Below are 72,089 nucleotides of genomic sequence, written 5' to 3'. Positions count from 1 at the left end.
TGGCGGCCTAAAGACTATGAGGTCCGGGACTGCGGACGGGTAAATGGAGATGTCAGGTAAGGATTCCTCTCGGGGAATCATGCGCAAAGCAGTCCCTAACCTCTAGTGTTGAGACGCAAACAGAGGCTGCTGCGGGTGAAGAACGGTCTGTGATTCCTCACTAAGACGGCTGGAACCATATTGTCGCCGGGGACGGGTGGTAAGACTCACTAGAGCGCACTAGTCAACGTCTTATTACCTTGTAGTGCAGCATACCCGGCCGTCAAAATCGCAGCTTAGGGGAGATAAGGCGCTTCTCCCCCCCCACACGCCAACTTCTGGGTATGGATTCCCGCCTCTGGTATAAATGACCACCTTATGTGCTGCCACAGCTGTACCAGTTGGTTTTAGAGGTTTGGTTTGTCTCTATATACACCTCTTCCTTGGGTTTGGCATATAGCATGCTCTTTCTACTTCAGGGTCCATAGGGTATCTACAGGATACATTGGGGTATAGGTGCATAACGTCAGACATTGGGCATCACAGAGTTAGTTTTCAGCCTCCCAGGATACACTGGGGTCCCCCTCCTATACCCCGCCCTCGAGCCAAGGCAAACCAGTTTTGTAGGTGCCCGGCTTGGAGTCGTATCACCTCTACAGAGGGGGCTGTTGGACAGCCCCTGAAGTTTCTTCCAGCAGCTTTTGCTGCGATATGAGCGGGCAGCATGGACAGGAGGTCCATGCTTCTGCTCCTTCACCCTGCCGGGCCAAAACGCTGGTACTGATCCGGGGATGCTGGCGGGTACCAGGATCTCAGCTAGCGGGGACCCTGGTATTCCAGACTGTGGCCGGATTCACGGGGATTCAGGTAAGCGTTGGGAATCCGCGGTGGGTTACCGCTGATTCAGTCTTTTTTGTCCCCAGGCAGGGGGCTCCCTAGGGACAGGCTGCGTGTGGAGCAAGGTACTGATCCTCCGCTTCCACTAGACCACCAGGGACAGCAGGCTGCAGCAGTATGGAAAATGCTCCAGCGTCCCAGGGGTTAATAGCATGCCAGGGGTGTGTGTTCTTTCCTTGTCTCACAGGCAGATCCTCCCCCGCTGCACAGTGCCTTTCCACTGCGGAAGGGCGGGCTGTGGCAGCGTCCCTCCCCCAGGCCTGTCTCTTATCAGCTCCTCGGCGTCCATTTTATACAAGTGGTGAGCGCTGCTGGATTCTGATACAGGGGGCATCGCGGTCCGGGTACCCTGCATACCTCTCCTCCGCTGAGGTCAGTGTATACAGCACTGTTTCCTACCAGACTCTGTGTCTGCATGGTTGATCATAGTGATTTATTTCTGCATTGTATGTGACTATATGCTAGCGCTGTCTGACTGTACTTTCACTTCTGACTGTCAGCCATTTTACTATCCCTGTCTTTCTCTCCCTTGCAGTGCGGTGCTGCAGGGTGCTTCTTACCTCTCAGTTAAAATGAAGTGTTTTTCTGGATGGTGCATCACATACACATCGTTTACAATCATCATGAGAGTGAACATGATTATTCTCCTCAGCTATAACTTACCACATACTCAGTACTGTTAGCGGAGGGTGATGTGAACACTGAGGGTTTCTTACATTTATTTAGTATATGTATTTGTGAGACTTGGTATTGCACTCTGCCATATTTATGCAGTAAGTTCCTGCGGCTTGACGAGCATCAGACAGGACTAGTATTTTGCTTTACTATTATGTGTATATATGTATGCATATGCTATGTGGTTGCAGATTCCCAGTGCATACTGTGTACTATTACCATGCGGTTGTACCTGCAGGTATGACATACACCCTGCTGCTCCACTCTACTTGTTGGTTACAAGGCAGGTATGTGGGGAGAAACAGCTAATTCTCCCTCCCTGGTAGTTCATGCAGTGTTCACAGTAGTGTCTGTCTCTCTACCTTTGTACAGAGACTAGTACTACTACCTCCAGTCCATGTTGCAGGGATTTCCCTTAAGCCAACATGGGGCACACTTTAGGCGAAATCCATATATTACGCCCTTTCGCCTACTCTTCGCTTCAGTGATGAAGTTTTGCGTGTATGCTATGCTAAGTAGGCGGTTTGGGTTCGCCTAAGTGATACTTTTTAGCCAAAGCGAGACCTTTTTGCGAAATTCCCTTTGTCAGTGATATCACAGGAATGTTAGCTGCAGGTTATCCATTCCTATAGTTGATTACAATCCTAGTGAGTACTGCAACCTTGCCTATGTTCTCTCGAATGCTATGTATCGCAAAGTGGTACTTTGTTGGAAGTCCATATACTCCCTTACTGGGGGGGGCTTCCAGACCAGCTATGACTAAGCTGGGTAGCCAGAGAATGGATCCATATATGTTAATGAGGCAGCCTTGGTTATAGGTCTCCTCACCTCTACAATTTCCTCGGCAACAGTAGCGGCGTACCGCTCCCTGTGGTGGCGCTCATGGAGAGCTAATGCAGACTCCAAGAACGGTTGGAATGCTTAACCTTTAATGTTGAAGTCCTCTTTGGCCCTGATCTGGGACAAAAATTGTAAGCACTTTGGCAGCAGCTAAATCCGCGTGTCTGCCATCAGCCCAAGTTCCTTCAGGGTCTGGGACTATATCCTTTTGGCCCTGTTGGGCCCAGGGTAGGTCCAGACAACAGTCTTGACGGGACGGGCCTCCCCCTGGGGGACTCCAGGGTGGGAGGCAGACTTTTTCAGTTCACCCAGTGCTGGTATCAGATTACTTCAGACACTTGGATAGGAGCAGTGGTCTCTCACGGGTATGCCCTCTCCTTCCGCAGAAGGCCTCACAGCTGGTTTTTCACCACAGGCCTTCAGTTAGTTCAAGACAAGCCCCTGGAATTCCAGAAAGTAGGGCACTCTATGCTCCAAGCAGGGGTCATAGTGCCTGTTTTGTTGCCTCTGAGAGGAACAGTTTTACACCCGACCCCTTTCTGGTTCTGACACCCAGTGGGTCCTACCAGCCTATTCTTTAACCTCAAGTTCCTCAACAAGTCTTTAAGGCCCTTGGTTCAGGATGGAGACCCTGCGTTCCATCATTTTGGCTATGCAGCCTTGGGATTTTATGGTGTCCTTGGACATTCAGGATGCCTACTTGCATGTCCCAGTTGCTTTAGCTCATCAGCGGTCCCTCAGGTTCGCAGTGGTCAATCCACATTTTCAGTTTCAGCTACTGCCTTTTGGCCTTCCACAGCACCTATGGTGTTTTACCAAGGTCAGGGCATTTATGGCAGCCCACCTGCGGATGCAGGAGGTTCGTCTGTTACCCTATCTGGACGACCTTCTGCTATTAGCAGGGTTTATGGGGGTACTTCAGGGCCATCTGCAATGGACAATATCTGTGTTGCAGACTCATGGCTGGCTGATAAACTGGAAGTGGTTCCTCACAGACTACGAAGGATCTTTGTGACAGAGGAAAAGATCTCTGCTTTACAGGCAAAGAGTGTCCCTTCCCTCGGCAATCAGGTTACTGGGGTCCATGGTGTCGAAGTTCACCATAGTGTAGTATGCCCAGTTTTCACTCCAGACCTCTGCACAGACGTTGATCTTATCCAGATCGAATGGGTTGCCCCATCGGATAAAGACACTGACCTTGGTGCTTTCTCCAAAGGTATGGCTGTCTCTAGTCTGGTGGCTACAGACTTCCAACCTCAACAAAGGACGCCCCTTTTAGATCTCGGACTGGGTCCTCCTGACGACGGACGCCAGTCTCCGAGGTTGGGGATCTGTGACAGGTCCACACTTCTTTAGGAAAGGTGACCCTCAGCAGCATCTGCTCTTCCAATCAACATATTGGTACTTCGAGCGGTATTCAGAGCTCTTCAGCAAGCTAGACTGGTTCTTCACAGGTCCAGTCAGACTACGCCACCACAGTGGCTTACATAAACCACCAAGGAGGAACCAGAAGTCAGGCGGCCCTGACGTAGGTGTCCCGCATTCTGGCTTGGGCGGAAGGCAATCTCCCAGCTGTCTCAGCAGTGTTCATACCAGCAGTCCTCAACTGGGAAGCAGACTTTCTCAGCCGTCAGGACGTGCATCCAGGGGAATGGTTGCTTCACCAGGAGGTGTTTTAATTCCTAGTGAACAAGTGGGGCCTTCCAGAGATAAACCTCATGGCCTCCTGACAAGACAACAAGCTGTCTATGTACGGGTCAAGAACAAGAGACGAGGAGACTCTTCTGGAAGATTCTGTAGGTCCGGTGGACCTTCCAGTTCGCGTACCTCTTCCCTCCGTTCTTGCTTGAACTTCTGAAGTACTGGAAGAGAGAAGGAGGCACAATCCTGTTGATAGCTTCAGCGTGGCCCAGTGGTCACTGGTACTCAGATCTTCGGAGTATTTCCATAGACACTCCGATGCTGTGTCCTCAATGTCTGGATCTATTGTCTCAAGGTCCTTGCCATTACCCGGACCTGGGTCGTCTGTCTTTGACGGCGTCGTTGTTGAGACAGCTCTTTTAAGGTCCAGGGGTTTTTCCGGCTCTGTAGTTAACACCATTCTCAGAGCTCCGAAGCCTGCTTCTTCACGACTTTACCAAACTTTCTTTGAATGGTGTCGACCTAGAGGCTATTATCCTCAGGTGTTTACGATATCCAAGGTTTTGGCTTTCCTATAGGCAGGCTTGATCACGGTCTTCGCCTTGCTTCCCTGAAGGTGCTGGTTTCTGCCCTATCAGTGTGGTTTCTGCGTAGGATTACTACCCTTCCTGATGTCCACACCTTTTATGCAAGGTGTACTTTGTATTTAGCTTCCCTTTGTTCTACCAGTGGCTCCTTGGGATTTGGCTCTGGTCCTGAGGGCTCTCCAAGGACCGCCATTTGAACCACTGAGCTCACTGGATTTAAAATGGCTTACAGCTCAGACTGTGTTTGTTCTGACCATTGCTTCGGCCAGAAGGGTGTCAGATGGGGGGCTCTCTCATGTCGCCTCCCTTTCTGATTTTTCATAGGGATAGGGCAGTGCTTCGCACTCGCCCTGGTTTCCTACCTAAGGTGGTATCTAGTTTCCACATTGATGAGGAAATTATAGTACCGGCCTTTAATTCCCCAGACCTCTCAGCTGGTGAGGCCTCCATGGATGTGGTATGTGTTCTAAAGATTTATGTTGACCATACCAATTCATTTGGGAAGTCAGACTCTTTGTTTGTGCTCTATGGTTTCCGTAAGAAGGGTTGGCCTGCCACTAAGCAGACTTTGGCAAGGTGGATTCACATGGCAATTTCTGAGGCTTACATTCATGAGAGCCTTCTTGTACCATCCTCTGTTGAAGCTCATTCTACTCTGTCTAGGGGTCCCTCGTGGGCAGCTCTTCATGGTGCCTCTGCTGTTCAGCTCTGCAAGGCAGTCATGTGGTCCTCTGTCCATACCTTTTGTGAGGTATTATGCATTTGATACCTTTGCCTCTCACGATGCTTCCTTCGGGCGGCAGATTCTCCTTTCAGCACAGGAGCATCCCCGCCCATAAAGGATACTGCTTTGGGACATCCCCAATGTATCCTGTGGATACCCTATGGACCCTGAAGTAGAAAATATGAGATCTGGTAATTTCAGATGGGCTTTGTTCTGGTACCGGTTTTTCTGTATCCTTCTGGTGAGAATGTGATTCTTCTGTGTTTCAGACTTTCTTCTCCAGCCTATGGCTTGTTATGTAACTGGTTTGCCTTGCTTGGGGGCGGGGTATAGGAGGGGGACCCCAGTGCATCCTGGGAGAATGAAAACTTTAACTCTGTGGTGCCTGATGTCTGACGTCATCCGCCTATACCCCAATGTATCCTGTGGAACCCTATGGACTTTGTAGAAATGGAGATAACAAGGATAAGTTCTTACCATATCTCATAATATCCTAGCATCCTCCTCCGGGGGGGCGGTTTAGTTGAGTCTATATTGCTGTAGCAATTGCGTGTCTTTTTGCATTGAATGTGACTATGCCAGCTGCTTTATGTACACTGCCTATGTTTTCAAAAACTGTCAAGTACTGCTATCACTGTTTCTCCTTATCCCTCTGTGGGTGGGATCTGTCACTGATGGTGTAAGTTACAAAGCATTTAGACATTTTTATACATTTGATTATGTCGGAAGGTAAAGATGAGTCCTCCAGTGCTTATATCCTGTAAGTCCTGTGCCGCAGGACTGTCTGAGCAGGATGTTAATCTGAATGGGTTCTGTAAAGACTAGCAGGAGACAGTTCCTTAGTACATCTGGTACACTTGCAACAGCACCAGAGCCGTCATGGATGGCCATCTCACCGGAGGTCCTGTCCTATCGAATAGGCAAGGCCATGGAGGTACGGGCTTCAGCTGTGGGGGTACCTCAGGCTATGGGGTTCCCACAGCATGTACATCCTATGCGTTTGCCCCCATGAATCCCTGTTGGGCTGACGTGGCTGCTCACTAGCCAGAGTATACTACCGTCTTCAGCCTCACCGCAGGTGGAAAGAACGGTGGTAGTAAGGAAGCAGGGGCATAGAAGGGGCTCTCGCCATGTGTTGCCTCAAGAGTCGGACTCAACCTTCTCTTCAGACGAGGATTCTCAGATTCTGGGTCAGTCTCAGTAAAGGAGGATCATCAATCCTTGGTGGATGTTTCCGCTCTGGTAAGAGCGGTGAAGTCTGTCCTCAATATTCAGGAGGAGGAGGTCGCACTGACATCTGAGGAGGTGGTCTTTAGACGTCAGGCGTTGGCTAAAGACTATTTTCCGCACTCAGGACAGTTGACAAATTTAATGTCTGAGGCATGGGAAACTCCATGCAAGCATTTTACACCCACAAGTAAAGTAACCTCTCGGTACCTATCTGCTCCAGAAGCGTGTAATAAATGGGAGGTTTCCCCCACAGTAGACGCTCATATCACTAGATTGACTATTCCGGCAGCATCCTCCTTAAAGGGGAGTACAGATAAGAAATTTGATAGTTATCTTCAATCAATGTTTTCTTTATCTGGGGCCATCACCAGACCTGCTACGGCTGTAGCTTGGGTGGCAAAGGCTATGGAAGATTGGACGAAGTCTCTGAGGGAGACTATAGTCAACCCAACAAGTGAGCAGAAGTTCTTTTTGGACCAGATACAGGAGGTGGCTGTGTTACTTTGGGGAAGCAGGTATTGACGCAGGCATCATGGCGTCTAGGGTCTCGGCTAACTCGGTGGCAGCCCGAACCCTTTGGCTAAGGAACTGGAAGGCAGATCCAGGGTCTAAAAAGGCTCTAGAAACTTTACCTTTCGCAGGCAAGGTGCTGTTTGGACCAGTATTAGATGACATTATGACTTTGTTCGTTACACCATGGTTTGTGGAGTTACCATCTACTTCTTGAAGGCAGTTGTCATCCTGGTCCTTTCATCCACAAAATAAGACTAAGAAACAGTCTTCGGCCAGACAGGGTCAGTCTCATAGAGGACCACCCAGGAAGTCTTGGCCAGCCAAGCGCCCGGTATCCAAGTCAGACGGTAAGCCTACTGGCTGATGGGGTGGGCCTCCCCCTGGAGGATGTCCGGGTTGGACTCTGAATCTGTGGGGGACCTCCTGAACTCCAGGAGTCATAGTTCCTGTGATGCAACAGGGAAGGAGTTACTTCTCAAATTTATTTTTGATCCTAAAACCCAATGGGTCGCACCGTCCTATTCTGAATCTAAAATCTTTCCACAGATTTGTCAGAGTACCGAAGTTCCGTATGGAGACTCTACGGTCAATTATGCTGGCAATGGAGCCGGGAGACTTCATCTTTTAATTGGACATTCAGGATGCATATCTACATGTCCTGATTGCAGAATTCCACCAGACCTTTCTCAGGTTTGCAGTGGATCAGCATCATTTTAAATTTCAGGCTCTACCCTTCGGTCTGGCCACAGCCTCTCAGGTATTTACAAAGATAATGGCAGTCATGACTGCTCATCTCAGGTGACAAGGAGTCAGGATACTAGATATCCATATCTAGATGACCTCCTGATATTGGCCCAGTTTCAGGAGATGTTTTAATGTCATATACGAATGACAATTATTTGCTTACAGGAGCACGGCTGGGTGATCAACTGGAAGAAGTGATCCCTGTCACCGACTCAGCGAATGGTGCACTTGAGGGCACGGCTGGACTCTGCAACAGAGGATCTTTCTGCCGGAGGACAAGATTGTGGCACTACAGTCTCGGGTGCACAGTCTATCGTTCAATCAAGTAGTGTCAGTCCACTTTGCTATGCAAACTCTGGGCTCCATGGTAGCCACATTCGACGGCTTATGCCCAGTTCCACTCCAGGACCCTACAGCTGTGGATCCTGGCCTAGTGGGATGGTCAGCATCATCAGATAAAGTGTCAGGTGATTTGTGTCTCAGCAGAGGTTCGGCTCTCCCTGGCTTTGTGGCTGGAGACGACTCACTTAGACAAGGGTTGTCCGTTATGGGTCCTGGAATGGGTACTCCTCACCACAGACACAAGTCTTTGAGGATGGCAAGCAGTGATAAGTCAGCACACCTTTCAGGGAAGGTGTTCAGATCAAGAAAGCCATCTACCAATAAATATATTGGAGCTTCGGGCACTGCACAGGGCACTTCTTCTGGCACAGGACCTTCAGGGCCGGCCTGTCCAGGTTCAGTTCGACAATGTGATGGCAGTGGCCTACATAAACCATCAAGGAGGCACACGAAATCCGGCAGCCGTGAAGGAGGTGGCAAAGATTCTGCTGTGGGCAGTGACCCATCTTCCTGCAATCTCGGCAATTTTTATCCGAGGTGTGCTCAACTGGGAAGCGGACTTCCTAATCCGCCAGGACATACATGCCAGAGAATGGGCTTTTCATCCGAAGATGTTTGAAATCCTGGTGGGAAGGTGGGGGTTACCAGACGTAGACCTTATGGCGTCGCGTCACAACCACAAGGTCCCCCAGGTACGGGTCCAGGACAAGGTACCACTCAGCAGCCTTCGTGGACGCCCTGGTGGCAAGATGGAACTTCTGGTTAGCGTACCAGTTTCCTCCAATCTCCCTCCTCTCAAGGGTTGTCAGGAAATTCAAACAGGAAGTCGGCAGGATTATTCTAATAGCTCCTGCCTGGCCAGGCGGTATTGGTTTTCGGATCTGACACGTCTATGAATACACAGTCCGTTTTCACTGCGGCAGGAACTGTTAATGCAGGCCCGTGTCTTTACCAGGATTTACCTCGGCTGGCTTTGATGGCTTGGCTCTTGAGTTCCGTTTTTAAAGGCCAGGGTTTTATTATTCCGTCAGTGACACAGACTATGCTAAGAGCAAGGAAGCCTACTTCTGCTCGCATCTATCACAGGATTTGGCGGTCATTTTTTCTGTGGTGTTACAACAGGAAATATGACCCTAAGATATTCAAGGTAGCCAGGGTACTTGGTTTTCTCCAGGCTGGATTAGACTTAGGTTTTCGCCTGCTACTGTACCTTGAGAGTCCAAGTTTCGGCTTTGACGGTTTGGTTTCAGCGCAAGATTACTCCTCTGCCGGATGTTAGAACATTCATGCAGGGGATACTGCGACTGCAACCTCCATTCCTCCCACCGGTAGCACTGTGAGATTTGTCTCTGGTTCTCAGGGCACTGCATACGGATCCCTTTGAACCCTTGGATAAGGTGGACTTGAGATTGCTGACGGCAAAGACGCTTTTTCTCCTGGCTATCTCTTCAGCTCGCAGTGTCTGACCTGGCAGCTCTGTCATGTCGCTCTCCCTATTTGGTGTTCCATCAGAATAGAGCTGTCCTCCGTACCAAATTGGGCTACCTTCCAAAGGTGGTTTCCTGTTTCCATATTAATGAGCAAATTAGAGTCCCGGTCTTTCAGTTTTCAGACCTGTCTACAGGTGAAACTTCCCTTGATGTGGTTCGAGCCCTCAGGATCGATGTGGATCGGACCAAGTCCATCAAGAAAAAATATTCTCTATTAGTGTCTGGATTCCACAAGAGGTTGTCCAGCAAATAAACAGACTTTGTCCCGCTGGCTCCGTATGACCATTTGCCAGGTCTATACTCCCTGTTCCTAACAGGGTGACAGCCCATTCCACTCGGTCTGTCGGACCATCGTGGGTGGTAAAACAGGGCGCCTCTGCTGAACAGTTCTGCAAGGCAGCCACCTGGTCTTCTGTGAGCATGTTCATAAAGTTCTATGCTTTTGATGTGTATGCTTCCTTTGGGTGGTGGATTCTCCTGTCTTCTTAGGAGCGTCCCCATGCCTAAGGGAACTGCTTTAGGATGTCCCAAGGTAATTCCTGTGGACCCTATGGAACCCAAAGAAATACAGAATTGTGGTGTAACATACCTTTTTGATTTTTCCTGCAAGGTCCATAGGGTCCACAGGGAAACCACCCTGACGCACCTGGCCTCAGATGGGCCTGTTCTTAAAGCTTTATATTACAGATTCCCTCTTCGCTTGTTGAGTGGTTTCTCGTGAAATGTTTCTTCCTTCTCCATTCTCAGTCTCTTGCTGTGAGGCTTAGTCACAAACTGGCTGGGGGTGGGGTGTATAGGGAGGAGGAACAGTGCATGCTGGGAGCTCCAAAGCTTTGCTGTTTGGTGCAATGGATGCTGTCCAACTATATATCCCAAGGTTAATTCCTGTGGACCCTATGGACCTCTAAGAAAAGGAATTATCAAAAAGTATGTTATACCATAATTCTGTATTTCTTAGGTGCTTAACAAAGGTATACATAACTACCACAACAAAAATCAGCATGGTACTCTGTTTGAGAGTGGAGAAAAAAAAATAATGAAATTGACGTTTGATTATGGTTGTACCGCATACACAATTTACACAAAAAAACCATGCTGTTAAAAACCATACTAAAAAGTGAACAAATCTGAGGCAGAAACTGATGGGAAGGGGATTCCGTTTCCCAACAGATACTGAAATTTTACAGAGAAAGAGACAGACAGAAATATAGTCAATCATGGCAGCTGCTCCAAAATGCACATTTGGTAGTCTCTCTTAAATACTGCAGTGAGTCCACACTGACCAAAGTAAATTGGTTACATTCACTAGTACTGTAGAACAATTACATGAAGTTATTTGTAGTGCTTTTGATGATGCAACAGCCCATCTGAACACAGCAAAGTCCCAGGCTGAATACCTATGCCAGTTGAAGGAAACCATGCGACCAGAAACAGAAGCTATCGTGTTCCTAGATTTGCAGTTAATTATTTATTTGTGTGCCAGGATGCAGTTCAAGGATTCCACTGGGACACTTCACAAGCAACACTCCACCCATTTGCTGTATATTTTAGGAAAGATGATTGGCATTTTAAACTCTGTGAGTCTGTGCGTTATAAGTGATACCCAGACCATGTAGTCATAACTGTGCATGCCTTTATTACGATAGTTATGAAACACTTAGCAGAATTATGACCAAAACTGGAGTATGTTCACTACTTTAGTGATGATGCTAGTGCACACTAAAAGAACTGCAAAACCTTTTTGAACATATGCTTCCATGAGGATGACTTCCACATTCAAGCAGATTTTTTTTATTTTTTATCACATCTCATGGTAAGAGACAGTGTGATGGCATTGGAGAGACAGTTAAACATCTAGCCACTTGCACCAGTCTGCAAGCAGTGGAAACCCATCTCATCTTGACACCTTTTGGACCTGTCTAACTGGGCAAATAAAAAGTACATAGCATAAAGGTTTTCTATGTGTCACAAAGTGAAATACAAGACTGCAAAACCAAACTGCATAGTCTTCTAGAAATAGCAAAGAGTGGCAGGAAGACGTACTCGTCTCAGATTTTCGCCTATTAGTAATGATGAGCTACACATATACCGCTTGTCATCAGACAACATGAAGACAGCAGGAACCAGAGTTAGTGTCACTATGACCACTGTCACAAAAAATGTAGACAAGTGATCTGCAACCTGGAATATACAGTACATAGCAGCAATGTACAATGACATCTGGTACATTGGGTATATTATTCAATGTATTGAGGCGGAACAATATGTGCTGATACACTTCATGAAACGAAACCAATCAACAAATGTGTTCTGGCATTGAAGAGATGTGTTTTGTTCCTTTTATTCATGTCCTGGAAGGCAGTATACACTGTCTGCTAACACTATGGATCTCATTCAGACCCGCTCCCTAGATGTGTTCACTTGCAGCCTGCGTATGCAAATGCAGTGCACGCCCACTGTCTTGGCGTGCGATCACTTAGTGCATGCAGACGCCCACCAGTCATTCTTAAGATGCCCACTTGTGCACATCATCTCCTGGAAGTGCATGAAAACAATGGTACATCGAGCACCATCAGATGCAATCGCAGCTCTTAAGGTTGCCTATACCATGCTGCAAGCACTGTGATCACTTCAGTGTGAAATCCCAAGTGACGTGAAACACTCAGGCGTTGAAACACTTAGGCACGCCTGCGTTCGCACCTTCACTCCCCTGTTTCCAGTGGACTGCCCCTGTCACCACCCACAAACTGCTTCTGTCACTCATTCTGCTGGGCTGTCTATGCACAACGAGCGAACGCATTCTGATCTTTCACAGTGGTTTGCGCGCATGCATTGCAATGCATGCGCAGATTGGTCTGCTACGAGCGTTCGCATCCTAGTGAGCGGGTCTGAATTAACTCCTATGTTCCAAACAAGGGGAAAATAATGTGATTGATTCAACTTCATTTATGTTTAAGTTTTTAAATTTCATGGTTTCTTGTGTAAATTATATATGCGGTACAACATTAATTGTACATTAACTTCATTATTTTCTTTCTCCACTCTCAGTCCCATTCTGATTTTTTTTTTTTTTTTTTTTAGGTAGTTATGTATACATTTGTTAAGCACCTAAAAAAAAAATTGGGATATCTAATTTTTTAACCTAGCGTTTTTCATTTTGTTCCAAAAGCTTGCACTTTTTGCCGTAACTTAAAACGAAAAGGCAGATAAAGTAATTTGGTTTGGATTTGGGAGGTCCAAATTTCGTGGTGATTCCTTAATAAACATTGCCGTGAAACTTCAAATAAACTGGAATAAATATGCCGCGGTTAGTAAATGGTTTAATGAATTGACCACTCGTTTCTGAAATATTGACTTTTCAGTCAATATATTTGTTAGAAAGTTATTTTCACATCCTCACAACTAAAAAAAATTCGTAAAAATTTGAGTGAGGTGGTGGACACACCTGGTTGAACTGACGTGGCATGACCCTGGGATTATTACTTTTGGGTATTAACCTGGTGATATATGTTGGTTATAACATTGTTATGTGTATATATAAGCACCTTTACTGCACTCTCTCAGGAATCTAGGCAGTAACATACATGGTTGTACTAAAGATTCTTTGTTTGACTTGTTTTTTTTGTAAGCGAATGTGGACTTCAAGGAGTCTGTTTTTTTTGCAATTTAAACAGTTATCAAAGCTTGATGTGAGATTAAATTGTGATATATATATCACCAACCAATCCGCTCCAAACTCATTTCTGAAACACAGCCTGCAAAATGTAAGTTAGAAGCGGATTGGTTGGTGATATATATCTCACAATTTTATCACATATCAGGCTTTGATACATATGCCCCTTAGAATCTTATTAGCCTCTTCACTTTTGCTGTAATTTCAGAAGCACTGGATGTTCAAAAAAAAATAAAACATTCTTTGATTTTTTTTTTTCTATTTAAACAGAGCTGCAGTTTTTCCTGAGGAATTCAGGTAGCTATCGGTATTGTCTGGCTTCTCCATACTAAGAGAGAAAGACAAGGGTTTGAAAATAACAGGGATCAGTCACTTTTTATACTTTTACAAAATGTATTAAAAAAAATTGCCAAAAAGGTACGATCCAGGGTCGCTCCGTGCTGGTTGTTCACAGGGGGATTCATCAGCGAGATGTTCGGCTGAACAGTCGGTGATGCCTGATTGGGCCAGGTCTATGGCTGAGGCCATAGGTGAATTTAGTCCCTCTCAGGCAAATTATATGTTACTCTGTGCCTGATGGGCCCAGGATATGAGACGATGTCTTGCTCAGATGGCAACATCCCTAAATAAAATGGTAACATCAGTAGGGGCCACAGCCGCTAAGAAATGTTCAGGCCATTCATTGGATTTTCCTGAAGAGGCTTTAGACACCTCTTCCAAGGAAGAAGGGGAATTGGATTATGACTGCGAAGATACTTCAAACTGGGAGGGTGATTCCCATTTGGAATCAGGAGTTTCTGTGTTGATAGATGTGGTCATTCCGTTTGTCCACCGCTGCCAGAGTCTTTACAAAGGTTATGGCACACATTATTTCTCTACTCGGGAGTGGGGGGGGGTCAATGTGTTGGTTTATCTGGATGATTTGTTGCTAAGGGCACCCTCAATAGCCCTACTGCAACAACATCTTATTGACTTAGGCATGCTCCAGAGATTTGGCTGGATCATCAATTTTCCCAAATCAAATTTAATTCCATCTTAGAGGATGGTATTTTTGGGTCTTCGACACCCAGTGTTAGAGTGTTTCTTCCGCAGGCAAAAATTCAGGATCTTCAATCCAAAATAAGGACCATTTTACATATGCCTCATATGTAAAATGCGCAGGGCTATGCGGCTACTGGGAACAATGGTGGCTTCATTCAAAACCATTCCTTTCACAATATTTCATGCCTGACCACTGCAAAACCAATTGCTTCATCGATGGGTGAAGCCAGAAGCTCTATTAAACTGGCAGGTTATCTCTGCAAACCCGTCCATCACTTCTATGGTGGCTACAGGATGCAAATCTGAACAGGGGTTGCCAATTGTCATTAATAAATTGGACCATTGTCACCACAGATGCCAGCCTAACAGGCTGGGTTGCGGTGGTTCTAGACAGGCACCTACAGGGTCTTTGTGCCATCCAGGAAGCTTCTCTTTCCATCAATATACTGGAACTAAGGGTGATTTGGTATGAATTGGCTCATACTCAATTCCATCTAAGGAGCCAACTAGTGTGAATCCAATCACAGTGCCATGGCAGTTGCTTATATAAACAAGCAGGGTGGCACGCGCAGATGGCGAGCAATGAGGGAGGTTTCTCACATCCTTTATTGGGCAGAAAATTGGGTTCCAGCTATTTCAGCAATTTACATTCCAGGGGAGGTCAACTGGAATACAGACTTCTTAAGTTGGTACAGTGTGCATTCAGGGGAATGAGAATTAAACCAGAAGGTGTTTACGGAAATAGTTTCCAGATGGGGATCTCCAAACATAGATCTAATGGCTTCTCGTCTAAAAAAGAAACTTCCAAGGTACGGATCTCGGTCCCGGGATCCTCAGGCATCTCTGGTAGCTGCCACGACAGCACCTTGGGTGTTCCAGCTGGGATACATCTTTCCTCCTCCTGGTAATGTTACCAAAGGTAATTCAGCAGATTCGATCAGTGCCAACGCTGGTCATTCTGGTGGCTCCAGACTGGCCGTGCCATTATTGGTACACAATTCTTTGGAACATGCTTGCAGATGTTCCATATTATCTGCCCCTGCGTCCAGATCTGTTACTTCAGGGTCCATGTAATTACCCTGATTTGCCTTGCTTGGCTTTGACGACATGGTTCTTGAATCCAATATATTGAGGGCCATAGGGTTTTCAGAATCTGTTGTGAAAACTATGATACAGGCTCGCAAACCAGTCACTCCCCAGAGTTATCGTTGAATATATATTTTTTGGTGTGAACGACATGAAGGGTTCAGAGTGTCTTGTCTTTTCTGCAAGAGGGGTTGGTTAAGGGTTTTAGATTGTCCTCCCTTAAGGGACCTATTGATCCTGTTTCAGAGGAAATTGGCCTCCATTCCTGAAGTTCAGACCTTCTTGCAGGGGGTTCTTCGCTTACAGCCTCCTTATGTTTTGGATACACTTCAAAAGGTGCAGTTTGAGCCTTTGGAATCTGTAGAATTGAGATATCTCACTTTCAAAGGTTGTTTTCCTTTTGGTTATTGCCTTGGCCAAAAGGAAATCTGAGTTAGTAGCTCTTTTCGTTTAAATCCCTGAGTCTCATTTTTCATGAGGATAGGGTAGTGTTACGTACTAAACCTTCCTTTCTCCCAAAGGTGGTATCTGCTTTCCACATTAATCAGGATATTGTCCTTCCAGCTTTTCACCAGGCTTCAGTGACTAGTGAAGCTTCTTCCTTTAGCACTGTTGTATGTACATTACGTATTTACTTGGAGCGCACTGTCTTTGAGGCGTACAGATTCCTTGCTGGTGTTGGTTGATGCACCAAAAAGAGGATGGCCAGCCTCGAAAGAACCCATCGCAGGCATATTGGTCTTCAAATGTGATGGTTCCAGCCTCAATGTGGGCCCACTTGACTCGTGCTGTCGGATCTTCTTTGGCTGTGCGGCATCGTGCCTTGGTTGAGCAGCTGTGCAAAGCAGATACCTGGTCATCTGTACACACTTTTACCGCTTCCATAAATTTGTAGCGAGGGACACTAGTGTTGGGTAAAGCAATTGGCTTGCTTTGGTATATCCCAGCAGTAATGGCATCCCCCTTATGGATAAAAAGAAATTACAATATTTACTCACTGTAAAATCTCTTCCTTGGAGTCTATCTCTGGGAAGCCTCCCTTGTTTGGTTTCATACTGGTGACCTGTTGGTTTCTCAGTTCTCCCATTGGTCTTTCTCCGGCTTTGTTAAACATAGACTGAGGTTCTAGTGGAAGGGGAGGGCTTATATAAGGGGGAGGGGAGGAGAAGAGAGCCAGTCTTAGTTAGTGCCCAACTCAACACCTCAGTATGCATAACCCAGAAGCAATGGGATCCCCCAGATGGACTCCAAGGAAGATATTTTAGGGAGATTCTTAGCCTATTAAATGCATTTTTCATAACCTTTTGTTTCGGTACCGTTAGGGCTTGCTTTTATCACCTTTCAAGGGGAAACCAGAAAAAGCACCAAATCTATACACACAGCCATCCTACCCCCACCATTCCCTTTCACCAGAAATGTTCAACTGATGGTACTCTGAGCAAGATACTAAAATTATCTAGGCACCCCAATTTTTTTTTTTAAGTAGAGACTTTATCATTAAAGTTATCCCAGTTCACACTATGGCCCTATATGTGTGTATGTATATATATATATATATATATATATATATATATTTATATTACACGCACATTCTGTACTCACATCCATAAAGCAGCAGTTTCACAAGGTGCTCCACTAGGGAGAGAGCATATAGTTCTCAAAGTATATATCCAAAATGCTGGCTGTATAAGCCAGAGAGAGGTCACTCATACCTGTTGCCAGTGTACTGGAATTGTTGCCTTGCTGTGATGCTGACTTGTCTTGAGAATGACCATTTGGAGTCGAAACGTCGATTGAATTACATTTGGTAATGGAATATTAATAAATATGGATGATTTTTTTCTACTGATAAGCAGTGAGTACCCTCTCTCTGGCTTAAACAGCCAGTTTTTGAGAGACAGAATATATATATTATAAAAATATAAAACCCTGGTGGGTAGTCTTTAAGAATTGTATAAAAATTCACCAATGTTTTAGAGAGGCTAAGGAGTGTGTGATATATATTACACACACACACTATGGGGTATATTTTTCTAAAATGTGGGTTTTTAGAAGTGGAGATGTTGCCCATAGCAACCAATCAGATTCTACTCAATCATATAGCACCTTCTAGAAGATCACTAGAATCTGATTGGTTGCTATGGGCAACATCTCCACTTCTAAAAACCAGCACTTTAGTAAATATACACCTGAGTGCTATGTTCTGGAAGCTCGCAAAAGAAAACAGGTACACACTGTCCTTTTAGACAAACCCAGTGGTATGTAGTTATTCAAGTGTGCACCTCTATGGCCAATTTCACACATGCCGGTTTTGGCCGGCCAGGCAAGAACGGGGTGGTAGCTGGCCGGCTTTTTTCAGGCACTCAGTGCCTTTCATAAGCAGCGGCTTTGAACCGCTTTTTATGTGAGGGGTTTTTATTTTTCCTATTGGGCATGCGCAGCAGCAGCTGCACAAGCCCGGCCAGAAGAAGCCAGTGTGTGTGAAAGGAAACATGGTTTCCTTCACACTACAGGCGTGCAGGGACAGTGTGGTCATGCACAGTAGATATTTCCGGTTGTTGGACAGCGACTGCCTGTGAAAGGACCCGCTGATTCCCTGCATTTACGAGTTTTCACACCCGGCTAAAAGCCGGGCAGCTTTTTGCCATCCGGCCAAAACCACCATGTGTGAAATTGGCCTATGGGCTTCATCCAATTAGGAGCAAGTTCCTTGCGGTGCAGGACTCACATTTTTGCTCACAGCTCTGCAAGCAAAAATATGCGAGTCCGGGCTGCGAGGGAAGCGAATTGTATGCAGTAACGCTCCCCCTATTGCTGCTAATTGAATCGAGCCCAATGTGTTCAAGGAAGTATTAATATACTGTTAGAACACAAACAAGCCTGCTTTCAACGGCTCCCCTTCCTAGTTTACTGCACTACTGATTGATCGGTGTCCCAACACTGACAGCTTTTAGAAGGGGAGACAGCCAGGTACTTTTGGCTACAAAAAGTCCTGCAGAATGGATTTCTTTACTGCCCTAAACCGCATAAAATATAGCGAGTAAGTGCGATCCCTGTCACTGTAGCAGATAACGTAACATCCACTTTGATGCCTTGTACAGGAAGATGTAATGTTCATGTGCAAGTGGCCAGTATTTGTGAGGTCTATGTTAATTTGTAATATTGTAACTATGGGCTACAGTGATCAAAAGCTGGTGTTAGCTATTGGTACACAAAATGAGCTTTTCACAGCTTGATTCATTCAGCCTTATTGCAGACCACATCAAGTTATGCAGACTGTTGTGCAAATTAAAAGAGGGGCTTCGTCAGATATCTATAGCAGATTCATGTTCTTACATATGCAGTAAACCTCTGAGGAGGATTCCCAGAGAATTAGTAGGCAACCAAACCATTACACATGCAGAGGTGTTCAGTTAAAATTATAATAGCCAGTACCCACTACAACCATTTTGCCTCAATTTAACCGGGAGCTGGCTAGTATTGCTAGTCGCCAATACTTGCTCTAATAGTAATGGTTGATAATGCTACTGCCTTACAATAGCCACAACAATTCTTCCCTACCAGCACCAGCTACAATTTCTATTCCACTGTTTTATGTATTAATGTTCCCCAAACCACCTACATATATGTCCTTCCTTGTCTCTCCTCAGTGTTATGATTCGCGTTACACTGGCAGTGTGAGACGCGCTAGTTCTCCTGCGACTTGGCTGCGTATCTTTTTCACAATGTGATTTCGAATTAGACACACAAGCAGACTTTAGTGATTACAATGATATGCGGCATGTGTATGTTCTGTATGCGGCTGAGTCTGTAAAATCATCACAATGGAACTTGGCGTGGAAAACATTGGATGTGACACTAACGTAGCATTTCGTATGCACAACATACAAATGTTGCATATCATTTTAATCAGCAAGGTCTGCTTGTGAATCTTGTTCCCAATGTGATGCAATTAAGACGCATTTGCAGCAGAAAAAACACTCTGCATGAATAAACTCTGCAGCAACAATGATGGGGAACACATCTGTAGATTGCAAGCTCATCTTTACCATCTGTATTAATATCAATGTACAATGCAGGGAAAAGAAAGGATAATAATCCTAAATAAATCTCTGCTACCACTTGGGTAGCTTTTTGCAAATACCATAACAAACAAAATCACCTCTGTAAAAGCCTATATGTACCTAGGACCACTTAAAGAAAAATCCCTGACAATTACTATTCGGTTTGGAGAAGGGCTATACTGTATTTAATGAGTTCATATTTAGTATTAAGGCTAACATTACTATACCTATAAGAACTACACCTACTATTTTTTTATTTAGATAAGTTGACATTGCATTACACTAGATCAGGGGTTCCCAACCACGGTCCTCAAGGCATACTAACAGTTGAGGTTTTAAGAATAGCCATACTTGAGCACAGGTAATTTAATTAGTACCATAGTTATGTAACCACCTGTGTTCAAGCATGGATATAACTAAAAAAAAAAAAAACAAGACTGTTAGTGTGCTTTGAGGACCAAGGTTGGAATCCCTACACTATGGTTTGCAATTGTTCCCAATATATGACTTGGTTAAAAGTATAGTGAAATTGCACAAATTAAGTAGATTTGGAACAGAAAACACACTACATAGTTTTAAAGTAAATTTTACTTTAAGGTTATAAATACATAGGAATAATTATAACAAATGATGTAAGCTGTAATACCTGCATAAGTAATTATGCAGGGTGGATGGGGGATCCATTCTTGTAAGCTGCATCTTTGTGAGGTGCCCACCTTTCACATGCATTATTCATGGTCATATTAAAGTTGTGAATATTGAAGATGGCCATCTAAACATAGGTCCAGGATCAAAATGGTTTGAGAACTAGTCATATTTTAGAAACCGTAATCCTGAGACCACAAAATAATTTAACAGTTTGTGTAGAAGTCTTGTCAGATATTCTTGGGAAAGAAAAATAGTCAATGGAGACTGGTATGTGTTCTCATACTCAATCTACTGCACACAGACGCTCTTAGGATGACATTTTGTGAACGGCTACTGTCAGGCGGTCATGCTTCTGGATCATAATGGTTCTATATAGAAAGAAAATGAAAAGTACAAATTAAAGCTGACATTACAATTTACTAATTGTCACAAACCCACATTTCCTTTCTAAATTTTACACTACCTTATTTACAATAACTAGCAAATATGTAATGGTAACATTTGCACATTACTGCAAATGTAATTGATACCCTTAAATAAAATACATTCTTAAAGTATTTTACTTTAATTTGAATCTGAACATTTTTCAAAACTAAATGAAACAAGTTATTTTAAGATTAAGATAGCCATGTATGAAGTTCAACAATGTGTCAGCAAATAATGTGAGCTATGTGAAAACTGGGCATGCTTTTTTTGGGGGTGTTTCTAACCACAGGCCATATTTATTAGTAAATATGATAGATGAGCGGTTCCATTTTGACTTTAGTTACGTTCGGATCTGAAAACATCTTATTGCCTATATGGCTCACGTGTTTTGGATAGCCAATAAGACGACCATTTTAGATCCGAACTTGCGGAAAGAACAGAATCAAAACCAAACTGCTCATCTCTTGTAAATATAATGCAAAATATGCATCATACCTTTATACAAACACACAAAGTCTTCCATCATATCGAGATGCATTGGCCATGCACCATACCAAATTGTAAATATGTTTTAAGTGATGGAGCACAATTTGAATGTTGTGCATTTTGGAAGAGTTTATGAAGTATCTGAACACAGAATAACTGATGGCAATCAGTATGTATGACAAGCACTTTAAGAAAAAATAAATCTTCAGTATTTCACATCTGGCACATGTTTGAAAACCTCTGCAGGACACAGGAGCGGTTAAACGATAACTTGAAGTACACGTTTCCTTCAGCTGGGGACACATACTGCAGGCAGCCTTTTCAAATCTGGAGTCTGGTTTTTGTTGTACTTTCCCACCATGAAAAAGGTCATTTTTCTATTGAAATTAATTATATTTAACCTATATGGCAGTGGTTCCCAAACTTTATTGAACCAAGGCAACCTAGAGTATCAGCATTCTTTTCGCGGCACCCCTAAGCAAAAAGTTTATTATTGAGAAATTCAGAGAAAAATACAGAATTATGGTATGACCATACCTGTTGATAATTCTTTTTCTTCGAGGTCCACAGGAATTACTTTGGGATATATAGTTGGACGGTGGCCATTGCACCAAACAGCAAAGCTTTTGGAGCTCCCAGCATGCACTTGTCCTCCCTATATCTCCCAGCCATTCAAAAAAGCAGTCCTTAGGGGTGGGGATGCTCCTGAGAAGATAGGAGTATCCGCCGCCCAAAGGAAGCATCCTGGGAAGCGTACGTGTCAAAAGCATAGAACTTTATGAACGTACTCACAGAAGACCAGGTGGCTGCCTTGCAAAGTTGTTCAGCAGAGGCACCCTTTCTTACCGCCCATGACTGTCCCACAGACCGAGTAGATTGGGCTGTCACCCTGTTATGTACAGGCAAACCAGTCTGCGTATAGACCTGTGAGATGGTCATACGAAGCCAGCAAGACAACGTTTGTTTGTTGGCTAGCCAACCTCTTGTGGAATCCATACAACACGAACAATGAGTCGGTTTTCCTGATGAACTTGGTTCGTTCCACATAGACCCTGTGGGCTCAGACCACATCGAGCAAAGCTTCACCTGTCGACAGGCCTGACGCCTGGAAGGCCGGAACCACAATTTCCTCATTAATATGAAAACGGGAAACTATCTTTGGGAGATAGCCCACCTTGGTCTGGAGGACAGCTATATTCTGATGGAACACCAAATACGGGGAGGAACAGGACAAAGCTGCCAGATCAGACACCCTTCAAGCTGAAGAGATGGCCAGGAGAAAACGTTTTTACAGTCAGCCATCTCAAGCCCACCTTATCCAAGGGTTCAAAGGGATGCATTTGTAGCACCTTAATAACCAGAGACAAATCCCACAGTGCTACCGGTGGGAGAAACGGAGGTTGCAGTCGCAATACCCCCTGCGTGAATGTTCTGACATCCGGCAGATGAGCAATTTTGCGCTAAAACCACACATTCAGAGCCGACACTTGCACTCTCAAGATGGCCAGGCGGAGACCCAAGTCCAATTCGGCCTGGAGAAACCCAAGCACTCTAGCCACCCTGAATATCCTTAGGGGGCGCATTTCCTGTTGTAACACCACAGAAAAAAACGACCGCCAAACCCTGTGATTTTATATGTGAGCGGAAGCCGGCTTCCTTGCTCTATGCATTGTTTGCGTCACTGATGGAGAAAACCCCCTGGCCTTTAACACGGAAGACTCAAGAGCAAAGCCGTCAAAACCAGTCGGGGTAAATCCTGGTAAAGACATGGGCCCTGTGTTAACAGGTCCTGTCGCAGAGGCAGTAGAAACGGACCGTCTACTGACAGACGCTTCAGATCCACAAACCAATGCCTCCTGGGCCAGGCAGGAGCCATTAGCACTACTCTGCCACCTTCCTGCTTGAATTTCCTGACAACCCTTGCGAGAAGGGAGATTGGAGGAAACAGGTATTCTAGTTTAAGTTCCACCTTACTGACAGAGCGTCCACAAAGACAGCCAAGGGGTCTCTTGTCCTGGATCCGTACCTGGGGACCTTGTAGTTGTGACGTGATGCCCTGCGGTCTACATCTGGTAGCCCCCTTTTGTCCACCAGGGTATGAAACACCTCCAGATGAAGAGCCCATACTCCGGCATGTATATCTTGGCGACTTAGGAAGTCCGCTTCCCAGTTGAGAACTCCCGGGTTGAACACAGCTGCTATCACTGAAAGTTGGCACTCTGCCCGTAACAGACTCTCTGGCACCTCTCTCATAGCCGCTGGACTTCGTGTGCCTCTCATGGTTTATATAGACCACTGTCGTCACGTTGTCTGACTGAATCTGGACGTGCCTGCCCCGAAGAAGGTCCTGCACTAGAAGAAGTACCCCGAACACTGCCCGAAGCTCGAATACATTGATCGGAAGATGGCTTTCCAGGTCTGTCCACCTTCCCTGGAAAGTGTGCTGACCCATTATTGCTCCCCATCCCCTCAGACTTGCGTCTGTGTTGAGGCGTACCCATTCCGGGATCCACAACTGCGTTAGCAGTATGTACTCACTCAACTAAACCAGCCCCCCCAAGAGGGATGGTAGGATATAGAGTATGCTATATACCAAACCCAAGGGAGAGGTATATATGGAGAGATTGACTCAAACCTCTGCGAACTCTGCTGCAGCCACAAAGAAAACGCTAAACTGCGCGCTTCTCATACACTAGGTCATTTATACCAGATGCGGGAATCCTGCCGGAAGTTAGCCCCCAAATCCGTCTTCTGGCAGATGCAATAGCCAGAAGAAAAACGGTCCTAGCGGTAAGCCATTTAAAATCCACTGAGTCCAGGGGTTCAAATGGAGGGCCCTAAGGACAACAGCCAAATCCCAAGGCGCCACAGGAGGGACAAAGGGAGGCTGAATGCGAAGGACCCCCTGTAGGAAAGTGCGGATATCAGGAAGAGGAGCAATCCTTCGCCGGAACCACACTGAAAGGGCAGAGACATGCGCCATCAGAAAACCAAGGCGGAGACCAAGGTCCAAACCCGCCTGCAGGAAAGCCAAAACTCTGGATATCCCAAACACCTGGGGGTTGTACCATCTGGGACGACACCATTCAAAATAGGAATGCCACACCCTGTGGTAAATCCTGGCAGAGGCAGGTTTCCATGCTCTGAGCATAGTGTTAACCACAGAGCCAGAAAAACCCTCGGACCTTAGGAAGGATTGCTCAAGAGCCACGTCGTCAAAGACAGACGACCCAGGTCCGGACATTGAGGCGGCAGCAGCAACAGAGTGGTGAGAGAGACTCTGAAGATCTGAGTACCAGTGACGTCTGGGCCACGCTGGAGCCACCAGGACAGCGCCTCCTTCTTGTTTGAACTTCCGAAGTACACGAGGAAGAAGGGAGATTGGAGGAAACAGGTACGCAAACTTGACCGACAGAGCGTCTACCAAGAGAGCATTGGCGTCTCTTGTCCTGGACCTGTACACTGGCAGTTTGTGATTGTGTCAGGAGGCCATGAGGTCCATGTCCGGAAGCCCCACTTGTCCACTAGTAGCCACCATCTACCCCTGGTGGGGGTACAGGAGGAATCTGCATAGCAGTAATCTTGTGGCGATCCCAGAAAGGGAGAAAAGATAGACTGCTGTGGTAACCCCATAGAGGGGAAAACAGCTGGCACCGCTAAGTGGCCCATAAGAGTAGCCAGGACCTGAGCTAAAAGGAAGCCCTTTGAAAGGGGTTCCTGCACAGGGACCGGGACATTAAAAGGGCCTGGTGGATTATACCACCTAATCCATCCTGTAACATCTCATCCTCACATAAACCTGCAGCACCTGAATTGCAAAATAGAGCGCACATTATTGTCCCTCCCAGACATAGCTGTAGAGCAATATCGTACACAATACGGCACTGAGTATAAATGCCACCACTAAGTAAGAGTGAGAGAATAGAGAGAGGAGAATAGAAAGAAAAAAAAAAAAATATATATATATATATATTTTAATAATATATATGCTCAGATATGGCAGAGTTCAACATACAACCGTATGTGACATTTCTCACAAATACCTAGCTTTATATATTTGAGATATCAGAAACACCCCAACTACACCTGTAAGCAGGGCATGAATCAGAGATAGAGACAGTTGGAAAAAATGACAGTTTGGTACTGACAGTTTGTGAAAAAAAAATAGACAGGTCTAGCATAGGTCACATACCATGCAAAAATGAACCTGCACCATGGCACTATGAACCACGCAGACTCAGGGCCTGATTCAGAGGCGCACGCTATTTGCGTGCGCTCGTTCTGAATCAGGGCGTCCCTATTTTTCTTATAATTCCGGCCTCCAGGCCGCTCGCACAGCTGTGGGTGACCACCCACAGCTAGTGCGAGTGGCCTGTCGATTGTCGCGATAATCGGCATTGCAAGGAGACCCTTGTGGTAGGGTCTCAGCACTCGAAATGCCAAGTGGACTTCCAGCTCTAATAGGGCCGGAAGTCCACTACTGACATCACGAGTGATGGCAGTAGGGCCGCCCACAAACGGCAGGCGTTCCTTCGGGAATGCCTCAGTTTGTCCAGCCACCCCCCTACACGCCTACAAAATGGGGCGAGCTGTCGATCAACACAGTGCTCAATGGCCCACCATCGACCGCTTGCAAGCGATATGAGCGTGTCTGAATCAGGCCCCCAGTGTCTGGTAGGCAATAGTGCTGCAGACACTGACCCAAAAGGGAGAAGTATGCAGGGGGACCAGGCACACGCTGACCAGAGAGAACTGCAACATTGCCATCCAAGAAAATGGCCGCCGGAGACCTCAGAGGTGGTGTGGCCCTAGGAGGAGAGAAGCTTAACATAGCCAGACCGCAGTGTAAAGGCACACTTCAGCTGAGAGAAGGAGCCGGCTATTAGACAGGGAAGGCAGCCTCCCCTGACCAGCGTTTAACCCCCGGTACGCTGGAGCATTTCAGTTATCCCTCCAGCCAGCTGTCCCTGGTGGCCTAGTGGAAGCGCAGGACTCCACATGCTGGCATCCCTAGGGAATCCCCAGCCCTGGAGGAAAAGGACTGCGTCTCGGCAGGTCATCACTGCGGTGACCCGCCGCTTACCTTAGTCCCTGTAACGTCCGGCCACAGTCCAAGGATCCTCCGGGGTCTCTGCTAGCCAAGACGCTGGAGGTCCTCCGAGAACCCTGGATCTGTACCGACGTCGTCGGAGCGGCAGCATGGACATCCCCTGGAATGTCCGGTCTTGAAGAAACTTCTTTAAAAATAATAAAATCTTCAGGGGCTGTGTTACCATCCCCACCGCGTGCAGTGACCAGACTCCTGCCAGGCACCCAAGAAAACTGGAGGTGCCTCTGGCCCGGGGTATAGGAAGGAAACCCAGTGCATCCTGGGAGACAATTTTAACTTCATGGTGCCCAGATGACTCCCATTATCACCTATACCCAAAGGTCTCCCTGTGGAGCCTATGGACCCTGAAGTAGAAATTGCCAGTGAAGGGCCGGGAGGGAGTTCAATGATAGGTGGTAAGAGAAATTATTGACGATGACGGAGGGAGGAAAGAGGGGAAGGAGGGAGAGCATACCTTAGCTATGTAATAGAAGCAAAAACTAAAAACATAAATTGCCTAAATGCTTACTCTCCTAATATATTCTGAAATAGCCTTGACCGTTTTGTTGGTACCCATTGGGTTATAGCGAAATTTCAAACTAGATTGCTTTCATGAAATAGCACACGTCTTCAATCTTCCAATTAGTCATTTAGCTTATTTAAATGGTGAAAAGCCGACTCTACTGTTTGTTACAATTGTGTGCACAACACTGAATATGGCCCAGATAAAGCAAATTAAAGTTGTTGGAAAAGAACAAAAAGAAAATTATAGACAACTGTTAAAAGGATAAGGTTATAAAACCATCTCCAAGTAGCTTGATGTTCTTGTGACTACAGTTGCAAATATTAAGAAATTTAAAGTCCATGAGACTGTATAAAACTTCCCTGGACGCGGCTGCAAGAGCAAAAATCAACCCAACATTAAACAAAAAAAAGATAATTAAAATAATCCGAGATACAAGCTGAACTCGAAGCTCAATGTACTTCAGTGTCTGAACGTACCATGCAGTCCTTTTTGAATGATAGTGGGCTCCATCGAAGCAACCCAGGAGGACAAAAAGAATATTTGAGTGCATATTGACAAGCCACAATGTTTCAGGGAGAATGTTCTTTGGACAGATAAGTCAAAAGGGAGTTTTTTGGCAATTCACATCAGATCTATGTTAACAGATGGAGAACATCACCATACCTACCTACTGTGAAATAAGGAGTAGGCTCGGTTATGTTTTGTAGCTGCTTTACTGCATCTGGCACAGAATGCCTGGAATCTGTAAAGGACATATTCAATTTATCGTAGACTTGCCTTTGTTAACCCTATTCCTTTAAAGCCCATAGGATCCACAGGGATACCATGGGGTGTATGTGGTCGGAGAGTTCCAGCCACCAATCAGTTAAGCTTTAGCTCCCAGGATGCATCGGTCCTCCTCCACATATACCCTGCCCCCAGCCATTGGCAGATGGTTTTCTAAACAAGCCCAAGGCAGTAGGCAGAAGAAAGGAGAAGGAAGAACCGTATACTCAAACATTCTCCCAGAAGATGAAGGAATCAGTGATCAAAAGAAAAACATACCCAATGAGGCCAGGTGCATCAGGGTGGGCGCCCTGTGAATCCTATGGACTTCGAAGAAAGATAACAAAAGGTAATTCTACCATAACTCTTACATTTCTTCTTCAGGGTCCATATGGGATCCACAGGGATGTCCCATAGTTTCCCCTAAGGGTGGGGAAGCTCCTGAGCAGGAGAATCCCATACCCAAAATGAAGCATCTTGAGAGGCAAAGGTATCAAAGTTGTACAACCTGAGGAAGGCGTGGACGGAAGACCACGTGGCTGCCTTGCACAGTTGTTCACAGTAGAATGTGCTTTAATCCTGTTTGGAACAGGAAGATCCGCTTGCGTGTAGGCCTGAGAGATTATCATGCGGAGCCATCGAGCCAGAGTCTGTTTATTAGCTGGCCAGCCTCACTTGTGAAAGCCGTACAACACAAAGAAAGAATCTGATTTCCTAAAGGAATTAGTGCGATCCACGTAGATCCGAAGTGCACAAACCACACATCCAAGTAGGCTGCACCTGCAGAAAGATCCGTGGACCGGAAGGCTGGAACCACAATCTTCATTCAAATGGAACTGGGAGGTACCCAGCCCTGGTACGGAGGACAGCTAATGAAAGATCAAAAAGGAGAGCGCTGCCAAGAGAGTCTTCACCGTCAGCCACTTGAGATCTACAGAGTCCAGAGGTTGTAACACAACCGGTGAGTGCCAAGATTAAGAGGTCGTCTATGTATGGCAGGATTCTAACTCCCTGGCGCCTGAGGTGGGCTGCCATAACTGACATTTTGGTAAAGACCTGAGGGGCTGTTGACAGACCAAAGGGCAGCACCCAAAACTGGTAATGTTGCTGCAGAACAGCAAACCGTAGGAACCTTTGGTGGGTTGCAGTAATAGGTACATACAGGTATGTGTCCTGAATGTCCAGGGAAACCATGAAATCCCCAGTCTACAATGCCAGGAAAATTGGTCATAGAGTTTCCATGCAGAACTTGGGCACTCTGATAAATTTGTTGAGGGATTTGAGATTCAGAATAGGCCGGCGAGACCCATTTGGCTTCTGAATCAAAGAGAGTGGAATAAAATCCAGTTCCTCTCTGAGCCGAAGGAACTGGTATTATTACGTCCGAACTCAGCAGGGAGTGAATGGCCTCCTGGAGGGCCAAGGCCTTGATAGGGTTTGATGGGGGACCTGTACAAAAAAATAGGGGAGGATGCCTCAGGAAGGTGAGAGTGTACCCCTGAGAGAGATCTTCTCAGACCCAAGTGTCTGTTTGATGCCAAGAGTCGGCAAATAGAAGCCGGCCCCCCACCCTGGGATCACGCAGTAGGCCTGCCCCATCAGGCGGAGGGTTTGTCGTCCGACTTGGAAGCCTCTGGCCGACCTAGACTGCTTGGCTCGCGGCTTGGTGGTCTTGTGCTAACTAGACTGCCTGGGAAAAGACTGTCCTCTTGCCTTACCCTGGAGGTGAAAGGACTGAAATGAGGACAGCCTAGGCTTAGGGGCAGCTGCTAATGGCAGAAAGGCAGATTTTGAGGCTGCCACAGTAGCCACAATCTTTTCCAACTCTGCACCGAACAGCCTGTCTCCAGAAAAGGGTAAGGATTAGAGTGCCTTCTTGAAGCCAGTGTCCGCCTTCCAGGACCGTAGCCCATAGCTGGACTAGTGATAACTCCAGAAAGCGAGTAGACTGACTTTAAACAAGTTTCTAGTCTTCTATCCGTGGCATCCTTAAGGGAGGATGTAGACAGAAAAGGCAGCGTAGAGCTTCTGACTAAGCATGTAATGAGGACAGGGGCCTCAGCCTCCTGTTTATCCTTGGCTTTACAAAACACAGAAATAACCAGCAAGTAGCACACAATAAGTATATAGCTAATAATGCAATGTGACACCCTTCACAAATACAAGTAAATGTGAAGTAATGATGAACCCCTACACTCCTGGTATGTTGAGGGTTTAAGAAAGAGCAGCAGGGATAACACTAACAAAGTTTAAAGGCAGTATATCACAACAGCAGACAGTGATCGCAAATATACGCGCTATAGCGCGTATTTTACCCAGTATTGAGTACCGGAGACTCACTTTTTAAAAATGGGTGGGTTCCCGGGGACGCGCTCCTCTGCAGCCAAATCCATGGCTCTCTGATTATCTGGCATGGCTGCAGGCTATAAAAAGCGGGTGTGGAGTCAAGGCAGAATTCATTGGCAACCCTTTACTGGACCATGTAGTGGCGCTGCAGTGACAAACGGCTCTGACACGACTGCTCCCGGATTGAAGACAGCCTCCAGTAAGTATAATTGGGTAGCGGGTGGGGATTAGCAGGGTGACTGGTGCTCCGAGCTGGCTCGGAGCATGCCCCAGTTGAGCGGCAAGAGTGCCACCATGTATTGGATGCTTTGTGGCCGCCGCCGGGACCCGCTACAAGGGCCCGGAGTGTTGGAGGCCCACTATTGTCTGCATCAGGGGAGGGGGGAGTTGCCCGGTGGCTGTGTATACTTGCCGGCCCGGCAGCATTGAGTGAGGTGTGACCGGCAGCCCAGCAGAGAATCAGATTGGCTGCTTGTCATTACAGTGTGGCGGCCGTGCGGAGCTCAGTGTGGTGAGCAGGGAAGGTCCCGAGAGCTCACCAAACCGATGTACAAAGTGCTACACAGCTGACTGAGAGCTCCCCACAGCCAGTGCACTGTAATGACAGGCAGCCAATCTGATGTCACTGCTGCCAAGCGCTGGGGAGTATATAGAGCTGTCCCAACACACTCCCTCCCGCTGGTTGTGTAAAAAAAAAAAAAAAAAAATTGCATCTGCAGTTCTATGACATCTTCCCACCAGGCACAGTATTGTGTCAGTGGCTAGTGTGTATAAAAAAAAAATATGATGCATGTTTGAATAAACAGCACTATTCGTATTACTATATGGACTCCGAGTGCCGCCTCATTTGGATTGTTATTGTGGGGACACCGTTCCCAGTAAAGGAGGGCACCGGAGCAAGTAATCCTGTTTTTGGTCACGTGTGTGTATACACACACCTCTCTCCCACATGTGTGCCTCTGCCCCTCCCCCCATGTGTGCCTCTACCTATCCTCTATGTGTGCCTCTGCCCACCTTCCCCATACATGCTTCTGCATGCCTAACCCAGCATCTGTTCGCTTCCCCTCATCTGTGTGGCCCTGATTGGGGGCACTACAAGTTTCACTTATACTGGGCCCCACAAATTCTAATGCAACCCTGCCTGCACCCACCATGCTGCATCCTCGTAGGCTGGCAGCGCTGGACTTTACCAGGTAGCTCATACGCAGTCAGATCCAGGCATGAGACATGCGTTGACATGCCACATAGCTGCATGTCGCCTTCAGCTACAGTTATGCAGTGTCACAGCAAGGCGGGCTGCAGTGCAATTAATTTGAATCGTGTTTACATTTTTCTTTTTTCCAGTGGGGCCAAATGTGTTTTATTTTTTCCTGTGGGGGCCAATGTATTTCGTTTTTTTCCTGTTGGGGCCAATATGTTTCTGTTTTTCCTGTTGTGGCCAATAGGTTTCTGTTTTTCCTGTGTGGGGCAATGTGTGTGTTTTTCTTCATGTGGGGGATTAATGTGTTTTTTTTTTGCCAATGTGTGTGTTTATTCTTCATGTGGGGGTCAATGTTAGTTTTTTTCCTACCAGGGCAATATCATCTGCTACATGCTTCATGGGCTGTAGCTGCTAAATTTAGATTTACAGAAAACCTTTTAGATGGGACCCAGAAAATGTCAGGTAGGACCCCAGTTTTTTAAAGTGAGGGGTCCCTGGGACCCACTTTTTTTTTTTTATCTCAGCGAGATCACGGGCAGAACTAGCACAAGTCACATACAATGCATATGAATATACTTATAATGGGCACTAGATCAACTACTCAAGCCTCAAAGGGCTTGTAGGATTTGTGCGCTGTATAACCCAAGAGGTATACAGGGAGACTGAACCCGAAACCTGTAGCTTCAGAAAAGCTCTGATTAATGGCTGCTGAGCATCTCGTATAGGGAGGAGGGTGAGCAGCTCAGAGGCGGAAAACCTCTTGTGAGGGATCGCGCTCTTGACTGGGGGAGAGCTTACCTCCCCACTGCTCAATGAAAGGCCGGAGTGCCGCTGGCCTCTAACATGGTCCCCAACGCCAGCATTTAACTGCCCCGGTGGTCTAGTGGGGGAGCGGACAAACCAGTCGCCCCACTGCAGCGTCCTCCGGCAGGTCTGCACCGCCAGAGGTAAAGACCGCACAATACACGATTAACCACAAGCGGGGAATCGCCTTTACGTGTTCCTCTCCGTCTGCAGTCCTGTGTCCTCAGTGGAGCGGCTAGCATAGCCAGCCGTAATCACCGATGTTGCGGCGCCGGTGGAGGTAGCTGGAGTAGCCGCACTGCCGCCCATTAGGACGCCTTGCTGCTTGCTCAGATAAAAATAAAGCTTGGGGCTGCCTAAGCAGTCCCCCCTGTTCTAAAGGTGCGATTGTTCCCGTACAGCACCAAACAAAAAATTGTCTGCCTATGGCTGGGGCCAGCGGATATGTGGAGGAGGCCCGGGGCATCCTGGGAGCTAAAGCTTTAACTGTTTGGTGCCCGGATCACTCCAACCACACACGCCATGGTATCCCTGTGGATCCCTTATGGACCCTGAAGACAAAATCAAGACTAATTGTGCAGTGAAACACACTGCCCAGTGTCAGAAAGCTTTGTCTCAGTTGCAGATCATAGATCCTCTAACAGGATAACACAGCTAAAAGCACCAGAGAATGGATAAGAACAAAACATTGGACTATTGTGAATTGGCCTTATTAGCCCTGATCTGAATCCTATCGAACATCTTTGGGGAGAATTGATACATGCAGTCTGCAGAAGTCACCCATCAAACCAGAGACAGCTGGAACAGTTTGCTCAGGAATAGTGACCCAAGCTACCTGCTGACAGGTGCAGAAGTCTCACTGAGAGCTACAGAAAATGGCTTTATTGTAGTGATTTCCTCTAAAGGTTGTGCAATAAAATTTTAGCTTACTGGATCCCCATTATTTTTGTCCATGCCATTTTCATTTGTTTTATTATTTAAAATATTCTGTTGAATCAAAACTCAAAGGCCAAGTCTGAAATCTATTAAATATGAAAAACAATGATGGATGCAAATTACTTTTGTCACTTTCAAGTTATTTCAGAGAAAAATTATGGGGGTTTTCTTCATGAAAGGGTACTAACAAATTTGTCCACGTCTGTAGTGCACACTTGTGTGCAATTTGCTTCAGATGAACAGGGGTCCCAAATTCCAACCACCCATAGTGAAGAACTGTATATAGTTCTTACGGGTTGGGTATGAAATCCCGGCTGTGGGGATGCCGCTGGTCAGAATACCGACAGCAGCATCCCAACACCCATAGGAAGAAATAGTAAGTATTTCTGTAACCCCTACCCTAACCCACTGCGGTACCTAACCCTAATCCCCCCCCCCAGTGCTTAAACCTAACCTCCCCCTCCATGCACCCTAATCCTAACACTCCCTACCCAGTGCCTAACCCTCACTTAATGCCAAACCCCGCTACCTAACTTCCCCCTAACTCCCCGATATTTACCTTTGGGATGCTGGCGGTCGGGATGCTGGTGCAGGAATTCCCGACCTGTCGGGATTTCGGCGCCGGTATTCAGACCGTCGGCATCCTGCACGCCAGTATGCCGACTACATCCCGGTTCTTACATTGTGGAATGTACTGAAGAATGTAAAGATACCCGCACCAGGTTACTGAAAGTAAATGAGGGGTGATCATATAGCTATCACTATAGATTCTGTATTTTATTAAGCTATAGGTGCTATGCACAATAGGTGCTACCCATTGATTCCAAATAATAAGTTTATATAAAGAGAAGAAAGAGGGAATCAATATTGATACGGGTGCACTCAATCCCTCCAAATAAATTTTTTTAAACTTTATTAGATATACTTTAAAATTTATTCGGGCTTAAGTCACAATCATAATGCACATTATTACCAATGTACCCTTAAATAGGGTCTCATGAAGCGAAGTATAAAATGGATAGATGATGCAAAGATAGAGTGATAGGAAAACAAAATTTGTGAGGAAAGTAAAATATATTTAAAAACAAAATCGTGTGCTGTCTTTATTTGTGAATATATAATGTTATTTGGAATGTTATTTAGAATTGTGTGTTGTTATTCGTGCAAACTAGATATCTCAGGTAATGGTGACTTGTCCAGCAGTTACATATGTTAATTGCTTGGTCTATTCCTAATGGAGAGCCTAAAAGTGTTTTGGCTTCTAGCCAAGTTAAATAGTGTCCCTTATTATTCACTGTTACTTATTGATACATACAATATCAATTGCATAATTAGTTGGTTAAAGAAAGACACAAATGTTGCGAGTATCCCATATCACAGACAGAAGCTAGTTTTTTGTCTCAAAAATAATGATCTGAACCATTTGAGGCTGCAACTTAAAGCTGCTATACATTTAGATATCCATTTCCTAGGTTCACCACTGTATTGTCAATTATATGGAGTGGTAATTCTAGCTAGAATTCAATCTTCAGATGACGTAATGGATATTGGGGCAATATTATATAACACTATCAAGCTAAATACAATCACATTTAAAATTACCATTAATGCAGCTTTTGAAGTGAAACTGTCAGCATTAGACCCTCCGTACTCTCTGCTTTAGAAATGCAGCAGTCTTATTTTGTCCTTTACTGAACATATGCTGGATTGTACAGTATGTTATACAAATATATCTATCACACTGAAGCCGAGCCAGATACATATATTACAATAATATCATATGATCCCCGTGCAATGCGTCTTTGATGCCGGGATCGACATTTCTGCACTGTTAGTCTGATGTCCCCATGGGCTCACTCGCTTCTCGTGCTGTTTGCAATTGCAAAGAATCTCGTTCTAATGATTTACAGAGAGCATTTCCTCAGTTTTAAACATCATGTACACATAACATTTAGTGGACACGCACACGACAGACGCCAATGCGCATTTCGCTTCTACAGCTTTGTCAAGGATATTAAACCCGACGCCCGCCAGGTTGAAGATTTAAATAGCATTGTTCATCCAATCTGAAGGGAGGACTGTTACCTCCAATCAGCGATGGGATTATCTCAATCATCCTCCATTATTACACCCCTATAGGCTCTTTTCCTTCTGAATGGGAATGCCAAAGCAGACTATTTCTCTGTGTTAGTATAAGGTTGGTGTTTATTGAATATACACCTTTATTGTAACATGAAAATCACTACTAAGATACAAAACTCCCTACTTTCAACCATATATAAATCAAAGAAAAATATTTGTCATATAATTAAAATATAAATATTCATGCATATATCAACCCATTTATGAGTCGCATTAAAAATGCTTCAAGAGACTCTACAAATATGAACAGCTAACCAGCGTAGCGAGACATTTTTTGCTTAAACATAATGGAGATAAAATGAGGGTTTATGGTCTGGAAAAAAGTAGAATTGGGAATAAGAGGAGGGATATTAACAAGGAACTTCTCAAACAAGAATCAAGACACATTTTCCTCTTGGATAGTTTAACACCATCTTGATTAAATGAAGAAATCCATTACTCTGTATTCCTATAGGACATAGGTATAATTTCCTTTCAGTATAGTATCCCTTTTTGAACAGGAATTTTTTAAGAATAGATAGAGGTAATTAATATGCAATATCTATAAGTGAAGGAATTAAAAATCTCGGATGAATTTGAGACATTCCCGTAACTACTTAAAAAGTCAAAAAACTCCTCTCTTATGGACCTAATTAAAGAAACCAAAATTCATCATAAATAGTTGGAAGACAATTTGATAATTCCTATTCATAAGATTACAACAATAGTGAATAAGTATTAATAATTGTCTGACCATGGACAATTCTGTATAAATTATATGTATTGGATCACAGATAAGAGTATATGTATTGTATAATATAAAAATTTGAGATAGATAGATATCTATCACAATGTAGTACACTAATTTAGGGAACATGTTATCAATTGGTGTGATAAATGAAATAATAAAACTTCTTTTGTGACAGAAATATCTATTACATTTAAAAATTGTAATTAATTAATAAATATGGTTATTATGGTAATATAATTATTACAGTAGCATTATTAAATGTTTTTTTAAAGGAGACTCGTAAATGGGTTGATATATGCATGAATATTTATATTGAATTTTATGACATTTTTCTTTAATTATATATGATTGAAAGTAGGGAGTTTTGAATCTTAGTAGTGATTTTCATGATGTTACAATAAAGGTTTATATTTATTCAATAAACACCAACCTTATACTAACACAGAGAAATAGTCTGCTTTGGCATTCCCATTCAGAAGGAAAAGAGCCTATAGGGGTGTAATAATGGAGGATGATTGAGATAATCCTATCGCTGATTGGAGGTAACTGTCCTCCCTTCATTTTGGATGGACAATACTATTTAAATCTTCAACCTGGCGGGCGTCGGGTTTAATAGCCTTGACAAAGCTGTAGAAACGAAATGCGCATTGGCGTCTGTCGTGTGCGTGTCCACGAAATGTGATAAATGTGATATGTGTAGATGTTTAAAAATGAGGAAATGCTCTCCGTAAATCATTAGAACGAGATTCTTTGTAATTGCAAATAGCACGAGAGCGAGTGAGCCCACGGGGACATCAGACTAATGGAGCGTACACACGGTCAGATTTGTCAGATTTGTCAGATGAACGACTAAACGATTTGAACGATTTGACCAAAGTTTTGAACGATTTGGACGATTTGACCAAAGTTTTGAACGATTTGAACGATTGAACGATTTTTGACTGCATTAAAATGAATGGAATCGTCCAAGTCTGACTGCAAACCCATCAGATGTCAGATATCGTTATCTGACAAACGGGAACGCGCATCGTTGATCGTCCATCGTTCAGGAATGTCAGATATGAACGATTTTCCTTCAGATATGAACGACTGAACAATTTTTAAATCGTTATCGTCCATATCTGAAGAAAAAATCTGATCGTGTGTATGCACCATAAAGATTATCTGTCCAACCAGCCAACTAGTTGATTGGTTGGAATGAAAATCTGGTAAGGTATGAAAGCAAATGACAATCAGCAATTTGCTCCCAAACGCTCGAAAATGGACAAAAACTGTTTGAACAAATTGTTTGGATCAAACATTTAACAAACTTGTCTGAACGACCATTTTCATCTGTTTTCTGGCATTTAGGAGCAAATTGCTGATCTTCAGTTACTCCCATACGTTACCAGATTTTCATTCCAACCAATCAACAAGTTGGCTGGTTGGATGTAAGTTGGTCTAGTGTGTGGCCAGCTTAACAGTGCAGGCGGCACCTTAGAAATGCCAATCCCGGCATCAAAGACGCATTGCACGGGGATCATATGATATTATTGTAATATATGTATCTGGCTCGGCTTCAGTGTGATGGGTATATTTGTATAACATATGTTCGGCAAAGGACATAAGCAAAAGACTGCTGCATTTCTAAAGTAGACAGTAAGAAGGGTCTAATTAATGCCGACACAAAAGCTGCATTAATGGTAATTTAAATGTGATACTGTTATATAATATTGCCCCAATATCCATCACATCATCTGAAGATTGAATTCTAGCTAGAATTGTCACTCAATACAATTGACAATACAATGGTGAACCTAGGAAATAGATATCTAAATGTATAGCAGCTTTAAGTTGCAGCCTCAAATGGTTCAGATCATTATTTTTGAGACAAAAAAAAATAGCTTGTCTGTGGTATGGGATACTCACAACACTTGTGTCTTTCTTTAACCAACTTATGATACTTATTGATACATACAATATCAATTGTAACAGTGAATGATAAGGGATACGATTTCACTCAGCAAGCAGCCAAAACACTTTTAGGCTCTTCATTAGGAATAGACCAAGCAATTAACATATGTAACTGCTGGACAAAGTCACCATCACCTGAGATAGCACAACAACATTTAAATAACATTATATATTCACAAATAAAGCCAGCACACAATTTTGTTTTTAAATATATTTTACTTTCTTCAAATTCTTTGTTTTCCCATCACTCTGTATAATTGCATTATCTATTTTATACTTTGCTTCACGAGGCCCTATTTAAGGGTACATTGGTAATAATGTGCATTATGATTGTGACTTAATAAGCCCGAATAAATTTTAAAGTATATCTGATAGTTTAAAAATAAGAGTTATGGTATGACATACCTTTGGTAACTCTTTCTTCGAGGTCCATGGGGTCCACAGCCATTACGTTGGGGTATGAATCCCGGTCACCAAACAGTTAACACAAACGAGTTATTTGCTCCCAGGATGCACCGGGGTTCCTCCTCATATACCCCACCCCCTGCCTCAGGTAGCCAGTTCGTTACCAAGCTCAAGCAGGCAGAAACAAACAAAGGGTAAGAAAGAAAAGACCCATACTCACGAGTCCAGACTCTCAAGAGAAGAACTACGGAAAAACCTCCCCCAGAACTACAGGTGCGTCTGGGTGGGTGTCCTGTTGACCCCATGGACCTCGAAGAAAAAGAGTTAACAAAAGGTATGTCATACCATAACTCTTATTTTCTTCTTCGGGGTCCATGGGGTCTACAGCCATTACGTTGGGGATATCCCAAAGCACTAACCCTATGGGCGGGGACGCTCCTGGCTCTCGGAAGAGAGCAGAATCCTACGCCTGAAGGAGGCATCCTGAGAGGCAAAGGTGTCAAAGGAATAAAATTTGACAAAGGTATGGATGGAAGACCATGTGGCTGCTTTGCATAATTGCTCAGCAGAAGCACCCCGGCGGGCCGCCCATGATGGACCTACCGCCCTAGTAGAATGTGCCGTCACTGAATCCGGCACCCGCATACCAGCCTGTGTATAAGCCAATGAAATTGCCATGCGAATCCACCTGGCCAGTGTCTGTTTACTGGCTGGCCAGCCACGCTTATGACAACCATAAAGCACAAAAAGTGAATCTGACTTCCTCCATTTGCTCGTGCGTTTAATATAAAGTCTCAAAGCACGGACCACATCCAGGGAAGCCTCACCTTGTGAGAGACTTGTGCCCTGAAATGCTGGAACTACTATTTCTTCATTAATATGAAATTTATACACCACTTTCGGAAGGTAACCCTCCCTAGTACGTTGCACTGCTCTATCTTGATGAAATACCAAGAACTGCTCCCGGAAGGAAAGCGCAGCTAAATCCGACACTACGTGCAGATGCCATAGCCAGGAGGAATACCGTCTTTGCCATTAGCCACTTGATATCTATTGAATTTATAGGCTCGAACGGAGAAGCCTGTAAAACCTTCAGAACTAGAGTCAAGTCCCACGGAACAACCGGGGAAATGAAGGGAGGCTGAATCCTCAACACTCCCTGAAAAAAGGTCTTTATATCTGGTCTCAGAGCAATTTTATGTTGGAACCAGACTGAAAGAGCAGACACCTGTACCCTTAAAGAGTCCAGGCAGAGCCATTTTTCCAGACCGCTTTGAAGAAAATAAAGCACTCTGGATATCAGGAATTTCTGTGGATCATACCCTTTCAGTTCACACCACTGAAAGAAAGTATGCCAAACCCTATAGTATATACGGGCTGAGGATGGTTTCCGTGCCTTCAACATCGTCCAAACCCCTTCTTCCTCAAGACGGAGGCCTCAAGAGCCATGCCGTCAGCGATAGCCGATGAAGATCCGGGTACCAGCAGGGACCCTGTAGCAACAGATCCGGTCTCAATGGCAGAGGCCCTGGAGTGTCTATGGAGAGACACAGTAGATCTGTGAACCAGTGCCGTCTCGGCCATGCCGGAGCTATTGATATGACGGTGCTGCCCTCTTGTTTGATCTTTCTGACAACTCTGGGCAGAAGAGCAAACGGGGGAAACAGATATACCAGCTTGTAACGCCACTTTACTGTCAGTGCATCTACAAACTCGGCTCTCGGATCTCTTGTCCAGGATCCGTACCTGGGTACCTTGCTGTTCCTTCTTGATGCCATCAGATCTATTTCTGGTAGACCCCACCTGTCCACAAGGTTCCGAAAAACCTGTGGATGTAGGGCCCATTCTCCTGCATTTATCTCTTGCCGACTGAGAAAATCGGCCTCCCAATTCAGGATTCCTGGAATGAACACGGCAGATATCGTGGGCAGATGAGTCTCTGCCCATACCAGGATCTGTGATACCTCTGCCAAGGCAGCCCGACTCCTTGTGCCCCCTTGATGGTTTAGGTAGGCGACCGCGGTGCAATTGTCCGACTGTATCTGCACCGACCTGCCATTTAAGATCTCCTGAGCCTGCACTAAAGCTTTGAATATAGCTCTTAGTTCCAGGATGTGTATTGGTAGCCGGCTTTCCGCCACTGACCACTTTCCTTGGAAAGGGTGTGACCCCGTCATCGCCCCCCAACCTTGAAGACTGGCGTCGGTTTTGACTAATGTCCAATCCGGCACCCAAAAGGGGCGGCCCTGCCCGAGATACTTTGTCTGCAACCACCAGGTCAGGGACAACCATACCTCTGGAGAGAGATGCAGCAGCTGAGACCTGATCGTGTGATGATCCTTGTTCTAGCGAGACAAAACTAATTGCTGCAGTGGTCTGGAGTGGAATTGAGCGTATTCCGCCATCCTGAAGGTGGCCACCATTGACCCCAGGACCTGCATGGCTACAAGAACGGATATCTGCCTGTTGCAAAGCAACCTGCGTATTCGTGATTGTAGGGCAAGGATCTTCTCCTCCGGCAGATATATTTTCTGCACCACGGAGTCCAATCTCGCTCCCAAATGACATATCTATTGTACCGGACAGGGTGACGACTTTTGCCAGTTTATGATCCAGCCGTGACTGTACAGACATGATACTGTCAGCCTCAAATGATCCTGTAACTGCTGCGGGGACTGCCCTAGCAACAGGAGGTCGTCCAAGTACGGCAAAATCATGACGCCTTGGCGTCTGAGGCATGCCATCATCACCGCCAACACCTCTGTGAATACCCGAGGGGCTGTGGACAGGCCAAAAGGTAGGGTTTGGAACTGAAAATGTTCCTCCCCTACTGCAAAACGAATAAATCTTTGATGAGCCTGTGTGATTGGGATGTAAAGGTAGGCATCCTGTATATCTAGGGATACCATATAGTCCCCCTGTTCCATTGCCAACACAATCGATCGCAATGTTTCCATCCTGAACCCGGGGGCTCGAACAAATTTGTTGAGCTCTCTCAGATTCAGAATAGGCCGGTATGACCCATTCGGTTTCTGAACCAAGAACAGATTGGAGTAAAACCCCTCATGGAACTGATTCTCTGGCACCGGAATCACTACTTCTGATGCTAGTAAGGCAAGAATAGCCTTCTGAAGGGCCAAAGCAGTTTCTGAACCCACCTGCGGGTTTACACAAAAGAACCTTTACGGAGGAGTCCTCCAAAGCGTACCCTCGGGAAGCTCCTCGAACCCAGGCATCCTCAGTCGTGAGGTGCCAAGGCTCTGAGAACTGAAGTAGTCGGCCCCCCACCCTGGGATCCCCCAGGGGGAGGCCCATCTCATCAGGCCACTGGTTTATCCTGGACGTTTGTTCTGCCAGGGCTTCCTTGGTACTGCCTTTTTTGGTGGAAATCTCGCTGAGGGCTGACCTTTGGCCTTGCCCTGCGGCTGAAACCCCCGAAAGGACGCCCTCCTCAATTTAGACGAGGTTGCTGATGGCAAACCTGCCGTCTTTGAGGCTGCCATGGAGGATACAATTTTGTCCAATTCTGGACCAAACAGAACACCTCCTGTGAATGGAAGGAATTCTAGGGTCTTTTTGGACCCGGCATCTGCCTTCCAATCCTTCAACCAGAGGATCCTATGTGAAACCCTAGAGGAAAGGATCCCTGCATCCAAGGCGGCATCTCCCAAATAAGAGGCCCCTTCTCTAATAAAAAGGAGATCATATCCAGTTGCTCCTTAGAGGCATCTGGCAAAGACTCCGTTAGAGTTTTGGCCCACTCCTAAATAGCTCTTGCTACCCAGGCAGTGGCCATAGGTGGGCGGGTGGCCGTACCTGCCAGCGAAAAAATTGATGTGAGACAAGTCTCCAGTCTCCTATCCGTGGTTTCCTTCAGCTAAACTGCTGGGATTAGCAGAGTGGTACGTTTAATCAGCTGTGCCACATGTGCATCAACTGACGGTGGATTCTCCCACTTGGCACAGTCCTCTGCTGGAAAAGGATATAGAAGCGCCATTCTTTTAGAAGAATGGCTTATCTTATCCGGACGGACCCAGGCTTCCTCCATAAGTTCTGATAAATGTTCAGACTTTGGGAATTCTGCCTTAACCACTTTCTGGCGCTTAAACAGGGGGGGGGGGCGTTCCTAGGCGGAGGATCCCCTTCCTCGATATTTAACACCGATTTTACAGCCCTTATCAGAAAGGGGACATCGGCTACTGGGAAATGATCATCACCCTCCTCGGAGCTAGACTCCTGTGAAGAGTCCTGTGCCTGTTCCTCCTCGGAGGAGGAGGCACTGGAGTAATCACCCACATGAGGCGATACATGGCGCCTAGATTTAGGCTGCTTTGGCTTGACAGCCTGAGGCTGAAAAATCCCCGAGGATGATGCCATGACCTTACCAGCACCAGGGTCCATCCAAGGCGGCCACATCATGGGCATAGGATGCATCTGCTGAGGCAAACCCCAAACCGGTGGTAGCGGGGCAGCCAGCCGTTCCGCCACCTGAGCAATAACCTGAGAAAATGACGCCCAAGGGGGGTCAGGGCCTGAAACAGGCAAACTTAATTTGGTGTGGTGGCTGTCTTAAACAGTTCCCACAAAGCCCATTTTGTAGAAAGTCCTGTGGGGACAATCCTGCCTTGCAGGCTATACAGGATATCAGCAACGGGGCTCCCGCCACCTGACCCTCAGACATATCACTATGCCACTGGTTCTGAGTGTCTATGTGCTGCTTTCTACTCTCAACCCACACACCCGTAGCAAGGGAAGGGGAGAGACAGTGACAGTATACAGGAATTACAGTTCTTTTACAGAAGAAACAGTATCCATAAACAATAACATGTCATGCATAAATACTCCACGAGCCATATGCATATAAGCTCTCACTACCACAATCAGCCTAAGCTTAGGTAGGATAGAGCCCTGTAAACACCAAAACCAGCAGTGGGCAAGGTATACAGGGAGACTGCCCAGCGTCCTGTAGGAGCAGCGTTCAGAGAGCAACTGACAGACTCTGGCTGCCATATATGGAGGCTGAGAGGAGCAATCCACAATCACTGTGCCAGATGACTGAACTAGCGTGTGGATTGGGGGAGGGGCCGCCGGGGAAGCGTACCTCCCCTATGCTGCTTGGACCTGCCCAGTAAACTGACCTGGCCACCGCCACAAGCCCCGGCTGGTTAGGAACATCATATCCCGGCGGTATAGGCTAGGAGACAAGCCGTAGGCTTCCTGACTGCAGCGCACCTCCGGCCAGTCTCACCGCCGGAGGCCGGACCGCCACGTGGTCCCTGCGTCAGCGGCCACCGCAAACCACCTGCTTACCTGCCATCCCCTTGATCCGGTTGCGGTCCAGGGCCTGAGAGCCCCTGCCATGGTCTGCAGGACTGCTCCAGCAGTCCCACTGTCTATGTGGTGAACACACCAAACAGGAAGAACTGGCTACCTGAGGCAGGGGGGGGGGGGGGGGGATACTTGAGGAACCCCGATGCATCCTGGGAGCAGAGAACTCGTTTGCGTTAACTGGTGACCGGGATTCATACCCCAACGTAATGACTGTGGACCCCATGGACCCCGAAGAAGATATATTTTATTTGGAGGGATTGAGTGCACACGTAACAATATTGATTGCCTCTTTTCTTCTCATTGTAAAATGTGCATTTATTTTTACTATAAAGCATATAGCCTTGGACCTGCACTGAACATACTATAACCACATGTCAGGGACTAAGTTTAATTGTACCTCAGTGTCCATGAGCAGAATACTGGTCCCGTTAAAGCAACAAGAGGACCAGAGACATCTTCTCTTTAGCTTACAGTTTCTTGTTTTTTTTCTCTTTCATTGCCTTTTCTTTCAACACTATGTTCTACAATTTTTATCTTGTATATCTTGCTTTTCTGTTCTACTGTATTTTTGCATAACATTTCATGTAAATAAAAAGGAGTTAATTACATTTATAAAAAAAAAAACATTCATGTAACGATGTGTCAACCTATGGGGATCTGGTGCTGATTGGGACATAATAGGTTAAAATTGCCACCCATTCTATATTACCTGGCGTGAACCATCTGAAGATACGTTCCCCATTTATTTCATCTTCATCGTGTGTATACAGTGGTGTTATCTTCATATATAGAAAGACAACATTCTTAACCAACAAAATCAAGTTTCTCACCTGTGCATGATTCAAGAAATCCAGAAAACATGACCTGATGGAGGTACTTGGGACTAAAGTTGAGAACCACTGTTTGCCAAGTAGTGCCCTGCCCTTAATCCTATTAAACGCATTTGAGATTAAACATCAGTGTCCGACTTCACTAATGGTCCTGTGGCTAAATTAATGCAAATCCCCGCAGTCAAGTTACAAAATCCAGTAGAGAGCCCTGCCAGAAGAGTTGAGGCTATAATAGCAGCAAATGAGAAGGACTAAGGGCCTGATTGCAACTGCGATTACACACGCAATCAACCAATTGTTGCGTTGTGCGCGTGCGTGAACCAGCCACTGTGATCGGGACTGCAATCGCAGAGACTATGCAGACCCATCGCAGAGTGGTTGACAGGAAGTGCCGTTTGTGACAGGGAAAGTGGTCAGCGAAACACAGGCCTGCCGGTGCGTTTGAACACCGTTACATGGGCATGCATAAATTATCCACTGTGATGCCATACGCAGCTTGTGTACTCACAGCATGCAATGAGGTTAGCAATTCCTGAGTAAGGTCAGAGATTGTGCAAGTGTGCGTGAAGCTGCGACAGTACTCGATGTTACCGATGGTTTCGCAGTCTTGCTAAGGATTACGAATGTGTGTAAGGTAAAGTGGGCGTTCTTATGCTGTGCTGCAATGGCAAAGCAATCAAAGTGGATTAGCATACTATCGCAGTGAGACTGCGTGCATAATCACTATTGCAATCGCAGTTGCGATCCGTAATGGATCAGGCCCTAAATCCATATTAATGCCCATGGTGTTGGGATGAGATGTTCAACAAGAAAATGTGTATGATGTTCAGGTGCGCATGTTGGGTTTGCTATCTGGTTGACAGCACGCTGGGTTTTGCCTTGAAATAACCATTTGCTGCTTTAAATTTCGCTGCAATACTTTGTCAAAAATAATCAATTTTAAAAAAATCACACCATGTTAAATAAATCCCAATATATTTCTGACAGCAGTTACTTGTTCTACTATTCGGTTCAAAATCCAATGCAATCTACAATCAGTAGATTGTAGAGTGCATTGAGGATTTATTGAGGATTTTAAAAGCAGTAAGAACTGTTGCTTACCCGCTGTCAGATTCCAGGCAAACAACAGGCACATCAGTGGGGTCGAGCGTGAGCTTAGCTGCCTGCTGAGGAAGGATGGAGATAACACCAGCATGCTCATCAGAGAGACTCCCACAGCCTTCAAGGAGAGAAAAGGTTTTCAAAAGGGAAGGGATGCACGTCTTTAGATGCTTTGCACCTTAATTTTACATATGATGTTTACAGCATAGGGATTAAAGATCAACATGGATGATTACATTTAAGATCCATTTACCTCGGATTACTCTTAATATGGAAGGTACAACTCACTCACATAAAATGCCCAATGCACAAACTAACTAAACGATTTCAAAGTAGAACACTTACACCCCAAGTTTAATCCCTGCGAATCAGTGCATAAGACTCCAACAATAGATGGATTTTTCATCCTGCAATGAAAGACAGCAAAAGTTGTAGAATTATTGATGATTGAGATGAAACATGTTTATTTGAAAGGAAAGAAAAACATTTCAAAGTTTACATATAAAACAAGAATTTAACTTTGTGTGGTCTGTAACCACCGACACCACTCACAAAATGCAGTGAGAATGGCACTACAAGGAGCCTGCACCATAAACCAAAAGTGCGAGGAGGGGGAACATAGTCCACCCTCCCCCTAACACAAATATGCTGTGTGAGCAGAGATCAGCTGCAGCAGAGGTGACTGATTTACTGTGCCACGCAACGCTGCGCTCTGCAATCGGGGAGGGACAATGTGATGTGCTAAAAGGTATCGTTCATCCTTAGTGGGATGGGGGGGTATTGCCAATAGGGTTCTGTAGTTACTGGGAGATCTTTAGACAGTAAGGGGTGGGAAGTAAATGGACAGGGGGGGGGGGATTGCAAGAGATCCCCTATGCATTTTTTTTTTTTAATCCAGGTAAAATATTTAAAAATATATTCTAAAAGCATTGCCATCTGTTGTCCACCTGGGGTTATGTCTTTTGCTACTCTGTTTATTTATTCTATTTTGTTTACTTCAGTTCCTTTTTATATTGTGTGCCCTCCTCCATTATATATTGCACGTACAATTACAGTCCTATTTTATCTGTTCTGCTTACATGCCGATACAAGTATATTAAAATATATTTTTTGCAGACATATAAACCCCTCACACGTGCCCCATATTGTTTTAGCTGCTTCTTCTGTTAAGGGGTAAACTCTTGAGCATGGTCCTTGCTACATTTCATTTTGTCTGCATCAACTATATTATTAATAATAACTACTATTAGGATGTTTTAATTCAGTTATGCCGGTTACTGTGCAAGATGATCTTCCCATGGCAGCTTCTGATAAACTCCTTGTAACGAAGTTTTGATTACTGTAATCCAGTATAGCTGCAGCGTTCTGCACCCAGTTACTACAACAATGATGGTTAACGGACGATAGAGAAGGGAGAGGGTCAGGGGGTGTAACCAGGTAAAGAGAGATTATACGTGGTCTCGCTGGTCACATGATAAGCGGCACTATGTAGGGTTAGAGTGACCGTTAGACAATGCACCAAAGTTTCACCAGGTAATGAAGCCCTCCCCGCGCACCCAACACGCCCCGATAATAGCAGACGCCAAGCGCACGCCTGACCCTGTATAGTAACACTCTTACGTGTCCTCCAGGTGCTGCTCCAAAGCTGCCTCCATGATGCCAGCCGCCAGCGTCACGTGATTCCACTTCCCGGTGTGTGCTCACGTGACGCTGTTAGCTGACTCCCCTCCTCCTGCGCACAGCGCGTCATGTGTCTCCGACCGGCGTGCTCCAGTCCACACCCAGCGCTGTAACGCGCCATTTCTCACTTGTGTTTTCTAGGAGAGTGTCAATCAGGGACCTCTAGTGTTCAATGTTAGAATTACTGCATGGTTGTGTATAGTTCCTCTTCAGTAAATGCGTTGCAAGTGACGTAGAGTGAGGCTGGTAGTGCGGTTCCATGCTCATTGCGGCCACCAAAAGAGGAAATTTTTGTCTCCTTGCGGACTCGCTTTGCTCGCCATGCTTTGGGCATGTTGGCTCGCTTCGCTCACCACAGGTTTCTATTCCCACTCTTATGTCCACGTGGTTAGTAACTGATTACGTTGGATACTAGTAACTGATGACAACTACTAAAGGGGATCTATCCTCATCCGCAACTGTGAATTTTTTGTTTCCCCTTCAGTATCCCGCAACCATTACTTGCATAGCTGCTATTCCATCCATGAGCTACCATAGCACGCCACCGCATCGCACCTGAGGAAAGGAAAAGTGCTAGGAACATATGATAGCTGTTTCCCATTTCCATCCCTAGGAATTAATTAACAATATTTTTATTGACTGTCTATACAGTGTGATCCATATTTGTGTGTGTACGCAAGGCAATCTCCACAATCTGTTTTGCTTCTCTGGGCCTGCAAATATCTGAGGTCTAAAAATTGTGACAAATTAGGTGACACCATTGATCACCCAAGGGCATACATGCCTACCCTCCCGGTTTTCGCGGGAGGCTCCCGATTTTTCGGGTAACCCCCCGCACCCCCGGAAGGGTAGGCATTTCTCCCGCATTCTGCCCACTTCCTAGTGAAGTGGGCAGAATTAGGAGAATACCCGCGGCAATCGCGGGTCTCCGTGAAGGGGGCGGGGCTTAAGCTGTGATTCTGCATGAATCACAGCATTTGGCCCCGCCCCCTATGTAAATTGTGCCCAATCGCGGCAATTTTACGGCGAGGGGGCGGGGCTTATTGACGCGAATCGTCAAGCCCCGCCCCCGTCAGCCTGCTGCATCTCTTAAGGTGCATACACACTGGGCGATTTTAATGAAAGATCAAACGATTACGATATCGTAATCGCTTGATCGTTCAAAAATCGTTAAACACAATGTCAAAAACGACCAGCGATGCGCGCTCCCGCTGGTCGTTTTCGACATTGTTCATCGCGGGTACTTGCAGCACGATTAGGACGATATCGTTATCGTTTAATCGTTCGGCATGTAGTACATGTTTTTGCCAAACGATCAAACGATAAAGATAACGATATTGCGGCGCGCGGAGAGCCAGACACAGCCATTACAGCTATTCAACTTGGAGGAAGTTTGCTGCGCGTGGTCCTGCCAAAAAAAAAGGTAAGTAAAGTCCCCCACTGTCCAATGTTTTTGGGGTCATTATTAGGTAAGAGTCAGCCTAAGTAAAGGGAGCATAATGCTGGGGGCATTGCACAGCATGGGAGGGGGAGGGGGGGCAGCATAATAACTAATGGGGGCATTGCACAGCATGGGAGGGGGGAGGGGGGGCAGCATGACTAATGGGGGCATTGCACAGCATGGGAGTGGGGGGCAGCATGACTAATGGGGGCATTGCACAGCATGGGAGGGGGGGGCAGCATGACTAATGGGGGCATTGCACAGCATGTGCTGGGGGGCAGCATGACTAATGGGGGCATTGCACAGCATGGGAGGGGGAGGGGGGGGCAGCATAATAACTAATGGGGGCATTGCACAGCATGGGAGGGGGGGGCAGCATGACTAATGGGGGCATTGCACAGCATGGGAGTGGGGGGCAGCATGACTAATGGGGGCATTGCACAGCATGGAAGGGGGGAGGGGGGGCAGCATGACTAATGGGGGCATTGCACAGCATGTGCTGGGGGGCAGCATGACTAATGGGGGCATTGCACAGCATGGGAGGGGGGGCAGCATAATAACTAATGGGGGCATTGCACAGCATGGGAGGGGGAGGGGGGGCAGCATGACTAATGGGGGCATTGCACAGCATGTGCTGGGGGGAAGGGGGGGCAGCATGACTAATGGGGCATTGCACAGCATGTGCTGGGGGGCAGCATGACTAATGGGGGCATTGCACAGCATGGGAGGGGGGCAGCATGACTAATGGGGGCATTGCACAGCATGTGCTGGGGGGCAGCATGACTAATGGGGGCATTGCACAGCATGTGCTGGGGGGGGAGCTGCAATTATACTGGGGGCATATCTTTATTTTGTCTCATAAAAAAAATAATTTATATATATTTATTTATTTTTTAAAATTTTCAGATATGCCTTCATCCAAAGACACTGTTTTTTGGACAGGATTCATTGAGCTATATCAAGCTAATGAGTGCCTCTGGAGACTGAAAGGAAAAGACTACATGAATAGAGTGTTGAAAAATGAGGCATTTGAGAAAATACGCCAATACAGTACAGCGTATAAACCTGATGTGACCATTGAATGGGTCAAGAACAGAATCCAGGGTCTGCGAACCGTGTTTTTGAAGGAACACAAAAAATACTTGGATTCGCAAAGATCCGGAGCAGGGGCAGCTGAGGTGAGAAAGCCATCGTTATGGTACTACGACCTGCTGCTGTTTACCTTGGATCAAGAGCCAAGTCAAGGTTCCCGGAGCTCGCTGGTGCCACAGTCACCAGATGTGGTACCACAGGACACCGTGAGTCAGGATTCTGTAAGTTTTTTTTTTTTATTTATTTTTTAAAAATGTCACTTTTAAAAAAAAAATCAAAATGTAGTCATGTTTTTTAATCAGTAATCAGTCTGGAGGCCGATGGTTGGAATGCCAACCTTCGCCTTTCAAAATGTTTAAACCCTGCAGTGGATAAAAGCCAGGCATCGTAATCCTGATGCCTTAACTACGCATGAGTCCAGACGCATGGTATCCCTGTCACTGCTAAGCCGGGCAGGGATAGTTGTGGGGGGGGAATGATTGGTTAAGGGTTTCTGAGGGGAGGGGGGTTGGGAGGTATAGGGTAAGGCTGGGGAAAGGGGGAGCTTCAGGTTATGCACGCTAAAGGAGTGGTAAGGTTGGGTAAATGTAAAGGGTTTTTTACAACTATAAAGATTTTGACTTTTTAATCCCTGTTGTGTTTTTTTTTTTTTATTGTTTATGACACCAGAAATGTGGGTGTGGGTCATTTATGTTGAATATAATTTACGCATGTGTTAACTATAACATTAAATATGTAATATATTTTTATTGCCAAAATTTTTTTTTGCAGGTTTGTGAAATATTATTGTTTACAAAAAATTTTTTAAAATCAACCTAGCCTTTTTATTACAGAAATTTTTTTAAATGTTTTTATTGATGTTATAATTTGATTTATTTTCATTTCTTTTAAGTTACTGCTGGCGGTAGAGGATCCTGACCCGGTGTCCTGCGAGCCCCAAGTGGAAGTCCCTGTGCGAGTGGCTGAGCCGCCATCCAAGCCGCCCGCTAAGAAGCGTAAAGGGACAACACAAGCATCCACTTCGGGAACGTCAAGGAGTGATACTTTTTTAAAACATGCGGAGGAGGTTCTTTCCAAACCCCCGGATGATAATCAAATATTTGGCCAAAATCTCGCCATTGAAATGCGGACCATTCCTCCGGAACAGGTCCAGCCTTTCAAGCGTCTAGTTTATAAGGCATTGGTACATGCTATTGAGGGGGACTTGAGTATGACAAGTACCATTGTCTTACATAACAGACAGCAGCCCACCCCAACGGCCACATCAGGCAACCTCACCGTCCCTCACGAATCTTACGCGGATCCACATCAAGAAAACCCTTCTCCGTTACAGTCCCACCCCTTTTCTTTGTCGCGTAGCCCCTCGCCCCCTTCTGTCTTTCCCAGTACTTCATCCAGTGGTGTTCACACAGCACTGGGCAGTGCTCGCTCCACTGTATTTGGCGAAGATGAATTTTTAAATATATAAATTATTACAAAATTGGCAGTTGTTATTTTTCATTTTTTAAAAACTTATCACTCCTTGTATTGATTTGGCTCTTTGTTTCATGGTGGACTGTAGCATGGTCGTAGTACAATAGCGATGGCTACTCCACCTCATCTGCCCCTGGTATCTTGTTCTTTGTGATTCTAAAGTATTTTTTGTGTTCCTTCAAAACCGGGGCCCAGATCCTGTATTCTGTTCTTGAACCTGTTCAAATGTTCACATCAGGAATATTGTTCTGTACTGTATTGGTGTATTCCTCAAATGCCTTATTTTTCACACTCTATTTGTGTAATCTTGTCTCCAGAGGCACTTAAAGTCTAGTCTCAATGAATCCTGTCCAAAAAGTAAAAAAATTTTTTTTTAAAAAGAAAAAAAATCGCGTGGTCTCTTATTTAACGGATTTTAAAAATTGTAATGTCATAATGTGTTATTTAGGGTACTGAGGGGGTAATTCAGACCCGCTCGCGAGCGGCAGTACGTTCACAAGCGAGTAGTTGGTACCCAAATGCGCATGCGCAGGACGGAGACTGCTCCGTCGTGCACATACGCGAGACCCGGACTGCGACAGCCAATCTGTTGGTCCGGGTCTTGCACCAAAGGGGGCGTGCTATCAATGGTGACTGACAGCACGCACTCCCTTTAGGTGGGCGTGCCGGCCAGACGGAGGCGTTCCCATGGGAACGCCTACCGTCTGAAGCCTGCCCCACTGACATCACTAGTGTCAACATATCTCCAGGGCTTGTGGCTGGGAGACCCTACCGCAGGGTCTCCGTTGCAAGTCCAATGGTCGCCATGGTCAAGACCATCGCAACCACCTTCATGGATGCTCGCTATAGCTGTGGGTGGTAACCCACAGCTATGCGAGCGTCCATGAGGACGCTCCTAAAACAGGTAGGAGGGCCCTGATTCAGAAGGTGACCCGTCGTTAGGGGTCTCCTAGCTGACGGGACAAGCTGTCGATGTTGAGTGACAGTTTGCTACGTTTGTTTGGTGGTACGGGGGCGTGCCTGGCCAAACGGCAGCGTTCCTGCCAGAACGCTTGCTGTTTGGTAGGAAGCCCCACTGACTTCATCAATAATGTCACTGGAGAGCTTCCTGTTCGGGGGCTTAAGGTTGATGAGACCCTACCTTAAGGTGTAGTCATTACCCCCAATGGTCGCGATGGTCTTGACCATTGCAACCATCACCAATAGCGGCCGTTACAGCGGTGGATATTGACCCACAGCCTAACCGGCGACATGGAGGCGGCCGTTCAGGATGCAAGCCGCCGCCCTGTTTCAGAATGAAAGCTTGCATCCTACGACTGCCTCTGAATTTGGCCCCTAAAACTGAATAGTTAACTTTCATTGTTAAAATTCGGTTTACTAAAGTATTTATTAATCTAATTTTGCAAAAAATATAAATATTAACATGAAAAATAAACACAAGGTGACATTTTTTTTATTATTTTTCAGTTTTTAAAAACATCAAGAAACATAATTCCAGATCATATTTAAACCTGCCATGAAATGGCACCTTCACCATTAAAATAATTTAAGTATTTCTCTCTGACCTCTTTTGCCCGGGCAGAGGCCACAGAGGGAAATCTTGTGGGATTTAGAGATGTGAGGGCAATATTTTCCTCACTATGGTCAATATTGACAGGCAATGAGTTTGTGGCAGGCGGTTGTCCAATTCTTTTGGCTCGAAGCAAATTATGTAGGGCACAACATGCCAAGACAAGCCACTCGATTTTGTCTCGCCGGAAATTTATACAAGTATGAAAAATGCGAAACCTATTCGCCATTATGCCGAAGGCATTCTCAACAGTGCGCCTCGCACGCGATAATCTGTAATTAAAAATTATTTTTTCAGGTGTTAATGCCCTTTGAGGAAAAGGCCTCATTAAATTTTCATTAAGGCCAAATGCCTCATCGGCAACAAAAACAAAATTTAAACCATATTTCGTTTGCGATCCCGAAGGAATGTTTAGCTGATTCTTCATTAGTCTTTCAAAAAAGACGGTCTCTCGGAAAGACCCACCATCGGAAGACCTTCCATTTTTGCCAACGTCAACAAAGATGAATTTATAATTGGCATCCACGACCGCCATCATAACCATACTAAAGAATCCTTTGTAGTTGAAGTACATAGATCCAGTGTTTGCAGGTTGTGTTATCCGGATGTGTTTCCCGTCTATGGCGCCGCCACAATTTGGGAAGTTCCACTGGGTCTCAAATTCGTTGGCAATAACTTGCCATTCCTCAACAGTCGAAGGGAACTAGAAACAGAAAAAAAAAAAAAAAAACATTTTAAACATTACATTAATACTTTTATAAGGGGTATTTATTTTGGTGTTAAAAATTATCTGAAGTTAAAATTGTGAATGCAAGACATCATTTTCCCTAGTTTTGCTATAACACCGTATTCAGGCCCTGATTCAGAGCCGGACGCTCTGACCAGAATCAGGGGCGTCCCACCTAAAAATGGAGCGGCCTCATGGACGCTCGCATAGCTGTGGGTTACCACCCACAGCTATAGCGAGCGTCATTGATGGTTGCAATGGTCAAGGCCATCGCGACCATCGGACTTGCGACAGAGACCCTGCGGTAGGGTCTCCCTGCCGCAAGCCCAGGAGTGCTTTTGGCTCTATCAGAGCCAAAAAGACTCCCACTGACATCGCTTGTGAAGTCAGTGGGGTCGGACCCAGACGGTAGGCGTTCCCAGGGGAACGCGTCCGTCTGGCAGGCATGCCCACCAAAGGGGGCGTGCTGTCACTCACCATCGACAGCACGCCCCCTTTGGTGCGAGACCCCGAGCAACAGCTTCGCCGTTGCTGAACGGGTCTCGCACATGTGCACGACAGCAGCCTCCGTTGTGCGCATGCACATTTGGGTACCATCGACCTGCTTGCGAGCGTCCTGCACTCGCAAGAGGGTCTGAATGAGACCCTCAAATCAATAGTTTTTTTGATTGAACATACATACAGATAGCTGTGTTCCGTGGGTTGTGTAAGGATTTTTTTTTTACTTTTAACAAAACCAAGATAATGGAGACCAGCGCTGGATGTAGGTGAGTATGAAATCTTTCTTGCAGGGCCATGGTTTTGGGAAATACTACGTGGACAAGGGGACCAAACATCTGGTATAGGTAAGTATGTGTGAATGGGTAGGTATGTGTAATAAAATATAAGTTGACACGGTGTGTGTGTTTTGACTCTTTTTAACTTTTGAAATTTAAAGTGAAGCTACAGGTGCCGTATGTCTGCTGGCACTTGTAGTTCCACAAGTGCAAAATGGCAGGCATGCTGGCACTTGTAGCTCCACTGTAAAGTACAATAGTTTTACTTTTTTTTGGCCCCCCTATTACCGCCATTCCAACCACTCCAGGGGTATGGGGATAAGCCCCGGCTTCAATGTGAGCCTGTGGTGCTCCGGAGAGAGGGGAGAACGCTTGTATATAATCGGGATATAATTTGGGAGCAGCAGCAGCAAAGACAGAGGATGGCTAAACAGCTATTTATATACATTTGGGAGGAGATATAGTAGGGAGCTGTAGCAGGGACATACAACTGGCATGCACCTATATTAAGACATTTTTGAAGACATTTAGAAAGAAGTAACAGATTTAGGAGATTTGTGACAGGGTTATTAAAATTTAAATACCTTAAAGTACTCCGGCTTGAGGACGTAAAAGATGGCTTTGCAGGTCTCCGGAATAATAAGACCCAAAGCCTGCGGTGAGATGAGAGTCCCGAATTTCAAGTTGGCCAAAGATCTCCCTGTAGCCAGGAAACGCAGGGTCGCAATGAGCCTCTCCTCTGCAGGAATGGCTCTACGCAACCTGGTGTCCTGCCTTTGTATGTACAGAGTCACCAAGGCCAGTAATTCTTGAAATGTTGAATCGTCCATTCGCAAGAAGTTCCGGAAGTCATCCGGGTTGTTCTCGCGAATCTGCATGAGCAGCGGCATATGAGAGAACGAATCCCTCTGCTGCAACCACTCCTTCGTCCAGCATGAACGAAGCCTTCTCCTCTTCTCAATCCTCTCCCGGTCACTTATCACCACCACTCCTGCATAAGCAACCATCATTCGATAACGGTACGTATCCATCACGACAGATAAGTACAGACAGTTTGTTTAAAGCCAAAGCAAAAACAAACCACAGCAAATAGCTAAGCAACAGCGTTCAGCAAGGAATACACCAAACCAAACTAGCCACAGAGCATAAATGCAGTGATTTTAAAATGGCCGACACAATTTTATCACCTCATGATAGCCCTGCCCACATTATTTTACATTAAAAATAATAAAGCCTCTATTATTATTATTAATCTGAACGATATCGCTAAACGTTGATCGTTTAAAAATCGTTTACAAAATCGTTTGCATAAAGTCGTTGAACGATCAACGATCGTTGATCGTTCAACGATCAAAAATCGTCCAAATCGTTCAACGATATCGTTCAGGGTGAAAATCGCCCAGTGTGTATGCACCATTACTCGGGCTTCTCCCGGGAAGAGAATGTTAAAGGTAGGCGACCCTGCCCAAGGGGATCACAGAGGACCGCAACTAGGTGAGAGGGGCAGCGACACAGTGTCCGAATCTGAAGGGGAAAATGGAGTTCAGATATTAGGTTATTTTTGTTACATTGATGGCTTTGGGGAGCACACATTTTCTTGATATCACAGGACCTTTCTCCCCATATTGAATATGGCCCTGTGTTTGAAAAATGACAGAAGCCGATTGGTTGGTACTTTATCTCTATCCACTTTTTCTACTTCAGGGTCCATAGGGGGTCCACAGGGTTGACCTTGGGGTATAGCTGGATCCACGGGCACCACGCAGTTAAAGCTTTCACTGCTCCCAGGATGAACTTGGGTCCGTCCTCCTCTATACCCAGCCCCCGACCACAGGCACCTCAGTTTTAGTTGGTGCCCGGCCGGAGTCGGGTCACCTTGTCGCAGTGGGGCTGTTTATGGCAGCCCCTAAGCTTTATTTTACGAAGAATAGAAGATTTATTATTTTATTTTTACTCTTCTGAGCAGCAGCATCAGACTGTCCAGCTGGACGTCCACGCTGCCGCTCCAACAACCCCACTGGCGCTGCGACGCCAGTACTGATCTGGGGATCGCAGCGGGACCCCGGAGTCAGTACTAGCGTGGCTCCGGGACCTACCACTGACTGCTGCCGGGCTCACGGGGATTCAGGCAAGCCGCGTGTAGCGCTGTCAGCGCTGCACGCGGGGGAAATGCAGTCTCTAAGCCGCCGGTCTCTGGGGACAGACCGGCGGCGCTAGTAGCGGCGGCGAGCTCCCCCTCTGCAGGCATACCCCGCGCGTCCGCTGGACCACCAGGGAGTAATTGCTGGAGGGGAACCAGCGTCCCTGGGGTTAATCACTAGCCAGGGGAGGCAGCCTTCCCTGGTTTAGCGGCTCCTCCCCTCAGCTCAGCGCGCCTTCTCTCATGCGTGCTGGCGTCGCTGAGCTGTTCTACATGCGGCCACCCCTCAGCTCTCCGGCGGCCATCTTCTAACGCAGACTCCCAGGCGGTGCATGGACCAGTCCCCCTGTGTACCTCTCCTCTGCAAAGGGACAGTGTGCGCAGCGCTATAGCCCTCCCAGACACTGAATATGGGAGGTTGATTGTAGCGGAAGGTGCGGTGAGTTGAATCCTTACTGCATTGTATGTGACTTTTGCTAGTGCTGCTGTCTGTGACTTTTTTTCAAACTTACTGTCAGCTTGTACCTATCCCTTTCCTTTCCATACGGCCCAACAGGTGTGTGGGGGAAGGTCTTTTTTCTGTAGACCTTCGCTTGTATAAATCAAGTATTTGCGAGGTCAGTCACATACAGTTGTGTGCTGCACAGTTCCATATTGTGGGCTGTTGGTGTTGCATACTGTGAGTGCAGGGGTGTTTTCACTGTATTCCCTCTGGTGATACGTATTAATTAAGTATTTACGGTATCATGTCTGATGAGGAGACTGAGCGCTCCGGAGCTCCTGTGCTGTTTTCCTGCAGACGCTGTGCTGCTGGAGTTGATAGGGGGGATCTCTCTCAGGATAGTCTGTGCGGGCGGTGCCAGCTGGTGCCTGGCCCCTCTATGCCGCCTATTTCACAGGATCCTCCTTGGGCGATGTTTTCCCAGGTGTTGGCATCTATTGCGGACCGTTTAGCGGTGCTTGCTGCGGTGCCTGTTAGGGCGTTGCCCCAGCCTAACATCCCCCATTCCCCGGGTATTCCGCATTTATTGCAGTCTCCCCCAGGGTCTCAAACTGTAGGTCCTTATGCGGGGGTGCCTGTGTATGTCCAGTCCCCCCCCTGTGACTCAGCAGTCGGTGGTGCCTTTTCAGGGTTATCCTCATGCTGCGCCTCCACCTTGGGTGGATGTACTCTCCAGCTCTGTGCAGAGTCTGGCGGCTTCCTCCTCTGTTTTTCAGTCTATGTTGCAGAGTGATTTGCCCCATAAGGCGCCCAAGCGTCATGTTGTGAGTTCTCTAACAGTGCAGCTGTCGGACTCGGAGGTGTCTTCGGATGGAGAAGTTCATGAAGACACTGACTCTGACGCCGCGGCCCAGGAGATGGAGACTAAGTCCTCCATTAATGTGCCGGCATTGGTTCGGGCGGTGCGCGCTCTCCTTCATATAGAGGATGATGCACCGGCCCCGAAATCTAAGTACCCTAACTTTAAAAAAGCTAAGGTTACGTCGAGTGTCTTTCCCTTGTCTGACCAGTTGACGGATCATATGGCGGGGGCCTGGCAGGTGCCCAGTAAGAGATTCCAACCACAAAAGAGGTTGGCATCGAATTATCCTTTTCCTGAAGCACATTGCAGGAAGTGGGAAACTCCACCGGCTGTGGATTCCCACATCACCCGCTTGATTAAGAGTGCTACGCTCCCATTACCGTCTATTTCCTCTTTGAAGGATCCCACAGACAGGAAGGTTGAGATATGTTTGAAATCCATTTACTCCCTTTCAGGGGCGGTGGCGCGCCCGTCCATGGCCATCTCATGGGTGGCTAAGGCCATTGAGAGCTGGGCTAACGCTTTGGAGGATTCTTTTCCAGAGGATGCTCCGGAAATTCAGAGAGCGTTAGTTGGACAAATGAGGGATGCCGCTTCCTATGTAGGGGAAGCTTCGTTGGATGCTAGTCTGCTGACCTCTAGGGTGTCGGCTGCAGCTGTATCTGCTCGTCGGTCCTTGTGGCTAAGGTCGTGGCGAGCAGATGCAGACTCTAAAAAGGGTCTGGAGGCTTTGCCTTTTAATGGTGAGTTACTATTTGGTCCGGACTTGGACAAAATAGTGGATACCTTGGCTAAATCCAAATCGGCCTTCCTTCCTTCGGCTTCAGCGCCGGCTAAGGTTCGGAGCTCTGCCTTTCGGTCCTTTCGGGGGGCCAAGGGTCAGTCCTTCCCGAGGCATTCAGCGACCAAGGCCGCGCCCAAGCCCAAAAAGCAGGCTTGGAGTGCTCGGCGCCCTTCTTCCAAGCAGGAGGATAAACCTGCTGCCTGATGGGACGGGCCTCTCTCTTGGGGACCCCAGAGTGGGAGGCCGACTTCTCCAATTCGCCCAGTGTTGGCACAGTACCACCACGGATGCCTGGGTTCGAGAAGTGGTCTCTCAGGGGTACGCCCAGTCATTTCGGTTCAGTCCGCCCCACCAGTTTTTCTGCACGAGTCCTTCTCTGGACTAGACCAAAGCTGTCCAGATTCAGGTAGCTATAGAATCCTTGCTACACGCAGGGGTCATTGTTCCAGTTCCGCAGTCTCTGTGCGGGACGGGGTACTATTCTACTCTGTTTCTGGTGCAGAAACCCAATGGTTCTCATCACCCTATCCTGAATTTGAAGTCTCTGAACAAATACCTCAGAGTTCCCAGGTTCAGGATGGAAACGTTACAATCCATCATTTTGGCGATGGAACCCGGGGATTACATAGTCTCCCTCGATATCCAGGATGCCTATCTCCATGTGCCCATAGCACCGGCACATCAGCGGTATCTGAGGTTTGCTATTCTGAACCGTCACTACCAGTTTCGGGCGTTGCCTTTCGGCCTTGCCACGGCTCCACGGGTGTTCACCAAGGTGATGGCAGTTATGGCTGCCCACCTTCGGGGTCAGGGTATTCGGCTGTTGCCGTACCTGGACGATCTGCTGCTAGCGAGCTCCCCGGAGGTGCTTCTTCGACATCTCCACCTGACCATTGCTTGTCTTCAAGCACATGGATGGTTGATAAATTGGAAGAAGTCCTCTCTTGTCCCATCACAACGGATGGTCCATCTGGGAGCACTTCTGGATTCTTGTCAACAAAGGATTTTCTTGACTCCGGAAAAAGTGTCCTCTTTACAACTGAGGATACACAGTTGCCTAAGCAGTGGCAGGGTGTCAGTCCACTCAGCAATGAGAGTCGTGGGGTCCATGGTGTCGGCATTCGACATGGTGGAATTTGCCCAGTTCCATTCCAGGCCCCTGCAGGGGCAGATTCCGATCCCAGATGCTGGTGTTGTCCCCAGAAGTGCGCCGGTCTCTGGCGTGGTGGCTTCAGTCAGCTCATCTCGTCCAGGGTCGCCCCTTTTGGATTCCGGACTGGGTTTTGCTTACGACAGATGCCAGTCTCCGGGGTTGGGGGGCAGTGACAGGCTTGTTGTCTCTTCAGGGCCGTTGGTCGGCGGCGGAAGCCGCCCTTCCCATAAACGTTCTAGAGCTGCGGGCCGTGTTCCGTGCTCTACTGTCGTCAGGCACCGCTCTTCACAGAAGAGCAGTTCAGGTGCAATCGGACAACGCTACCACGGTAGCGTACATAAATCACCAGGGAGGGACTCGCAGTCGCGCTGCGATGTCAGAGGTGTCTCAGATCCTGGCTTGGGTGGAGTGCCAGCTTCCGGCAATCTCGGCAGTCTTCATCCCGGGAGTCCTCAACTGGGAGGCAGACTTCCTCAGCCGTCATGACGTGCATCCCGGGGAATGGTCGCTTCACCCAGAGGTGTTTCAACTTCTCGTGGACAAATGGGGTTGCCGGAGTTGGACCTGATGGCCTCCCGTCATAACTGCAAGTTGCCCGTGTATGGCTCAAGGACAAGAGATGCAGGCGCAAGCCTAGTGGATGCGCTGTCGGTGAAATGGTCGTTTCACCTAGCGTACCTGTTCCCTCCGATCTCCCTGCTACCTCGGGTACTCAGAAAGATCAAACAGGATGGGGGCACATTTCTGCTGGTGGCTCCAGCGTGGCCCAGACATCCTTGGTACTCCGATCTCAGGAGCTTGTCCGTAGATGCTCCATTCCTTCTACCTCAGCGTCGGGACCTGCTGTCTCAGGGGCCCTGCCTTTACCCGGATCTGGGTCGGCTGTCTTTGACGGCGTGGCTCTTGAGACAGCCATCTTAAGGTCCCGGGGTTTTTCTACCTCTGTCATCGGTACCATGCTGAGGGCGCGTGAGCCTGCCTCTGCACGGATTTATCACAGAGTGTGGCACACTTACTTTCAGTGGTGTGAGTCCAGAAACTTTGATCCTCAAGTTTTCAGGGTTTCTAGGATTTTGGCATTTCTGCAGTCAGGTCTTGACCTGGGCTTACGTCTTGCTTCCCTGAAGGTTCACGTATCGGCTCTGTCGGTTTGGTTCCAACGACGGATTGCTACCCTGCCTGATGTTCACACCTTTTTCCAGGGTGTGCTTAGGATTCAACCTCCCTTTGTGCCTCCAGTGGCTCCGTAGGACTTGGCGGTGGTTCTTCGGGTCCTGCAGGGACCTCCCTTTGAGCCTCTTGAGTCCGTTGACCTCAAGTGGTTAACACTGAAAACTGTGTTTCTCCTGGCAATTGCTTCAGCCAGGAGGGTATCCGAGTTGGGGGCACTTTCCTGTAGTCCCCCCTTCCTAATTTTTCACCAGGACAGGGCCGTGCTTCGCACTCGTCCTGAGTTTTTGCCTAAAGTAGTCTCTAAGTTCCACATCAATCAGGAACTTGTGGTGCCAGCTTTTCAATCTACTGAACTTTCAGCTGGTGAGGCTTTGTTGGACGTTGTCCGTGCTCTTATGTTGATAGGACTACTTCTGTAAGAAAGTCCGATTCCTTGTTTGTCCTCTTTGGTTTTCATAAGAGGGGTTGGCCTGCCAACAAACAAACGTTAGCCCGTTGGCTTTGTTCTGTTATTAGAGAGGCTTATATACAGGAACATTTACCTGTTCCAGCCTCTGTTAAGGCTCATTCCACTCGGTCTGTTGGTCCTTCTTGGGCTGTTAGACGTGGTGCCTCCGCTGTTCAGCTGTGCAAGGCAGCCACTTGGTCTTCCATTCAGACAATTTTGAGGTTTTATGCGTTTGACACCTTTGCCTCTCAGGATGCATCCTTTGGGCGCAGGATTCTCCTTTCTGCACAGGAGCGTCCCTGCCCTTAGTTGAACTGCTTTGGGACATCCCCAAGGTCAACCCTATTGACCCTGAAGTAGAAAACAAAAGATATGGTAAGAACTTACCTTTGTTATCTCTGTTTCTACGAAGTCCATAGGGTCCACAGGGCGCCCACCCTGACGCACCTGGCTTCATATTGTCACGACCAGGGTTTCTCGGCATGGTTGTCGACGGGTAATACCTGTGAGGACGCTATGGCGAGGGGCGTCTGGCGGTGGCACTGGTGCCTGGCGGGGAGCATTGGCTGTGCGTGGTTCCGTGTGGGCATACTGTCACTCTGGTCTGGTTAGGCCTGGTGGTGCTTCTGTTCCGTTCTGGCATGGGCGCCGCCATCTTGTCTCCAGTTAGGTAACCTAGTTGCCCTATCCTGTTGTGTCACATGCTCCTCTCTGACCAGTCACGGCTGAGCACTGGGGATTTAAGGGAGTTCAGAGCTCCCTTGCATTGCCAGTGCAACGTGTTTCTCAGTGAGAGCTGAGAGAGTGAGTTCCTGTGCTTTCACCTGGTTTCATTGCCTAAGCCTGCTTCACCTGGCCTGCTCCAACCCTGCTGGATTCCCCTGCCTCCTTCAATTTCCTTTCCTATTGCCTGAGCACCTGTTGTCGGCTAGACTTACCCTGCACCCTCCATTTACCTTTTCCCCTGCCTGAGAACCTGAACCTGCTGTTTCCCTGCACCTTATCTCCATTTACACCCAGCTGGACTTCGTTACCTCTGCCTGCATTTTGTTACAGCTCACCATACCTGCATACTGGACTGTTCCTGCCTGTCACTTTCTGGACATTCTCCCATTTACTCCACTACAGTTATTAAGTGCACTTTAGTGCTATACCTGGACTATTTCTTGCCATTCCCATGTCTGTTAAGCCAATCATTAAAAGTTCCACATTTACCTTTAAATCTGCTCCTGTGATCGCTCCTGCTACCACCCCAGGTCCACAAACAACCCAGAACATAACAGTTTGCACTGGCCCCATGGATCCAGCCACAGGACAGGAGTCTGGTGTGGATTTATTCCAAAGTATTGTAGGTCATTTGGAAAACTTGGAAGCAATGCAGCACCAAATTGCTCAGTTCATGGACTTAATTCAGAGCATAGCAACTCGCTTGGAGAGTGTGGAGACTATACAGCGACAGATGGCACAGTTTGTGCAGGACATTGCACACCGTCTGGATACTGTACAAGCTACATCAACGGCTCCTAGTGTGCTTGCAGCTACTCCTAGCCCCATTCCTGTGATTTCTTCCTCTGGATCTACTCCTCGTTTGCATCTTCCCACACCTGATAAGTTTGATGGTACTCCAAAACTGTGTCGTGGATTTCTCAATCAGTGCGATGTGCACTTTACTTTGCAACCCCAGAATTGATTGGAACACTATGCAGGTTCAGTCATGGAGTGTGGAATGTCAAGTGTCTTGCCTTCCGAAGACCGATGCCTTGTCACGGTCATTATCCCCTGATAGTGGTCTAGAAACACTACGGAATACACCCATGCTTGGGGCAAAAGTTTTCACAGATACACAACTACAACCGCCTGTTGGGAGGTCCTTTGTAGCCCCAGGAGGGGTGACTCCAGAGCCTCAGCCCCTTAACGGATTTCTGAGTGTCCAGCCCCAGGATAGGGTTTTCAGCCCCATACCTCGAGAGGATGTTTCAAGTTTTGTTCCCCAGGAGGGGATTTCAGATCTAGCACCCCAGGAAGGGGCCTCAAGTCTCGTACCCCAGGAGGGGTTTTCAGTTTCCAGTTCCGGTTCCTGTTGGGCCAAAGCTGAGGATGTCCACGCTTCCAGTCCTATCAACATAGTTCACTTGGCTCACCCTGTAAAGCCTAGAAGGTGTCCTGAGGCCACCCATAAAGGGGGGGGTACTGTCACGACCAGGGTTTCTCGGCATGGTAGTCGCCGGGTAATACCTGTGAGGACGCTATGGCGAGGGGCGTCTGGCGGTGGCACTGGTGCCTGGCGGGGAGCATTGGCTGTGCGTGGTTCCGTGTGGGCATACTGTCACTCTGGTCTGGTTAGGCCTGGTGGTGCTTCTGTTCCGTTCTGGCATGGGCGCCGCCATCTTGTCTCCAGTTAGGTAACCTAGTTGCCCTATCCTGTTGTGTCACATGCTCCTCTCTGACCAGTCACGGCTGAGCACTGGGGATTTAAGGGAGTTCAGAGCTCCCTTGCATTGCCAGTGCAACGTGTTTCTCAGTGAGAGCTGAGAGAGTGAGTTCCTGTGCTTTCACCTGGTTTCATTGCCTAAGCCTGCTTCACCTGGCCTGCTCCAACCCTGCTGGATTCCCCTGCCTCCTCCAATTTCCTTTCCTATTGCCTGAGCACCAGTGTCGGCTAGACTTACCCTGCACCCTCCATTTACCTTTTCCGCTGCCTGAGAACCTGAACCTGCTGTTTCCCTGCACCTTATCTCCATTTACACCCAGCTGGACTTCGTTACCTCTGCCTGCATTTTGTTACAGCTCACCATACCTGCATACTGGACTGTTCCTGCCTGTCACTTTCTGGACATTCTCCCATTTACTCCACTACAGTTATTAAGTGCACTTTAGTGCTATACCTGGACTATTTCTTGCCATTCCCATGTCTGTTAAGCCAATCATTAAAAGTTCCACATTTACCTTTAAATCTGCTCCTGTGATTGCTCCTGCTACCACCCCAGGTCCACAAACAACCCAGAACATAACACATATGGGCTGTGTGGCTGGTTACCGGTTTTCCGTCTCCCATTTCTGTAAGTATGGTTTCTTGTGTGTTCCAGTCTTCCTTCTCTCTATTTAGTCTCCTCCTCCGGCCTTGGCTGCTTACCAACTGAGGTGCCTGTGGTCTGGGGCGGGGTATAGAGGAGGACGGACCCAAGTGCATCCTGGGAGCAGTGAAAGCTTTAACTGCGTGGTGCCCGTGGATCCAGATCCAGCTATACCCCAAGGTCAACCCTGTAGACCCTATGGACTTTGTAGAAACAGAGATAACAAAGGTAAGTTCTTACCATATCTCTTGTTATCTCTCTCCAAGGCTTTGTGCATCTACCCCATCTATTCACCATGTGCAAGTATATAAAGATGGTCAATGTTTTGTTTCGGTCCAGTATAGACCTTCGTCACAACCTCTAATTCAGTCAATAATCCAATGAATTTCACTGGATTTACTAGATTGTTGCCTGAATGGGAGGTTCTGACCAAGGTTCATGTTGGAGCAAAACATTTTGTTAAAATTATCTGAATGTGGCTAAAATGGGTTCTATTTTTCCCAGCCAACTTATTCATGAGGTGGATAGGATTGTAGATGAGAGCATTGAGGACTCCACGCACATTTCTCATACTCGATCTCTTCCTGCTACACTAGGAACACCTCACTATTTGGGGAGTGGGGATCACATAGTTTGTGAATCTTCCTGGGGAACCCCGGCTCTCTGATTCCTGGGGACCCACCCTGATTATCCTTCTCTGCTTGTTTTCTAATGCTGACCTTGTGGAGTATTGGTGGGTGTTGAATGCCATAGGGCCAGCAATTCATCAATCCATGTCCAACCTAGCTGGGACCGGAAGTAAGTGGAAGCAAAAAGGGGTGTGACCACACCTATCTGCTGTCCAGAGAATACAGCCCCGGTGGGCTGTGGTAGCCCAAGCCGGCCATGAGGCCCAGTGGGCCATACTTGCAAGATGCAGGCAGGACTCTCTGACTACATGAGGTTGTGTCCTGAATGGGGGCTAGGTTGTTTCTTATATTCTTTTGTTGTACGCTTATGATATTAAAGCATCTGTTTGTTTTTACCCGGACAAGCTGTATGGCCCTTATTTGAGCTTCCAAATACTGCACCTCTGCCACTCTACTGAGTAAAATATCTCGGAACATCACAGCTGTTTTTAATAGATATAATCCAATGTTTTGTATTTTAGTCCATTATCATGAGTTTGTGTCTTCTTCATTACCAAGTCTCATGTGTGTGTGTGCCACCGTAGAAGGAAGTATACGTTTTTACATAAGTGGGTACCCAGGCCAGTATTCATTTGGTATATAGGGCGGATTGGTGTAATTTTAAGACCGGGACCTCAGGGGTAATTACCGAACAGCCACACTACTCCCAAGGGAATCTGAATTTTGTCAAATAACCTTTATTTTCTTTTGGATCACTTCTTTACCTACATCCCATGGGGTATTTTCCAGATACTATTTATTTTTTTCTCTTTTATCTCCTGTAGGATAACATACATACATAGCACAGATAGTGTAATGGTTAGTATTACTGCCCCACAGACTGAGTTCGTGGGTTCGATACCCTAACTAGGTGGAGTTTGTATATTCTCCCTGTGCTTGCATGGGTTTCCTCCGGTAGCTCCGGTTTCCTCCCACACTCCAAAAATATACTGGTAGGTTAATTGGCTCCTAACAAAAATTACCCCTAGTGTGTATGTGTGCATGTGGTAGGGACGGATGTGAATGGCCAAATATTCTCTGTAAAAATGCGCTATATAAATAACTGGTAAATAAATGAATAGATGTGCCTGGGTGCTCAGAAGCTGATAATAAATGCAGATAACCAAGATAGCAGTGGCACTCTGCTGCTGCAATCTTGGTATTCTGCATGTTTGTCCTGCTTGAGAAGTATAATCCTATAATTTCCACTGGATGATATATTGCAGTGTATCCATTTGGATAACCCAGAATTCTGTTTGTACCAACATCAGTGTGAACCAGTATACTCACTTCATATTTTTTTTAAAATGTTCACATTTTCTTCATTTCCTTAATGCACTATTTTGGTGCAACTGCGTAGAGATGAAATATAGCTATGTACAGATCCACTGTCATGTCAGAAACTGATGACCAGAATGAAGTTAGTGTATTCAACAGTGCCCCTCAATGGTTTTGTTTTCTTTTTAGCACAAGGGACTCGCAATCTAGCTCTGCCCCTCATGCAACCTGTGAAGCATTGCCCCCACCTCTGATTGGCAGGTGAGTAATACAGCAGGGATCACCATCGTTCGGCAAAACCATTGATGGTTCCCCATTAATGGTTTCATACTATCAAGGTTAATCACCAATGGTTCCATCTCAGGTGACCATAAATGGTAAAGCCGCTGATAGGCATCCTTACAATGAAGGTAAGAAAACCATGGGCCTGATTCAGACCCGGTCGCAAGCGCTGAACGCACGCAACCGGGTTGATGGTGGCCCACAGCACACGATGGAGCCGGCTCCGTCGTGCGCATGCGCGAGACCCGGCTAGCTACTGGCAATCCGTCACTCCGGGTCTCGCTCCAAAGGGGGCGAGCTGTCGATGTTGAGTGACAGCTTGCCCCCTTTGGTGGGCGGGCCGGGGGGGGTGGCTGCCCAAACGGAGGCGTTCCCATGAGAACGACTGCCGTTTGGGGACGACCCCACTGACATCACAAGTGATGTCAGTGGAGAGATCTCTCTTGATCTTGCGGCCACGAGACCCTACCACAAGGGTCTCGTCGCAAGCACGATGGTCGCGATGGTCTTGACCATCGTGACCATCATCATGGCCGCTCGCAGTAGCTGCGGGTGGTCACCCACAGCTATGTGAGAGGCCGCTCCAAAAATACAAAAGCCTGGCCCTGATTCAGAGCGAGCGCTCTGTCAGAGCGTCCGGCTCTGAATCAGGGCCCATGTTCCTTTACTGAGGCTTCCCACGCTAAATGATCATTAAAAAGAGCTATATATATATATATTTCTTTTATCTATTGCATTGCCTGCCTGTTTGCAAGGGCCCACATCTTTATTTTTTTCTTTATCCATTCTCTGACCTCTTTTCGTTATTTGTATTAGTTTTCTTTTTTACTTATATATTTATTTTTAAATTTGTTTCTTTATCAACAGCCTGCAGATCCATTGTAGGCTACCACTTTATACAGCCCAGTATTTATACCATACATTCAGGGGTGGATTGGGATGAAAAACCAGGCAGGAACATATCTGGAAGCAGCCCTAAATGGGGGACGGGGTCTGTGGATGGGGGAATGAGACCACATCATTAGGAGAAATAGCAAGAGGCCTACTAGTTGCACATTCCGGGATAAATGTATTAACCTGCATTTAGAATCAGCGGCAGGATTTCCGAATTTTGGCCCTCATTCAGAGCCGTTCGCTATTTGCGTTCGTTCGTTCAAAAACAAGGGGTGGCTATGCAAATGATCCTTTCGCACATTGCAGTCTGTTCACACCTCTAAGTCTGAACGAGCGAGCAAAACATACGCTCTTTTATTTCTTAAAAACGCCCCCTGGCTGCTCGCACCATACGTCATGTCCGCTATTTATTAGATTAATCGAGTACATCGAACAGGATATGAACTGCTCGCTATTCTTGTGGTTGGTTTTTTCAACCGCTATTTTGCGAGCAGTTCTGAGTTAAAAAAAACCAAGTGACGTGGTCAATGACGCTGCTGTATTAATTAGGCACTCCCTTAAAACGCCCGTTTTGACCTTTAAGCACGCCTGCGTTCGAATTCCACTCCCCCGTTTTCAAACACCTTCCCCTGTTACCACCCACATACGCCTCATTCTGTCACTCAAAATAGCAGGCACTCGCTATATAGCGTACAAACGATTTTCGGCCGCACTGACTGGTTCGCGCATGCGTACTTAAAACCGTACGCATGCGCAGATGTGCGAACATCGCTCGGAACGAGCGTACGGCCGCTAGCGAGTGGCTCTGAATGAGGGCCTTTATCTGCTAGATTTAAAGTAGCAATAATTTCATAGACAAAACCAAACTGGTTTTGCCTTTTAGAATAATGCAGTTTTAAATCTAGAGGCTTACTGTAATTGCCGATATCCCGAGCTCGCAGGCTATTACATTTACACTGGTATGTCTTTTTCTACTATAAGATCGTAAATACCTCTTGCAAGAGACAGTGGAATCAAGGCATCACAAAAATATATGGTATCAGTCAGTGGTCGAAGTGGGAATTCTGAAGTAGGGGTATGGAGGTAGCTTGTGCATGTGCCATAGTTGCGCGCACAAAAAAATGGGTGTGGCCATGCGTCACGAGGGCATTGCCACTCAAAATGGTCATGTCAGCATTTCCTTAATGTCTCATTTCACCCCTGCTCCTCTTCCCTTACCAGCTGCACCACTCAAACTTTATTCCTCTTTAAACCTGCACTTTTCCGGTGAGGCACACAGGGGTGGAGGGATACACTGAGGTGGTGAGACACACAGAGATAGTGTAGTACACATAGGAGGTGAGGGTCATAGGGGTGATGGTGTATACACAGGAGGACAGGGTGGGAGGACAGTGCACATAGGGGGACAGTGAGGGAGGGACAACAGCTCTAACATGCGGACAGGAGGACAGCGTACACAGGGGGACAGTGTGGGAGGACAGCACACACAGGCGGATAGTGAGGGAGGACAGCGCACACACAGGGGTACAGTGTGGGAGGACTGTGCACACAAGGGGACAGGGAGGGAGAGCAGTGCACACAGGGGGACAGAGGGGGACACTGTATATACACAAGTGCAAAAAGGGAGGGAGAACAGTTAATGATATGTGTACAGTAAGCGATAGGCTAGATACGTATATATAACTCACCTTTTTCCTCCTCCTGCTGTGGCTGCTCCCAGTTCGTCTCCCGTGGCCCCGCTCCATCATCCAGCTCCTCCTTGGGAGTCCTGGCTGAAAGCTATGCGCTTCCCCAGACGGTACCCATCTTCTATTTCTCCGCACAGGATTATTTCCTGTTCCTCTCACCAGTCACACTTCCTGATCTTGAGTGGATCAGGAAGTGACGCTGTGGCCTCCTCGCCTCTGTGGTTCCGCTGCCCGGCTGTACCCCATGAGGCGACAGCAGAAGCATGTGACGTATCGTCACATGAGGGGCAGAGCAGAGCTAAGGGCACAAAATCGATCCTAGCTCTGTGCCAGGTGCTATTGATCGTGGCCCCTGCGTTCGTTAAGGCTGGCTGTGACTGACTGGCCAGCATACTGTAATGAGTCCTACAGGCTCATTATTAGTACTGCTACTGCTAATACCACGGGCCCCGGTGCAAAGCAAAGGCTGCCTGTACTTTAATAACAGCACACTGCTGTGCTGAAAACTTGCAAAAAAAAAAAGTTTAGTGCTTGAAGTGCCAGTATGTCATACCATAGCATACCAGCACACTTCGAGCACTGGTATCAGTACAAAATATAGTGTGTATATGCATCAATTATAAGGACATAAAAATATGGTGGTGAATATTTAAAATAACTTTAATGGATACTGTACAGGTGCATCTACTGTGACACTGCACTCAACAAAGTAACAGATACTGTGCAGGTGTATCTGCTGTGACACTACACTCACCAAAGTAACATACTGTGCAGGTACATCTGGTGTGACACTACACTCACCAAAGTAATATGACCACTGTACATTACAGGCATGGCCACCATCAGGAGTGGACTGCCAAGCCTGGAGTCCCAGGTCCGGACAGAGAGGGGGGCCCGCACCTGGTTCCTACACAGAGGCCGATCCAAGGGGCCAAGGTGACATCTGCCTCCCGGGCCGGTACAATTTTGTTACTGTAAGGGCCGCTTGCTGGCATAGACTAAGGTCTTCCCTCCCTGGCTGCTTGGTCACTGCTGCGCTAGGTGACAAGGTGAGGCCGTTGGCCATGATGGATTCATGAGCGGCGCGCCCGGCTGCCTCTGCCTACCCAAGTCCCTCTTCCTACATAGGCACACTGCACTATGATGCTGATAAGGGGAGTGAGACGTTAGGACATTGTGACATCCTAACGTCTTACAGTAGACTCCGGCTAGAAGAAGAACAGCTTGCAAGAGAGGAGCGAACATGCTCCTCCCTGGCCAGCCTGAGCTGATCCACAGAAGTGATCACAGACAAGAAGAGAAGGAGTAGAGGAAGAAACTGAAGAGCAGGTAAGTAAAAAAGGAAGGGGACACAAGATCATTAAACACGTCACATACACACATACTGTATAAGGGAAAGGGTGGAGGTGGTCTTGGGGAAAAAATCATAAACTACATATGTATTACATATATATTGCAAGGAGTGTGTGGAGGAAGGCAGAAATGCAATAAATATATAAGTGATGGGTTGGGGCTTGGAACACAAAATCCTAAAATATATAAGGGAGGGAGTGTTGTTTGAGGGAGGGAGTGTTGTTTGGGAAGCGTCTAAAACAGTAATGAGGGGAGAGATTATTGCTTATTGAGCAGGACAACGTAAAGCCAATAAAGAGAAATACAACTTCTTAGTAGGGCTGTTTCCTCTTGTCATCAGGAATATGTGGCCCGACCAATGGATGAATTATATGAAGAATATCAGCAAACTTGCCAATTGTTAGGGAGTTATTATCACAAGCCAAGTAAATCTTGATTTTGGCAAGAACAATTTTTTTAGATGGGGAAATGGCATAGGTCCACTCTTGGCAAATATGTTTAAGCAGGTCAGGCGTAAATATATTCTTGCTATTAGAGGGGACAGCTCAGACTCACTCTTGACAAAGGGCCTGATTCAGAGCCGGTCGCTATTTGCGCTCGCTCGTCCAGAAAATAGGGGTGGCTATTCAAATGAACCGTTCGCTGTTTGCGGTCTGTTCACGCCTCTAGGTCTGAACGAGCGAACAAAAGTTGCGGTCGTTTTTTGGGATACTACGCCCCCTGGCCGCTCGCATCCTACGTCATGTCCGCTATTTATTAGATTAATCGAGTACATCGAACAGGGTATGAACTGCTCGCTATTCTTGTGGTTGGTTTTTGCTACCACAATTTTGCGAGCAGTTCTGGCTAAAAAAAAAACAGTGACGTGGTCAATGACGCTGCTGTTTTAAATATGCACACCCATAAAATGCCCGTTTTGACCTTTAAGCACGCCTGCGATCGGATCTCCACTCCCCGTTTTCAAGCACCTTCCCGTTACCACCCACATACGCCTCATCCTGTCACTCAAATTAGCAGGCATTCGCTATTTTGCGAGCACATGAATTTCGGCCGCACTGACTGGATCGCGCATGCGTATAATGATCCATACGCATGCGCAGTTTGGAAAACATCGCTCGGAGCGAACGAGCTGCCGCTCACGAGTGGCTCTGAATCAGGCCCAAAGTCTTCTGATAACTTAAAAAAATTTCAATCTTATTTTGTGGATATATACAAGGCCCAGTCGTGTAGTCCAGACCTAATATTCACTTTATTGGATGAGGCAGGACTTCCGGAATTATTCTCCCTACAGCGTGAATTGTTAGAGGCAGATATAACAGAGGAGGAGATTTGTCAAGCCATCACAGAGATGCCTCCTTCCAAATCCCCGGCCCTGATGGTCTCTTAATAGAATACTATAAGATACTTCTGTTACAAGTCGCCGGCACAACTTGTCACTCTCCCAACACTGCGGACATCGCATCCACTAATTCCGCCAGCCTTATGCACTACACCTATGGTTTCTAGGCAACCTGGATGCCGGACGATGTCACGGGTTACTGGGAACACAGGATCTGATTGGTTCCTCACCCTTTTTATACCTGGCAGCGTCCTCATGGCTTTGCCAGCTATAGTGTCTCCGTACGTCCCCTTCTGGTTCCTGTTGCTAGACTCAGCGGTTTCTGTGAGTTCTCCCAGCCTTGCTGTATGGTCTATGTGTTTCCCAGAACCTGTTGTTTCAAGTGGATACCCTCTTTCCAGCTTCCACGTTGCTTCACCAGTTCTCAGACACACCTCCGGCTCTCAAAGCCGCATCACATCACCAGCTCTCGGCCGCATCTCTGGCTCTCAAAGCTGCATCACATGT

The 72,089-nt window shown here is 46.6% G+C and overlaps 2 protein-coding genes across 3 annotated transcripts; one reads left to right on the top strand and one right to left on the bottom strand.

Annotated features, from left to right (window-relative positions):
* Nucleotides 1-20,096: 20,096 nt before the first annotated feature.
* On the bottom strand, nucleotides 20,097-47,038 carry LAMTOR5 (late endosomal/lysosomal adaptor, MAPK and MTOR activator 5). Of its 2 annotated transcripts, XM_088482450.1 has the most exons (5): nucleotides 46,866-47,038; nucleotides 45,591-45,652; nucleotides 45,246-45,363; nucleotides 27,369-27,443; nucleotides 20,097-20,542 (listed from the first exon to the last, which is right to left on the bottom strand). In XM_088482450.1, the coding sequence occupies exons 1-5, from the start codon at nucleotides 46,898-46,900 to the stop codon at nucleotides 20,482-20,484; spliced, it is 351 nt and encodes a 116-aa protein (XP_088338576.1). In that variant the 5' UTR covers nucleotides 46,901-47,038; the 3' UTR covers nucleotides 20,097-20,481. The 2 variants fall into 2 exon arrangements, with proteins under 2 accessions (XP_088338576.1, XP_088338577.1); XM_088482451.1 differs by lacking the exon at nucleotides 27,369-27,443 and having other exon boundaries at nucleotides 46,866-47,030.
* Nucleotides 47,039-49,355: 2,317 nt separating this feature from the next.
* Nucleotides 49,356-51,276, top strand: LOC148511971 (uncharacterized). The gene is made up of 2 exons (XM_088482449.1): nucleotides 49,356-49,679; nucleotides 50,351-51,276. Exons 1-2 carry the CDS (start codon nucleotides 49,368-49,370, stop codon nucleotides 50,924-50,926), a joined length of 888 nt encoding a protein of 295 aa, XP_088338575.1. The 5' UTR covers nucleotides 49,356-49,367; the 3' UTR covers nucleotides 50,927-51,276.
* Nucleotides 51,277-72,089: the final 20,813 nt, after the last annotated feature.

The sequence above is a fragment of the Taudactylus pleione genome, unplaced genomic scaffold, assembly GCF_031769625.1.
Source record: "Taudactylus pleione unplaced genomic scaffold, aTauple2 ptg000288l, whole genome shotgun sequence".
Classification (NCBI taxonomy): domain Eukaryota; kingdom Metazoa; phylum Chordata; class Amphibia; order Anura; family Myobatrachidae; genus Taudactylus; species Taudactylus pleione.
This window is presented reverse-complemented; position numbering and strand designations above follow the sequence as displayed.

Bases quoted from the DNA above. Each gene is read 5' to 3' on its own strand.
- LAMTOR5 (XM_088482450.1), bottom strand. From the start codon at position 46,900: ATGGAGGCAGCTTTGGAGCAGCACCTGGAGGACAC. The intron at 27,444-45,245 runs GTAAGCAACAGT...TGTCCTTTACAG, and splicing joins TGCCTGGAATCTGACAGCGG to ATTCCAGGCATTCTGTGCCA. The intron at 20,543-27,368 runs GTAGGTATGGTG...CTTTCTATATAG, and splicing joins TACTCCTTATTTCACAGTAG to AACCATTATGATCCAGAAGC.
- LOC148511971 (XM_088482449.1), top strand. From the start codon at position 49,368: ATGAATAGAGTGTTGAAAAATGAGGCATTTGAGAAAATACGCCAATAC. The intron at 49,680-50,350 runs GTAAGTTTTTTT...ATTTCTTTTAAG, and splicing joins ACACCGTGAGTCAGGATTCT to TTACTGCTGGCGGTAGAGGA.